Genomic DNA, 63,321 nt, shown 5'->3' on the forward strand with positions numbered 1-63,321 from the left:
TTCTACTGCATTGCAAGAATTCATCTCTTGAAAAGGTTACAGATCAGCGAGGAAACAAAATCAATACATTGAAGAATCTGGGAAGGTATAAAATGCATGCAGGAAACTGTGATTTTATTTCTGATGATTTTTAAAATGCATATTGCAGAAGCCTTGGATGAGGCAGTTTGACATTCATTTTATCCTTCTCTGTATTTTTTCCCATTTCGTTCACATCAGTGACCCTAATTTGTACAGTAAAATGGTTTTTACCTCAGTCCTGGAGGCTGAACATGGCAGTAGTGAACCGAGGCCAATGGGGGTTGTGCTGATGTCACATGACTGGATGAAGAGTCCTCTGGAGACAGCTGAGAAAGACGTGACCCAGAAAGGTCACCTCTGAAAGGGTGTGCGCTCGGTGTAATTTTCTGTTAAAGTAATATTATAAGAACACAAAAGACACAAAAAAGCATACATATTTATTAAAACTTATTTAATGGATAATAGTGGAAAGAGAGAAATAGATAGTGTTTTTATAGCCTATTAATATTCATTTAAACTTTGTTTCAATTAATGAAACGTTTTAGTTAGATTTAGTTTAGTAACATATCTACATTGTAATTTTTATAGCTTTGCTTAACAATATAACACTGCTCAGTAAGTGGGTATTTTGAAGCTAAATAATGTAAAAAATGTTTTATACATATATATATGTATATATGTATATATATATATATATATATATATATATATATATATATATATATATATATATATATATATATATATATATATAAATGAGGAATTTAAAAATCATTGATTTGCTACATTTTATTTTATATTAAACACAATCTGCCACAATTCTCCTTCTATTCTAGACAGCACCAAGTATAATCTCTGTGTGAAAAAAAAAGGTTAAAATGAAGCTCTGTTAAGAATTTGAATGACGTAAGATACTCTGCTGGCTACAAAGAGAAACATCCTAAAATTTCTGGTAGATTTTGCTTGAATCTGTGACTTTGCATGTTCTATGATAAAAGTCATACTTTTTTTATGTGTCTTTGATGAAAAAAAAACATTTTCCTTTCCAATATATCAGAAATATGTCAAATATGTTTTCACTTGCACGTTTGGTTTGCTCTCAGTTTGATTAGCTTTGACCCTCATTCACATAAATTACTGTTGGAATCAATGCTTAATCTCCCGTTAGCTGGCCGCTAATCTGTTGAGATTCACTAAAACATACCCCCTGTTTAAACACGCATAATCCATCTGGATTCAGACAGGATTCAGTGTTTTCATCCACAGAGGAGCTTAACTCTGTATCACTGCTCCAGCACAAATGTCAAAACTACCAAATCACCCTGAGCGCCTTTATTCTGACACTACAGCCAGATGGCTAGCATTGCAATCATGCTAATTTTGGCTCCAACACACTGACATGGTCGCCTCCACCCAATCCCTGTTTGATGGGATTACTTACATCAGAGTGAATAAAATAGATCAGCCACAGAGCAGAAACATTGGTCTATAGAGATTCAATTCTCAATGATTGGCTACATTCATTTAACATAGTCTGTAAGCAGCACAATCTTGGCATCTGAACAGAGATTTTGAAGATATACTAATTAAGTGTGCTGCCATAGCAAAAAACTGTCTCTGTCTCACATCTGATAGCTCCCCGACTTCCCAATCTGCAACAAATGCACTTTACAGGGAATGGTGCACACCGAATAAGTTCCCTTTTTATGTAAATATAGAGCTTTATAACCAAAATATAATCCCCGTAGTTACTGTTGCTATGGCGGACAAGACGTTTCGCTGTAATGCCAAACATTATGTTCTCACGCAGTGAAAAATACATTGCGGAGCAAAGAGGACACTGACAGTGCGCCAACAGACAAGACAGAACAGGTTACTTTTGGAATGAAACAAATTCTAAGCTTTCAGATTTTGTAACTTTTTAATAAATTCAAACAATAAATACCGTTTGGTGTGGTGACAGATCGCTGTAGCGCCTCAGTTCAAGCAGCATGTGAACCGATCATCTCTTTCCGTTACTACTTATAGCACGAAATAAACATGAATGAAAATCAGAAGGTATGTTGTTTATACTGCAGAAAGATGTCAGTACACACCATTTGTCAAGTTCAAGTCCACCGACATTAATCTACTCTCCTGTCTGGCTTATTGTCTGAGAAAAATGGCAGATCCAATGTAATTGGTCAGATTGCCAGTCTCTGACATTATATTTCACAAATGGCATATTTTTTCATTTTGTTTGTAATTGTGATTATATCTCACAATTGCAATTACTGATTATACTTCATAGTCAATGCTCTTTTTTACATTATTTTTATATCATAATTGGTGTTTTTTCTCTAGTATTGACCATTTAAAAATTGCCATTTAAAAATTATAAGTTATTTCTGGCAATCTGACTTTATTTCTCAATTTTGGGATTGAAGATCTCGCCCTTTTGACATTATATTTTAGAATTTGACTTTTGCATTTCACATTTTGCATTGCATTTAGCCTTTTTCTTAATTGTGTCTTTATATCTCCAAACACTGAGTTTTCTGTGATTGGATGGGTAGTGTTTCATAAGAGCCAGCTAGATGGAGCTCAGCCAGTCTTGCCCACCTGGAGTTACATGGCAGATCAGTGTTAATATTACCTGCATGACTAGATAAAGTCATGCAGGTAATAAACTAAATATGATTCTTTTTCAGCAGTCAGAGTGTCCATTTATAGAGAGGCGCGTCTATGAATTTTGATGTAACATATACCAAAAAAAATCTCTGCTGAAGAAAAAGCAAGAGAGAGTGCGTACAGTCATGCTCAGGTGTGACGGGGACAGAACGGACACACACACACACACACACACACACACACACACACACAACAGTGCTAGAGGCCTTTGCATTGCCATGGAGCAGGTGGGTGAGATGACAACGGGATTGATGGATAGAGATATACATTGTGTCATCACTAATAACTTCATATTTTTGATCTCCTACACTTATAATGTAAATATAATGCAGTGTTTTGTTGTGTATGATTCAGACACATATGCAGCTCTTAATTGCATTATGATTTTATGTCCTATGCTGAATCTAGAGTGGTTCTAAACAGACAAAGAATTAAGACAGCGGCTATGTACACTAAATCTAAAATAAAATACATACATTACCATTCAAACATCTGGGGTCAGTAAAAAAAAAAAAAAAAATTTTTTTTTTTTTGGCAAGAATGCATTATATTGATCCAAAATGAAATTTACAATGTTACAAAATATATTTATATGTTTAAATATGGAAATGACAGAGATGTGTATAAATCATCAATATCAGATGTTTGATGAACTTTTCTCTTCTTTCTGCAGAGATCATGAATGATGTCATCAGGAAAGTGAAGAAGAAGGGAGAATGGAAGGTAAGACAAAATCATTCAAGCCACCATCATAGCAACCACGCTATCCTTAGGTCACCTCAGTTTTACTCTTTCATAGAGTCAGCACAGGAAATCCGTGTAAATAATTAAGGCCAAACTATTTCATCCATCATATGCTGCCTGTATCACACCACATGCATATTTATTTTGGTACCCATATTAATAAATGACAGCTTTCACACTGCCTGCATCAGCAGCGTGGTACTGTGGGTGAAACGCAGGCCTTACTGTTGCAATAATATGTGTTTCTGAGACTCTCCCATTATTTCTGCTCTCTGTTTTTCTCTGTAGGCTTTGATAGTGGACCAGCTCAGCATGAGGATGTTGTCTTCTTGCTGCAAAATGACTGATATCATGACAGAGGGCATCACTAGTAAGTCAATCCACAGGTTTTGACCACCAGTGAAGTAAAAAGTTCCCATTTGTTGTTAGCAATTAGCATATGGCTCAAAGGACAGAAAACAAAAATCTCAATTCAGCACTCGTCTCTAAACCTGAAACGTTCATATAAATGCTGGAAAATGGTGACCAGATGGAAATAAACATCTCATATCAACAACCTAGCTAAGCACACTTATGTCAATGAGATGTCTGCAAAAAAACAAATCTGGAAAGCATCATATTAGCTTTAATTTAGCAATGGGTTACAAGATGTTTTGCTATATTATGAATATATAATGGGTAAAAGGTGTTAAAGTTGCAACCCCATTCATCTCTGAATATATTAACAATAGGTGAACAAATATCTTATTAAATCATAAACATCACAAAAATATCTAATGACCATCGTTATAAAAGAAATGCATGGGAGACTTGACTCCTGACTTTCATTAAGTGTTTTTTTTAAGTTGTATGTATGTATTTTTTTTTTATTATTATTATTATGTTTTTTATTTAGACTTAATAATTTGGTGTTTGAACACAGATTGATTTCAGTTAGGTGCCAAGGCAACATTTAAAATATTTTAATTATATTTGATTTTATTTCAGCTTTATTTCAACTAACCAAAAGGTTAATGAATATAACCCTGTATCAGAGAAGCTGCTTCTGTGACTGACTTGCTGTTTCTACTCTTATCTCTGCAGTTGTTGAAGACATTAACAAGCGAAGAGAGCCTCTCCCTTCATTGGAGTCCATTTACCTGATAACCCCAACTGAGAAGGTACTCACTGATTTTAGAAGATGCTAAAAAGATGCTAGAATAGACTTCATCTCTCAGTTCACACTAAACATATGTCACTCACTAACACACACATATAAACTGTATATTTACACACAGTATTGACACAGCCTACACAAACAGCCTGAAACTCTTGTTATTTCTGCTGACCATTGTGGTTACTATAACAACACAAAACACAAACACAGTGTTATCTAATGCTTGTTGTATGTCTCTTACCAGTCTGTGCAGACTCTCATCAATGACTTCAAAGATCCCCATTCAGCGAAATATAAAGCGGCTCATGTCTTCTTTACTGACTGTGAGTATCTGAGGGTACTCCAGTGTACTTCAAGGGCCCTGCAAGCATAATACACACTACAGTATTAATGGGACCACACTCAAAACTAGACTACTACACAAGCAATCAGCTAGACAATGTTTTAAATGAATCTTACTTAAACACAATGCTGTGAAACATCAGATATAAAGGCAAATCAGCGCTTTCCTATGACAACTATAAATTAACTGATTTATTTTGTGGTTAATCATAAATTAATGTGCTGTCACAATTAGTCTGACAAATGATTTTGTTAGAAATAAAACGGAAAAAAAAAGTGAGGAATATATAAAATAAAAAAATGAAGCCCTTAATAAGATACATACACAAAATTAAAAACTGCATCCATGATACGTATTAATTATATTTTGTATGTTGTATAAGAAAAAAAAAAAAAAAAAAAAAAAAAAATATATATATATATATATATATATATATATATATATATATATATATATATATATATATATATATATATATATATATATATACATTTAAAAAATCTAAAAGCGTAAATATGCAACATATGGGTGTGTGTTTGTATATATATATATATATATATATATATATATATATATACATACATACGTGTGTGTGTGTGTGTGTGTGTATATATATATATATATATATATATATATATATATATATATATATATATATATATATATATACACACACACACAATGTATAAATTATTTATACATTTATATATCATTTAATAAAAATCTAAAAATATTTTGTGTATAAAAGTGTAAATATGCAATTAATATTGCAGCTGATTGTCTATTGGAGATTTTATTGCTGAAGTGTTGCAGGTGATTTTGGAAATATTTTATGTATAACATGTCAAAACTTCAATAAACTGCCATCATTGCTCGAAATGTTATGCCAACTACCAATGTGTTTCTTCCAGCTTGCCCGGACCCCCTTTTTAATGAAGTGGTGAAGAGCCGTGCCTCGAAAACCATTAAAACCCTAAATGAGATCAACATCGCCTTCCTGCCCTACGAGTCCCAGGTGAGCCATTTCAGGACGGGAGAGGAAGGGAGAGATAAAAATATTTCGGAATAATGACTATCCGTATAGAGAACTATCTAGAAGCAACTAAGCGAATGCAGAAATAGAGTGTTGCAGAACAGCTCTGATGCTGGGGGGATGCAGTCTGGCCCACAATGCCTTGCTGCTTAGGCTGTCTGCAATGATTAATTCAGTGGAGTCAGAGGAGCAGTGTGTTTCTCCTGGTGTGATGCTGCAGCTCATTGCTTCACAGACTCACACGTAATTGGTCGACGCAGCATCCACAGAGAGCCTCGACCAATCAGAGGAGGCTATGAGAGGAAACAAGCATCAAGGGGAACCCATCTGCTGAACAGAAGGATGGTCATGTGACCCTGTGTGTGCCGAGAGAGGGTGGGGAGGGGAGGTTGTGAAGACCTATACAGATAGACTGTCTGACACACTCAGAGATATAGCACGGATTGGGCCACAGAAAACACAAAGGCAGAAAGGAAAGGTACAGACTGGAGACAACTCACTTACTCAAGGCTCATTCCTCAGGCTAGTTTGGAAACAGGAAGTAGAGAGGAACACATTTTGTCACATTCTGTCTGTCAGACAAAATCATAAAGATGTATTTATTTATAGAAATTTATAATCTATTAATTCATAGAAAAATATGGAAAAACATACACTAACATTCAAAGATTTTGGGTGACTACATAGAAATGAATGTTTTTATTCAGCAAGGATGCATTTAATTAATCAAAAGTGATCATTATTGATCACTGCTCATGATAACCAGTGTTTCTTCAGCATATTAGAATAATTTCTGAAGGATCATGTGACACTGGAGACTGGAGGAATGGTTGCAGAAAATTCAGTTTTGCATCACAGGAATAAATGACATTTTGAAATATATCAAACAGAAAGTAATTATTTTAATATTGTGTTATAATTCACAATAGTACTGGTTTTACTGTATTTTTCGATCAAATTAATGCAGCCTTGGTGAGTATTACAGATTTCTATATACAATAGCAAATTCTAAAACATAGAAAACAAAACTTAGAAACTATAAAAAAAGAAACTGCATTATTTATTACCATATCAAATTTTTTAGTTTTCTGCTTTTTTTTTTCTGGCGGTTTCTGTGCAAATCATGGACTAATATCAGGTTTGCTTACTATAACAGTGCTATTTTAGTATAATTGATATACTATTATAGTTTTTATTGCTAATTTTATTTTTACACTTTACTGCTTTCATGTTAATGTTAAAGTTTTAGTAATTTTATTGGGTTTTTGTAAATTTAGTTCTTTTTTTCTATAGTTTTTATACATTTTATTTCGGTTTTAGTTTGAGATATTTTAGAACAGTATATTTCGGCAACATTTATTTTAAGTTAATGACTATTTTAAGTAAAACAATTTTTATGGTTCTAAATTTTGTTTCAATTATAGTTTTAGTCAACAATGATAACAGTTTTAGATAAAAACAAAGCAAAAAGACTCAAAATGTCAGCTGATCACTTTGCCTGTCCACATTATTGCTCTATTAGAAGTATGAATGTGTGTGTGTTTGGTTTAGGTGTTCTCTTTGGACAATCCTGATGCCTTCCAGAGTTTCTACAGTCCTCATAAGACACAGCTGAAGAACCCTGTGATGGAACGCTTGGCCGACCAGCTGGCAACTCTGTGTGCCACACTGAAGGAATACCCTGCCGTCCGATACAGAGGGTAAGGCAATGAGGGGCCACGATGGAACTGCATCTCCCCCTTAATATTTTGTAGAGTCTTCTGTTCCTTTATCTGATCTGTTTTGACGGTGCCGTTTCACATATGCAATCCTTGAATCAGATTTCAGGAAGTGGCATCAGGATCAACAGAGCTGTCTAATGTTCTGTCTGTCTGATCTAATACACTGATTTTCTATGTACAGGGAGTATAAAGATAACGCCACTCTGGCTCAGCTTCTTCAGGACAAACTGGACGCCTACAAGGCAGATGATCCCACAATGGGGGAGGTGAGCGGCACATCAGTTATTGATGTGTACAAAAAAAATGTAATAACTTATTCTTCCTCTGAAAGGACTTCAAGACTTCCATATTAAGAAATTAAAGCCACTTCTTTCAGCCTTATTCCTGCCCACATTAATATTATGTATGTGGGTGGCTTTATAAATCAAAGAACGGTTTGTGCTGATCATGGAGTACATTTTTTTATTTTTTGATCTCTATGCAGGGCCCAGACAAGGCTCGCTCCCAGCTCATTATTCTGGACCGAGGTTTCGACCCTGCCTCTCCTGTCCTGCACGAGCTCACCTTCCAGGCTATGGCCTATGACCTCCTGCCCATTGAGAATGATGTCTACAAGTGAGTGAAATAAATGAAAATATTTACACTTTTCTTAAAATAATATTTACTATATTAAATTATTATATTATACGATATTATGTCCTATAAATGTATTATAATAAAGTACAATGTAAAATAATATTTACAATACATACAATATGTAAAATATTATATATATAATTGTAAATATTCTTAAATAATAATTACTAAAATAAAACTTATAATATTATTTTATATTATGTAATTAAATAATAATAATTATTATTATATTAAAGAAAATCATTATTAGCAAATCATTTCATTAATCTGCAAAGGTTTTATAGAGTACTGTATATCATATATAAATATATAATATATAAATGTTTGTTTTGTGTCTGGTAGGTATGATACTAGTGGGATGGGAGACTCTCGTGAGAAAGAAGTGCTACTGCATGAAGACGATGACCTCTGGGTGGCGCTACGGCACAAACATATTGCTGAGGTCTCTCAGTGAGTAAAACTGAAAATTTTTGGCCTTAAGCTATGGTTTTCCTGTAATATTCTGTGTCTGTATATAGTGACATCCTTGTTCTCTCCCTCCTTTTTCATTTTCCTTGCTGGCAGGGAGGTGACGCGCTCCCTGAAGGAATTTTCTGCTAGTAAACGGATGAACACTGGAGAGAAGGTACGCTGGGTGGGGGGTTGGAGGAAAGAATAAATACTGGAACAGAGAGAATAGTGTAGCGTAGGAGAAGGAGCATAGCCTGGCAGATGAAATTATGTCGTCGGCAGTCAAATCCAAACTGTGTCGGCTGACTCATGTGAAAGCACTCCAAGGCTACAGCGGGATTAGTATTGATTGACTTACTGACACAGCACAAGCAAACACACACATTTTTGCTGTGATGTACAATTTGCAATAGTAAATAGTCTGGCCTACTGGATCTGAGACATGTCTTGAGGCAGCATCTCACCCGTTTTGTTTTGCTTTCTGAGAAAGTCCTGTGTTTCTTCCAGACCACTATGAGGGACCTGTCTCAAATGCTGAAGAAGATGCCACAGTACCAGAAAGAGCTCAGCAAGGTGAGAGAGGTCAAAACGCATGTGCTGTCAGGACTCCTCCTGGGATATGCAATTCCGATATTTAACTAATTGTTACGTAAAATCTCTGCCTTAGTACTCGACCCATCTGCAGTTGGCCGAGGATTGCATGAAGAACTACCAGGGAACCGTGGACAAGCTGTGCCGTGTAGAGCAGGTACAATTTCACCACAGACATCACTGCTACAGGATACAGGGTTCGTGAAAAACAAAACAAAAGACTGAGAAAAACAGTATGTGTATGCACCAATGTTTCATTTAACATTCACAAAATGTGATATTATATTATTTATAATATATGTCTATGGTCTAACTAGTTCGTTGGTTTGCCAATATACGTTAAATAATATATATATATATTATATATAAACTTACTAAACTTGCAAATGTATATCCGTGGGTGTATTTTACGAGCCAGGTCACATTTTATTTTGTGATTGATTAATTAATTTGAGTGTAATACTACTAAACAGGGCTATTACTGAAAGTGACGTGACATACAGCCAAGTATGGTGGCCCATACTCAGAATTCATGCTCTGCATTTAACCCATCCAAAGTCACACACACAGCAGTGAACACACACACACACACACACACCCGGAGCAGTGGGCTGCCATTTATGCTGTGGCACCCGGGGAGCAGTTGGGGGTTCGGTGCCTTGCCTTGATCTAACTATGATAATGAAAGGCAAACCATGGTTTTACCAGTAGCTAAACTTAGGTGACAAAAACAGACTATTCAAAAACTATGGTAAATTCATGCAAATGTTTCCTTGTGCTCTGTCACCGGGCAGGATCTCGCTATGGGAACAGACGCAGAGGGCGAAAAGATTAAAGACCCCATGAGGGCCATCGTGCCAATCTTGCTGGACGCCAACGTCACCACCTACGACAAGATCCGTATCATCCTGCTCTATATTTTCCTGAAGAACGGTTAGAGAGTCTTTGGCACATCTCAGTTTGGGTTTCATTGCCCTAAACAGGCATTTTGTAACATGACTTTGCGTGTGCATGTGTTGCAAAACAGGGATCACGGAGGAGAACCTTAACAAGCTAATTCAACATGCCCAGATCCCTCCTGAGGACAGTGAGATCATCACCAACATGGCTCACCTGGGTGTCCCAATCATCACCGATGTACGCAATCTGATTCTTGTCCTACACAATGGTTAAGTCTGCTTGGCCATTGCCACTGACGCTTCTGCTTTGTTTCTGTACGCTGCAGTCTACTCTCCGCAGAGGCAAGAAGCTCGATCGTAAAGAGCGTGTGAGCGAGCAGACCTACCAGCTTTCTCGCTGGACCCCACTCGTCAAAGATATAATGGAGGTCAGACCTGAGCTATAGAATTTGACAGAGAAACTGTGCAGACTGTGTGGAAATGTGTGGTTTTACTTTGTTTGTGAATGTGATTGCAGGATGTAATCGAAGACAAGCTGGACACTAAATATTATCCGTACATCTCAACACGCTCGTCTTCTTCCTTCAGCACTTCTGCAGTCAGGTACACACACTCACCAACAATGGTTTTCATGATCCCGTTCAAATAATGAGAAATTTGAATTGGCCACACTTACAGGAGGGGAATCCACCAACTACAAAAAAATGTTTATGTTGACTGAACAAAAGGCGCAAAAAAAGATTATTCTCTAGGGTTTTTTTTCTTTTCTTGTAAACCTGCTTTTTATTATTCGGGTCTGTTTTGATGACTTATGAATTAGAGATACAGGTGCATCTCAATAAATTAGAATGTCGTGGAAAAGTTCATTTATTTCAGTAATTCAACTCAAATTGTGAAACTCGTGTATTAAATAAATTCAATGCACATTGCACAATGAAGTATTTGTTGAGATAATGAATTGGTGGGTTTTTGTTAATTGTGAGCCAAAAGCATCACAATTAAAAGAACCAAAGACTTTAAATATCAAACCATTTCAATTACAATTCATTACATTCAAATTCTAATTTGAATTTCAAAGGCAACTCTAACACACACACACACAATCCCATGTATTCATGCATTTTTGTATTGCACAAGTCAAAAGATAGAAGCAAATTGGATCAATAATCATTTGTGTACCAAGGGGTAAGGAGAACATTAAGATCAATACCATGATTGGTGGGTGGAGCGACGTGGGGTGAGGGCGAACACCAAGTTTCTTTCAGAAGCAGTGGAAACTGGTATATTTCCTCAGGGTCAGCAGTAATGATCCCACTGCACTGTTCTGCTTTCATGACAAACAAGCTAGCACAGCTCCTGTAAACAGAAACAGAGGCAAAGCAGGATGTCCCTGACTCCCACAGAGGGAGAGCTGGGAGCTGATGGGTCAGCTATTGATTAGATTCGAGATCACTAGACTTCACACTGATTTCCCCTCTCATTATGCTAGCAAATAGCTCTGCCATTCGTTAAAGTTATGCTCCAGCCAAAAATGAAAACTCTGTCATCATTTACTCACCCTCAAGTTATTCCAAACCGGTATGAATTTCTTTCTTCTGTTCAACACAAAAGAAGATATTTTGAAGAATGCTGGTACAGTAGCTAAACAGCTGCTGGTAGCCATTGACTTCCATAGTATTTTTTTTTTTTTTTTCATACTATGGAAGTCAATGTCTACCTCAAATGTGTCTCTGAGTAATTTATGATAAAATTTACAATGGTTTTATCATATACAAATAACATGGTACTTAGATATATGCCATAATTTAGACTTTTTTTGTATTTTAAGTTTTCTAAACAGTTAAACATGCAAAAGGATTTTGTTGATATATTATCAAAGTCAAATGTTTTTAAAAATCAATTTTTATCATCAACACACACACACACACACACACACACACACACACACGCACGCACACACACACACGCACGCACACACACACACAAATACTAAATATAAAATAAATAAAACGTGCATAAAATAAAGCAAATAATTTATGATTAAACCAATTTGTAAAAAACTTACGAATATAGATAGGAATAAAACTTTAATACTTGGTGTAGTATAAAAATAAAAGGTGTCTTGCCTTCAGTGGCCAAGTGAAAAAAGATGTTGTGTAAAACAGTGTAGTCTCTTATTGTTGCCAATAGAAGGCCATAAATGGTAATGCAACAACAAATACCTTCAAATGACCCTGCAAAAACGTCCAAGATACTTCAGTCTTTTGGTTTGAAAAAGAAGTTGACATGCATTTATGTGTTCTTTTCATGGCAGTGCCCGATATGGCCACTGGCACAAGAATAAAACCCCTGGAGAGTACCGTACAGGACCTCGCGTCATTGTCTTCGTCCTTGGGGGCGTGTCCTTTAGCGAGATGCGCTGTGCCTATGAGGTCACACAGGCCAATGGCAAATGGGAGGCCATCATTGGTGAGTCTGCAGAGGATACTGCTAAAAGTCACTGTAAATTCAAGAGTTACTAAGCAACCACCCTTTAAAGATTGGTATCTTTAGCTTTAACAATACGTTTTTGTTTTTGATACATTTAATCAGACTGGCAAATCTGTCTTGTATATTTTTCCTGTGCTATTGTCTTGTACAGTATTTTGTGCCTGTCATGTTTTAACTTCTTTTAAATTGCAGTCGTGAGCCTCTGCTGTGTTCATAAGTCTATGTTCGTAAGTTCTTCTTTGTGTGTGTCTCGTGTGCGTGTGATAAGGTATGTTTAAGATGTGCACTTGTGTTTAGAATTGTCTTTTAATCTTACCTTTAAGGCCTATGGCAGCAAAAACAAGTGAGTGTTCACATTGCTTTTAAAGGAATCGCTCACCCAAAAATTAATTTTGCTTAAAATGTACTTATCCTCAGGCCATCCAAGATGTAAATGAGTTTGCTTATTCATTGGAACAAATTTGGAGAGATTTGGCATTACATCACTTGCTCACCAATGGATCCTCTGCAGTGAATGGGTACCGTCTGAATAGGAGTCTAAACAGCTGATAAAAACTCAATAATCCACAAGCAATCCACAGGACTCCAGTCTATCAGTTAACATTTTGTAAAGTAAAAAAACTGCATGTTTTTAAGAAACAAATTAATCAAGATGTTTTTAATACACTAGACCTGTATCCATAATATTGCTTTCTTTAGTGAAAAAGCTGTCTTGTCTGGATAGAAATATGCACAGTTCAAGTACTGTTTACAAGCAAATCATTCTCAAATAGAACTGAACAAATATGTTGGTGGTTTTTGATGAGAGGACAACAGGGGATGGAGTTCTTCTCACTGGAGGGAGTTTTATTATGGATTTTAGGCTTATTTTGGCCAAAAGCAATTTAAAGTGAAAACACTTTTGATTTTGAAAACACAATTGATTTGTATTCACAGACACTTGTTTGTTTCATTCACTTCACAAGATGTTAATTGATGGACTGGAGTCTTATGGATTACTTGTGGATTGTTGTGATGTTTTTATCAGATGTTTGGACTCTCATTCTGACGGCACCCATTCACTGTAGAAGATCCATTGGTGAGCAAGTGATGTAATGCTAAATCTTTGATGAAAGTGAAAAAAAAAAACTAATCACTATGTGAACTATTATTTTAAAGGAATGACAAGTTCTCATTAAGATTATGGACTTTTGGTCACGTTGTTGCTGCAAATTACTGTCAGTGTGAGTGCCCCTTTAGAAGTGAATTTTAAAGTACATAGTAAAGTAAAGTATCAGTCTGTTGTTTTCCAGAAACAATTTGAGCATTGAAGATTTTACAATAACACTGAATTTAGTACTAGTGGATTTGGGCGACAATTTTGTCCAAGCATGAGGTCTATTAGAGATGAACAGTGCATCTGAAGGACCTCAATGGGTCAATTGGCTGAACTTCTAATTGTGAACCGTCATGGAATGAATATTTTACATTTAGTTGATTGAAGGAGTCCCAACAGTTATTGAGTTTTCCATCACTGATACATCCACCAAGAGCTTCCAAACATCATTTTGTTGTCGGGGTTCTAGGATGATATTTCTGAAACATCACGATCTACAGATGGTGGAAATGGTATTTGACCATCTTTTTGTCCCCATAAAGATTAATGGTGGTGAAAGAACGTGAAGTGCAGTGTGAGATTCATTCTGAGCGTGAAGCCACCTTTGTTCCTCCGCAGGTTCTACCCACACGCTCACCCCAACCAAATTTCTAATGGACCTGCGGCACCCCGACTTCCGAGAATCCACTAGTGGGTCCTTTGAGGACCCTGACCCCTCAGACGAGTGAGAGAGAGAGAAAGAGGGAAGGGTGGGAGAGAGAAATCACACTCTGACAAAGTAAAGGCAGCCGAACAAAGAAACCCTTTCTGAACCCCCACAGCACAAGGGTTTTCTTTTCTTGCTCCTTTTACCATACTCTACCGTTTTACTGCGCCACCACGTCTCAGGGATGAGTGTCCGGCTCCTGCCTCCAATCGGCTAGTCTCACTCAGGCTCCGCCTTCTACTGGGACCTGCCAATAATGATATGCCTCCACTTATGAGAAACGATTGGCCGGCTCAATGCTTCATTCAGAACTGCAGTGGGCGGAGCCTTTTCTGAGTGACAGATGCAGTAGGAGTCCTGACCCCATCCCTAGTTGACCACATCTTCTCAGTTGGGTGGATTAAACTGCATTCTCCTCACAATGCGCCCTTTAATTCAATGGAGTCTCCTCTTCCGACGAGGAAAGGCTTCCTCCATTTGCCCTCCCAAATATCATTATTTTTAAAGCTTCATTTTCCCGCAGATTTAATCTACCCTTAAGACTCACCATATTGCGATTATTTCTGAATAACATAATAATCACTCATATTAACTTTGCCCCCCCCCACCCACTCTGGAGAGGTAATTGATGCCAATTGCAGGATCATTTGATTTTGTTTTTAATCTAGTTCCTCAAACTACCTCACATCACGTCTACATGACCAAGTGGCCGTCTGCAAAGAATATATGTTAAAATGACTTCCGCCAGAGAGTGACTGGCTCTTTTCCTTCTTTATTATTCTTCTGCAGATGCCAAAGCTTGAAATGTAGCTGTGTTCTTCAGATATGCTTTAGCACTAACGCTTCTCCCAAACACTAACATTTTTTAAACTAACTTGTTTGGGCCCTTTACATAATTTTTCAGAACCCTACATGTTATACCCCAGGTCCTGTTTTTTTTTTTTTTGCATTAAAAAATAGCTTTCTAGACTATTAAATAGTTGATTATAAAGCTGACCACAACAGCCTCATGCTAGTAAATCAATGCAATTTGTGGTTCATGACTGGTACTTAAAAATAAAAGATGTTTTGAAGACACTTTATATTACAAGGCTGTAATGTAAGGCTTGTGGTTACATTAAATGTAATGTATTACTCATTGTAATTTGTTTAAAACCTACCATTAGCTCTTAAAGGGTTAATATTCTGGGTTAAATACAAGTTTATGACATGCTCTCAGTTACCACAGGAAATGATTTGATTGTTTGGAAGAACTTGCTAAATGTTTAAAGTAATGCTCTTAGTATTCTAATAATATTCAGATACTGTACACACAGTTCTTTAAGTACAGCCATAAGATTGGAACATCATATGTATACCTTGTCTGTCTGTGTTTACATACAATATTTCAGTTCCTTATTTTAGTCTTTTAAACCTTTAGGAATACCTTCCCCCATAGACTTCCATTGTAAGAGTGTTACAGCACAAATTTGTTCAGGTTTTGACACAGAAATGGATGCGCCAGGTTGTTTTCTGTGGTAATCAAAGATGCTATTGATAGACATAAACATGTATTGATCATGGAATATTCATTTAACCCAACTATGATCTTCTCTGAAGAATTAAGAGTAGCTATAACATTTATAAGCCAACAAATGCACACAGAGGAGGTCCTGTTATAAAAGCGTCCTTCCAAATACCTTTACTGACTAAACCATTGTAGAAGAATGATCATTGCTTAGCCCTATCAAGTATCCATCACTCAAGTGTCAGGCTGCTAAAGCTATATCCCTTTTGATTTCCCCTTTTTCTGTTGGTTTTTCGTGTTCGTAAATGATCACACCATAAGCAGTATGCCAGTCCTAACCCATACTGCAACATGAAAAACTTACTGACTGTTCCAGCCATTACTGAACAATAATATGCTTTGTTTTCATGGATCTTTAGTTTCGACCCGTTCATCTAGTTGAAGAGCTACAAATCACATTGTGAATCTGATTAGCAAAACTGCATGTTTGCGTTTAGTTGGCCCAGTAGATTATATAAGATCTGTTCAGAACCAATCAAAGCTGAGCATGCAACTACACATTCAGTTCTACTTGCATAGCAATGTAAGATACATTTGCCTCCTTCTGTAGGCAAACCTCACTGGTTGTTAAGTTAATGTGACATTCATTATCAAGCAATTTTTAATCAATTTTTATTGGAAAAGACTACTTGCATAAGTGTGAACATGCAGCTTTGCTAAAAATATTGTATTTTAACAGGGAGTGGAATAAACATTTGGTCCACAGGGTACCAAAAATAATTCAGTGTGTACCCATGTGTTTTTTATTTTTTTAAAGGTGACCCTGTGGCACAAACGTTTTGGGTAGTTTGAATGTACAGTATTTCTGATGTGTTAAAAATGTGTCTTCAGCTAAATATCTGATCAAATTTGAATATTTCCTTATTTGGAAATGTTTCTATTTTTAGATGCAAAGAAAAGTCTTAACAATTAAATATATGTGCATAAAGTAGCTTTAAAAAGGGTTGGCAAGTTTTCTTTTTTTTTTTTTGTCTATGTTTTTTAAAGTCTCTTATGCTCACCAGGGCTGCATTTATTTGATTAAAACTACAGTTACTATTGTGAAATATTATTATTTAAAATAATGGTTTTCTATCTGAATATATAAAATGTAATTTATTCCTGTGATGGCAAAGCTGAATTTATTACTCCAGTCTTCAGTGTCACACGATCCTTCAGAAATCATTCTAATATGATGATTTGCATTTGCAAGAAACATTTCTTATTATTATCACACCTGGAAATGGTTGTGCTGTTTAATATTTTTATGGAAACTGATATATATTTTTTTTCAGTATTCTTCGATAAATAGAACATTTAAAAGAAAAGTTCTTCACTCTAAGTTTTGATCACTTTAAAGTGTCTTTGCTCAATCTTTCTGACCCTTTTGACTTTTGAACAGCAGTATAAATGATATATATATTATTAATAATATATATTTTCAACAATATTATATACAGATAGATACACAGCTGAAAACACCTTTAACATTTTTACAGTTAATGTACAAATTGAATGAGTTTTTCCTCTTTGTTTCTTTCCTCGGTGCTCATTTATGCAGGTTCGACCCATATCGTCCCCCCACCCAGCTTCTGGATGCTCTCAAGGCCATGAACAAACCCGACGAGGAGCAGACAAGCTAAAATCACAATTTCCTCCCTCCCAACCCCATCGCCCAGTTACCCTCTCCCTCCCTTCATCTGTCGCCCTGTAAATCACACCTACTGCTATATAAATTGTGTATGCATCTTGCTTGAGAAAAAAAAAATTGGTGAAGTTAAAAGGATATTCTATAAATTGATATATATTTAAATATATATAAGTATTCTTCTGTTTTACAATGGATGCAAATGATTAATGTCAAACTGAGTTTTCATTATTAATTGCCATTTATAAACTTTAAAGTACCAAATGTAATATTGTATGTTATGGAATCTGCTAGAATGCGTAAATGGTAGATCATGTTTTGTGTTCGCTCTTTATTTAAACCTAGTGTGTTTTTTTTTCTGTGCTTTATTATTTAATTTTTTATGGTTTAAAAGTGGTTGGGGGAGGGACTGGATTGTATAGACCAGTGAGGCAAAATAAAGCATATCACTTCCTAATCTGAAGGCTAAACCGCCGTCCAGTTTAGATGCTTGGGTTTAATTGTTGTCTCATTTTAGATGTGCATGCCATGCACGCTACTATGTGGCCCGTTTGACATGTTTTAAAACACTGGGGGGAAAAAATAATAAAAAACTAAATGAAACGGAGCATCTTCTGGGACTCCAGTGATGAAGAGGAAGGAGGCCAAAGGAATAACAGATCAAAGCCTCAAGCTGTAAAAGTGAAAGAGACACTGTATATAGATAGCGGACGTCACCCCTCCGTCAGTCTAAATTCCGGGATCATTTACTCTCCATATACTTTTCTTTTCACGTCTCCTTCCACAGAGACCTCATGGTTTAGTGTGAAGAAGGCCGTTGCTTGCAGATGTTTAAGGAATTCAAAAAAAGGGCCAGTTGTATTTCAGTATTGTATCTCGTCTTATCATTGGTTAGTAAACGATGTTTAACTGGGACATGCACTGAGTAGCGTGTTGTTGTATGCCATATGTTACTGTTTTTTCGTCTCACTGTTGACTGGTGCAAATTTCTGACTGTGAAGTAGTAAAACTTTCCTTTGCCAATGTGAAGCCACTGTGTTTGTGATGTATTAGCTGTAGCTGTAGTGATAAACTGGGGAAAAAATAGGTAATATCAATCTTTCATTTGTCCGTCTGATAGTTTCTTTATTACTCTCTGTTATATCTTCCACTGGTGAATGGCTTTGCAATGAAACGCAGCCCCCTTTTTAATATTTGGGTTTCAGTTGAATCTCTTTAATCTGTTCTGGCAGAAAGGTTGTATATTGCACTACATGTTTTCTGTGATGCAAACGCTTCTATGGTTCTCTCTCTTTTTTTATTATTACCTCATTTTGGGTTTGCTGTTGTATAGCTGTTGACTGGATTGATTTCTCTTAAATTGATTTTTCAGAGAATATCAATAAGAACGCAGTTTGTCCTAAACCTGTCGATCTTATGGGAATCTATGTTTGCGAGTGTTGAAGCACAAACTAAAGTATACTTCATGTGTACCGATGTACTAAGCTTGTCTAATAAATTGGCCTCCATTACAAACATGCAATCACTACATTTTTGCGACACGGTCCGTACATGATTTCTCTTCGGCCTCCGATCGCACCTCTACACTGCATTAGTCTGCAAAATCTCTGATTTACCTTTTTTGTTATATTAACATTGATTTATATGGAAAAGTATGATATATAAAGGGGTTCAAAAACACTTATTATTATGGAAACATTTATAGCGGTAAATATAATATAAAAGTACAGCTCTATAAATACAGAACACATTAGAGAAAATAAGTATTATTATTAGACATTAAATTTGCTGTGTGTGTGTATATATATGTGTGTATGTGTGTGTGTGTGCGTGCGTGTGTGTGTGCAGTTATGCAGTTTGGAAATTCTAGGTAAACATAGCACAAATGTATGGTAATGTAAATAAAAACTATATTTATTTTCTCTGTTAGAAAAAAAAAATCACTTTCACTGGCAGATTTAAAAACAAAACGGGTCCACATTCACACTGTGGAAGTACAAATAAATCGGTTACATTATTTGCACTGTGTGTGTGTGTGTGTGTGTGTGTGTGTGTGTGTGTGTGTGTGTGTATATATATATATATATATACATATATATACATATATATACTGAAGTGTTGCATGTCTGCATTAGTCACATCGCTATAAGAAAATGTGTTGTTTTTGTAAACTAAGAATAATGAACAAATGTGAATTTCTTCACAGCTCATCAGAAGAAAAGTATAATTCCTCATTTAAAGTCACTTTGAATAAAAGAATGTGCCAAAAGAACAAATGCAAACACTGGTGTCAGTAGGTGCAGGATGTGGTGAGGACGCCAGTGCTGTCTAGCCAGAGAGAGAGCCCTCTCTCATGTTTCTAGCTGCCATGATGGTGCGGGTCAGAGAGCTGTTTAGAGAGTACTGCTGATAGCCCGTAAAGGAAAAGCATCTGTGATCACCCCTGACCCCTGGCCTCTCATTTCTGACAGGACTGAGTGAGATGTTAAAGAGTGTCATCGAAGGGCTGGAGAAGTAACTGCAGGAAATGACACAGAATGATAAATCTGTTGAGGACAGTTACATCAGAGGAGTTAGTTGAATGTTACTTTAAACTAATTGTTAAAAAAAGTGTTTAATAAATCTATATAATAGAAATATAGAATTATATAAATCATATTAATACTGCTCAAAATATCATGGTCAGTAAGATTTTTAAAGTGCCCCTATCATGGTTAATGAAAGGTTCATATTTAAGTTTTTGTGAGTCCCCAACAACAGCAGTCAAGGTGTTTGTTAGCTGCTTTTTGTACAGTGTTACCGGGGAAACCACTATTTTTACAACTCCAAAAAATAGCACATAGTGGCAAATAATGAATTTGCATTTTCATTCGGACCAATTCGGAAAGACCAACAAGTGGGCGCGTAATATGCTAATGTTTCATGTTGATGTCAACATGAAACGGCTTGAGATTCCTTATAAAAACAGTAGGATTCAATGTCTGACGCCACTGAAGAAAATTGAAGAAAACTGAAGAAAAAATCTTATTATAATAAATATTATTCATTATTGTTAACATAAGTGAAAAATCTATTTAAAGCTTGAATTTCAGAAGTATTTGGATCATGAATATGATTTATTTTAAATCTGGCATTTTATTTTAACTTGTCGCCTAAAAATAGTTCATTATATTAAAATTATTTCTTCATTTTACATCATAATGTTTTTGTTTTGTTTTAATGTTAATTTTTGAAATGGTAAAACTTTGCTTCCCTCCAGGATTAAATTAGATTTTGAATCCCAGATTTCCTCAGACAAGTTTTAATCAAGCCTGCAAAACTCCTCAGTTGATATTACGTTGAGAGGAGGTTGTTCTCGTTCATTCTCATCAGTCTGATTCATTGATCAAAGCAGTTGCAGAGGAAGAGGCAAGTCAATTAAACTAATAGCCACTTTATCCTGAGGTACTCACAGAGTTGATGGATGACAGGACCACCCAGGACTGTGGGGGGAGGAGTCACATTTACACCTCCTTTGTCTCTCTTTAAGGATCTCATTGGCTGACTCACTTTGGGGGTCGAGAATGGCATCTGATTGGCTAAGAAACACATATTTGAGAGTCAACATGATTCTTGTTGTATTAGGCAAATACTTCACATCTTCAGGACGAACTATAAAAAAAATAGTTTATAGATTAATTAATTATTAAACCTGGTTGAGAGGCTTTTTGGTTGGCTTGCAATGCACCACACAATGGGCAATGGTTGCAGGAAGGCTGTGTGAGATGTGGAGAGCTCCTACTCCTCCTCACTGGACCTTTTATTCAAAGTGTAAAGGACAGGAGGAAAGTTCATGAAATTGTAAGTTCAGTAAACTTTATCCCCAATTACCATGATAAGATGCTTACGTGTCGAAGTACAAGTGCAGTCTGATATGCAATGTGGGCAGGCAGGTTCTGGCCCTTGGCTTGATTAACTTTCATCACTATTGCTGGATCCAGCTGCTGATGTTCAATAAAAATGACCACAATTTGTTCTTGATCATTATACCAAAACCTGGTCATGTCATGTTGAGTTACATCAAAGATCTTTCCTTACAGGTACTGTCCTCTTTGTGATGTGCAAATCCTCTGGTTTGTCTTCTTCCTCTTGATGGCACTGGGGACACCAGGACAAGTCTGAATGTTGATGGTCGTGGCTCAGACTGGAAAAGCTCAGAATCAGTTGCTGAAGAAGGGGAAACAAAAGTAATTTAATATCTCTATCCGAGCATAACAGATTCAAAAAACCAATATGACATCCAAGTGTTTTGTCATTGAGGAACATTAAGAAAATCTCTTTGCAATCAAATGTATTCTACTATTAACTTTGAAAAATGTACATGTGTAGCTAAACATACCCAGACCAGTTTGAGGCCGATGTTGAGGTAAAGACACTGATCTTTGCCTCGGAGTGGGTCTTGTTGAATTTCCTCTCTCTTGTTCTCCATTCCTTCTCCTGTCTGAAGACCTAAGAATTGAGGAACATCATAAAATCACTTCATCAATTAAAACTTTTAGCCAACATATATCATTTTGGACAATCTAAGATCAAAATGGCAACAATAGATTTCAGGTACCTAGCGGTCCGTAGGGATGCCTGATATTTCAAATACACACTCAGGGTTTGCGTTTTATTAAGAGCTAATGGTGATTAATGCTGGCCTCTTAATGAGGAGCTGAGTACATACCAGCACAATCTTCAGCTAGTCTATTCAAAAGATATATTCCTGCTGAATCGTAGAAAGGAAAGAATGAAAATTCAATCTAATTATCCAGATGGAACTCTGGCTGTCATGAAGCAAAAAAATGATTTCATAGAGACCACTTAATACCACTGGAGTTTTTCCCAGAACTCCTCTACAGTAGAGCCCTGGCTCAAAAGAGCAGCCATAAATCTCTGCTTGTTTGTGCCGCAGTGGCCATGTCAGCCTTTCGGAAACTCAATGCTGATTTGTTAGCGGAACGTTACTTTGGGCTTTAAGGTGGTCACTGTGGTGATGAAGCACATGGAGGGAAGGGCTTCTGGGAGAGCAGATCTGCTGGTTGGCTGAATGTGGATATTGGCCGTCCTGTGCTTTTTCATCCTCTGATAAAAAAAAAAAAATGAATATGGAAAGATGAATAAAAGCAGGATGCAGAGAGAGAAAGGATGAAAAGAGAAATTCATGGCCACTGTTAATGAAGTGTTCACCATTATATATCAGCATTATTCAAGAAAAGTGTGTTTTATCCCCATGCCAGCTTTCTTGGCTTTCAGACATCAGAGAGAGAAAAATATAAAGATTAAATTTCCTAGGATAGCAAAAACAGTTAACAAGATTTTCATATTTTCTGAATAAACTTTAAGTGTTTTTTTTTTGTTTTTGTTTTTGTTTTCATGAGACTTTTTCTCCTATTTTATCATTTAGGCCTAAGTGTCATACTTGAATATTAAAAACACACACCTCTCCTGAGTCTTCTCTATAAGCCAAAAGAATTGAGGTATCATGGACGTCCACAGCACAAACAGTGCAGGATGATTCCCTAATCCTAATTGTAAGCCGTAACACAACTACTGCCATAAAGTTCAGTTATTATTATATTTTTTAAATTCCAGGTCAAGTGCTGTATACAGTGAAGGCGCTCCATACCTCACCCCTGTCCTCTGCTGGAGGAGACTGTGTACAGCAGGAGCGAGCTGACCACTCTCAGAGCCCATAAAGCCACTGTCTGTCTCTGGAGACGTCCCCCATCCTTCAGCATTATTAATACAAGTAACAGCTCTACTAAAATAATATAAAAATTCTATTATTCATGCACATTAAGAAATAATCCTTCAAATATGATATGTGGTGTTGTTCATCACAAATGAAGTTTAGTCACTGACCAGAGGAGATCCAGTCTTGGCCTTTACTTTTAAGCCCGTAGTTCTGGGTTCTGTGCTCTCTGCTAGGCTGGTCAGGCTACTGCTTTGAGTTTTCCTGTTTCCTGCTGCTTTCCGTTCCCTGCACAGTTACCTGGCAACAGAGCCTCTGGGTGAGTTTCCATAGAGTCACACACCTGTGACCTGACAGGTGGGCCGGAGGGAGGGACACAATCTGCTGCTGACTGCCTAAAGAAAGAGAGAATGGAGAGATGAATGAAAGAGCAAACAGCCAGGTGTTGATAATGGTGGAGTGGACTGAACTGCTGTTACCCTCAATTACTTTTAAAAAACCTGGTAACGACATAAGGCCTACAGCTGATGTTTAGATATCAAACACAGAAATATCATTATTGTGTCTGTGACAAACTTACTTTTTATTACAGGAAGTACACAGGAAGTATAGCATCATCATTTGCATCAGCAACAAAAGACAATGACAAGTTTATCTATGTGCAAACAATATATTATTGCGATTTAAAATACCCGTTTTCTATTTTAATATAGAATTTATTCATGTGAGGCAAAGCTGAATTTTCAGCAGCTATTACTCCAGACTTCAGTCTCACATGATCCTTCAGAAATCATTCTAATATTCTGGTGATATGTTGAAAAGAGTTGAATGAATAGAAATTTTAAAAGACCAGCATTTAGTTACAAGTACTAATCTCTTGTAACATTCTAAATGTCTTTGCTGTCACTTTTGATCAAATTCATGCATTCTTTTAAATAAAAGTATTAATTTCAAATAATTATGCAATGGTAGAGTATATATACAGTACATACAATACATAAAAAGAGTATAATTGTGTGCGTTTTAAATACAAGTTTTAAAGTGGTACTTTTTCAGTATGATGTACCTGAATGATCCCTTTGCTGGGCCAGTTGAGCAGAGACTGTGCTGAACTCTGCTCTCTGTGCTTGAGGGAAATTGAGGTTGATCACCTTTGACCCTTCCTGAATAACACCTGACAGGATAGCTGTACTGGGTTTTGGGGGTTCAGAAGAAAGACCCACCTATAAACACACAGCACATACACAACAATCATGAATTGATGGTTAAAGTGCTTCTTTGAGCAAAAAATAAATCTGCAACCATCTGTCTGAAAATCTACTTTGCCAATAATCCACGGGCCCATCACTATGCTCGAAAATCAATGAGAGTTCTGTGTAAACAAATTCATGTCCCCTCTGTGCTCTACATAGAATGTCTTTAAATGCATGTTCATTGTTTGCATGGTATACTCTACCATTAAGACTAAAAAAGTAAAATGTGAAAAAAAATTATGTTTATATTATATTTATTAATATTATCTCAGGTTTGGATCTGGACTATGATATAATAATTGGTGATATCTGATCTTAAGTACGACAAGAACTGTGTCGCCACCCATTATGCTAAGACCATTAAAGAAATACAGCCCTGTCTTGCCCGCCCATGTGACAGAACCTCAGATTTACTGCAGACTGGTGACTGAACCACAAAGGAGCACAGAGGAGACTCACGTATAACAGCGCCATTAAATGGTGTTTTCCTCTGCTGGACTTTCAGATTAGACAACGGATAGAGTAACACAATGAAAATACATTGTCAATCAGCTGATATCCATGCACCTTACCACACACACATTCATGATTTCAGTGTGTGTGAGGTAATGGTTTTGTGTGCTGTCTGAAATCTAATGGAGGGGAATGGCTGCACCCTCATGATAAGTCCCTGAAACATTAAATCATACTGAACATAACCAGTATGACATATTTTAAAGGAAATGTAATAATTAATTTGTGCATTAACTGTGTAAAAAAACAAAGTGCTCATCACTGTACATTTGAGTTAATATACAAGTACGCAGATAATATAATGACTTATACTATACAAGTTATGCTTTTTTATTGTCTCAGTTTATATGTTTGCTAATGTTTCTCTAAAATGGTTTTGTGTCGTCTGAGATAAGCCCTTTTTATTTGTAGAAAAAACATCACAATCGGAGAGAGGCCGCAGTTTGAAAATGAGCCTGTGCTTGAACATTGCTGTTAATACTGAGGGCTGTGATTATGGCGGTCACAAAAGAGATTCTGCATTTATATTGTGTTGACTCAGCCTGAGGAGTCTAAAAATAGCTCTCGCCGACATCAGAGCACACGCAGAAAGAAGACAGGCCTGCTGATACGAGGGAGAGTATGGCATTGAATTTACGTCAACCTTCAGATGAATGGAAAAAAGCATAAAACCATAAATAAAGCCTGTAAATTCAACCTTTGCTTCAAGGCAAAGTCGATCGATAGTATTTTCAGCTTCTGCATGCTTGGTAAGCAGCCTGTTATAGTCCTCCTGTGAGAATAAGAGAGAGAGGAATAAAGAAACATTACAAATGGCTTCATCTTTTAGCCTCTTGGATAAATCAGCATCATTTTGAGTATCATTATGTTTGTAATGCTACAATTATTACATAAAAAAAGAAAAAGAAAAGCATGTCAAAACATAGTGCAGAACCAATGCATACTGCAAAGGGACACTCCATCCCACAATGCAATTCACTTAAATGTCTCTCTTTAATGTGAACAGGAATCTGTACGAATATCAACAAGGATTTTAACATCTCAGACTACTTTTACATAAAACTAAAAATATGAATAATATTTAGAATATTACTGTTTGAAATGTTTATGGTTGCATACTGAGTATGATTTGATTTACTTCCACATTATACACTAGGTTCCAAAGTTTGGGGTTAGTATGATTTTTTTTTTAAATAAATTATTAATTTTTTATTTAGCAAATATGCATTCAATTGATCAAAAATAAAGACGGTAAAGACATTTATCATGTTACGAAAGATTTCTATTTCAAATAAATTCTGGTCTTTTGAACTTCCAAACTGGTGCAATGGCTGCTAAAATAATAAAACATTACATAAATATTAAAATAGAAAACAGTTATTATATAATAGTTATTTTAAATTCTAATAATATTTCATTATGTAACTATGTTTTAATCAAATGAAAACAGTCTTGGTGAGCATAAGAGACTTAAAATAAATAAATAAAAAAAATCTTACAGACTTTATACTATGCAGTAAATAGTAAACTTGTATTTCACTTGATGGACATGCACATAACACATTTCAGTGATTCCCGATTCACTCTTTATATAGCTGTAGCTGCTGCATGAGTGTGCTGGCCTGCTGGGGGCAGCAGACCTCCTCTGGTATTGTGCTGTGTAGGTGCTTGTGGGTCCCATGCTGGAGGGACTTCCTGGAGACCCATCAGAGCTGCTCAAAAGGACCTCTCTCATGATCTCAGCAGGGGACTTGAACACTTCAGAAATATCCAGGTGTAAGTTCTATCATGAGGAGGTTGACGGCCTTTAAGAGGTTTATATCCACTCTTTTTCGGCAAATGTTGCCTTGGCTCCACTTTGGAAAAATCAGGTACGGGTGATTTAGCTGCTCTTTCCTACAAAAACATATACAGCAATAATCAGTCTGAAAATAATGCTAAATTCAAAGCATGGACAAATCACAGTATGATTCTGTTAGCAAAAATGCTGTTTTAAATTCTGGAAATATAAATTTACTGGATAGCCCTACTTTATCTCCACTTGTACCATCTTGGTGTGTTTTTCCCCAAAGATTTTTACTGGGCTTCTGGCTGTAATTTGAGGTGTGACCTCTTTTATCCCTTTGATCTTATACTTTGATCTGATTCTTTACACTACCATTCAAAAGTTTGGGGTTGTGAATTTTTTTTAAAATATTACTGAAAGTAGTCTCTTATGATCACCAAAGCTGAATTTACTTGGTCTACGATACTGTAATAACAATACAATTGTACCAAACAAGTACAAGCTGAATTTTAAGCAGCCATTACTCCAGTCTTAAGTGTAACATGATCCTTCAGAAATCATTCTAACATATTGATTTTGATGCTTGATATCGAATAGAAAGTTAAAAACACATTTATTTGAAATAGAATATGTAAAAGTATTATTTTATTCTAATTTAATGCATCCTTGCTGAATACTGACTCCAAACTTTTGAACAGCAGTATGATGAATAATGCGTTTATACAAAATTCAAATTATTTTATTACACTGTTACTATCTGTTATTACACTGTTACTATGTAGCTTTATGCTTTTAAACTCAGCTGGATGTTTAACTGATCTGAACCCTTATGCAGAGCTCAGGCTCAGGGCTCTTCACATCGCACAACAGGCCTTTTGCAATCTCTTCCTCTTCTCCCTGATTGGCACAATCATAAGATGCTTATTAAACAGTTGCAGCAAGTTTTAATCTAGAACCAGGGCATTTAAATTGACTAAATTTTTCTAATTAAAAACAGTTGAACTCTGGCAAGTGTTTTAAGCGTAATGAGATTTTTCTGATGAAGAGTCCTGGTGAGACTGCTCTAAATGACCAATAAATGGGCAGATATCAATCAAATATCTCTGATGTCCTCACCTCATTCTGCCCTTGACTGTCTGCCAGACCAATGATGCCATTCTCATTCATCTGGCTTTGAAAGTCCTCATCCTGTTCTTCATCCCAGCTGAAGTCCAACCCGCCTGGGCTTGAGGGAGAGGAGTAGGGCTGGTGTCCACACCAGATCCCCTGCAGTGGTACCACCTCTGTTCCGCTCCATTAACAGGCTCTTTATCGCTCTCTTTTATTCCACCTTGAGCTCTTATGCCACCCACACCTTCACACTGATATTGATGTCATCTCTCATGGCTGACCATTTATGATTGTTTTTATGGACAGCCTGCGTAATGTCCACTCAAGTGTCACTAAGGTGATTTAACATGACCTGAAAAACATCATTTCCATGATCGACTGATGCATTACCAACAACACTTCATGCTCTTCTGATATATAAGAAGAAAAAAAAAATCACCAAACTAATTAAACCAAGTTATACAACCATTAACTGTTTACAATCACAGTTAATAAATCCATTTAAGCTGGAAGAGAAGGAGGTGAGCAAGGGCTTTTAAATAATATAATAAATAAAAAGAAAACAGATAGAATAGAAAAAGACTAGAGCGAGTTAGTGTTAGAGGTCTTATACTGTATGTGTGTATATATATATATATATATATATATATATATATATATATATATATATATATATACATATGTATATATGTATGTATATATATATATATATATATATATATATATATATATATATATATATATATATATATATATACATACATACATATATACATATGTATATATATATATATATATATATATATATATATATATATATACATACATACATATATACATATGTATATATATATATATATATATATATATATATATATATATATATATACACACACACACACACATATAATTAGAATATAATATAATTAGAATGTAATTATTAGAATAGTGAGTGCTAAAGTAAGAGGGTCAAATAAAGTTGGAAGAGATGCTGATTCTTGAAGATGGCTAAGGACTCAGCTGCCCGGATTGAGTTGAGGAGGTCATTCCACCAGGAGGGAACATTTAATTTAAAAGTCCGTAAAAATGACTTTGTGCTTCTTTAGGATGGCACAATCAAGCGACGTTCACTTGCAGATTCTAGACGTGGGCACATAAGTCTGAAATAATACATTTAGGTAAATGGGTGCAGAGCCAGTGGTAGTTTTGTAGGCAAACATCAATGCCTTGAATTCTATATATATATATATATATATATATATATATATATATATATATATATATATATATATATATATATATATATATATACATATATATATATATATAGATCGCCATGGTGACCACACAACAACAATTCTCGGAACAGCCAATCAGCATTCAGAACACTGCTTCATGGCAAAGATGAATAGCTGGGAAAGAACTTTCAAATGAAAATACCGTTCCATTTTTTCTTTTTAACTAAATTTGGTTTACAGGCCTTAAATTGTGTCACTGCCACATCCAGAAGTGTGTATACTAGTAATTTTTTAAATAAAATGTGGATCTAATCATATTCTAATTTTCTTAAGTGACCCTGAAAAGACAAGCACACACGTTTTTGAAGTTTATTTATAATATTTTATGTTTATTTGTTTATTTTATATATCATGTCAACACGTCCTGTCTGTTAAAGACCCACTTGTGTGGATGCAACTTTTGCTGGTTGCAACTATTCCAGAGAACCACAATCTGTAGCAATCTTGTCAACATCCTCCTCCAGCGTGAACACAAACGTAGTCTCCTGAGTGCAGTGTGTTCTGCAGCATAAGTTAATTAAACGCTTGTCTGAATCTCCGCCATCCATTCAGCGAGCCTGTGGTGAGCTCAGCCAAAAGCAACACGTACCCTACTGTACTTAATAGCCTACATGACAATACCCCCAACACGCACGAATAAAACAGTAATCAGCCACACGATGGCGCCATATAACGACTTTTTAAACCTGTAGCTGACAGAAAGTATTACCACACATTTTAGCCATGTATCATAACCACGGCACGGAGTACGTGTGAATACGATTGTACAAGAATATAGTATACAAAGATCAAACAGCATTATTACCACCCACTGGTTCCTCAGTTTGTTCATATCGCACTTATATAGTCATTTTATTTATTCATACATTCCTTAAAAAATCTCAGTTTATTTTTTAACACTAACACACAGCTTACTAGACAAAAAATATTAACCCGTATGCAAAATGAAGTCTGCAATCAATTATTTCCTCACTTCCTGTGTGTTCCTCATCCAGCCATGAACTGGTTAATGAGGCTTTCTGTTTACATTGTACACCTTTAATGGATTTCTCTGTGCTTTGAAACCTAATGAATGAGAAACAACAAGATGCCTTCTGTTTGCAGATAACTAACCAGGGGTGCGTTTCCCAAAACCATATGTTGCTAACCTGTTAGCAACTTAGTTGGTTGGCAATGGGAAATATGGTTTTGGGAAACGCACCCCAGTCCAGATAATCATGTGTTTGTTTGTGTATGAATTGGTTTGATCAAATGGGTATCAAGGCATGCTACTAGGGGATTACTTCATATTTTAGTGAGACGTAAGGGGCTATTAATTTTACATTATCATATATCATCTCACTGATTAGTTAATGAGATATGTACCTGCCACAAAGCACCATAAACTGGTGGGAGATGAAGAACGGGAAGACAAAGTCGATTTTTCTGCATTTTATCTTTATTGGAAAATAAATACACACTTTCTGTATAAATACCGTAGCTGTGTAGTCTTCTTTTTAAACTGTACAAGAGGCAAGCAGACAGAGGAACAAAGGCAGCGGGTTGTTTGAGGTAAAACAATTGGTATAAAGACACAATAAGACAATGAAAATGAATAAATACATGGTTCTGGAAAAGCACTGTTTTGTTGATGTTAAAGCACGGAGGAATTATTTTGGATGCAGGTCAAGTAGGAGAGCTCAAGCTGAAATGTTGAGTCTTTCAAATGCTGTCAGTCACAGCTCCAGCAGATATCAGCAGCATGAAGGGGCTTAACTCTTCTTAACTTTGGACTATCAAAACCCATCACTTGTGAAGTCATAAATGCGGTTTTAAAAGGTTATCCAGACCTGCATTTGGTACGCTCCACAATTAGTGTTTCACGACATTTTAGAAGCATTACCAGTATTAGATATGTAAAATACCCTTCATCAAATAGTAATATTTCCTGTCCCAAATCAGAGGTCATGACCTCCTTAATGGTATCCAACATGAATCATAATTTAATCAACATTATTTAACAATTTCACATCAAATAAGTAAATAATTCCTCAATTTTTATTAGTTGTATTCCCTGTGTGCGCCAACTCCAACCCTGTTGTAGTTAATTTAATTCTATTAATAACATTTTGATCCACACTAGCATGAAATTCCGGCAACATATGCAACCTTGATAATAATATAGTGTTTTTTTTACATTTTACATTTGCTCTATTTTGATGTTTATTTAATATTTACTGTATAATTGCCTTTAATATATATATATATATATATATATATATATATATATATATATATATATATATATATATATATATATATATTTAAGTTTATGTTTTAAACTGTACATTTGCATTTTCCAAATTTTGTTAACAAGGTTATATTTAAAGGTCGGTACAGTCAGACATGCTTTGTTCTTTGATCTGTATTCCTGTCCACCAATGAAAACCCACAGCTCTATGGCTCCACACGTGTGCTGCAGAGAACTGATCTCCATTTTAAGAGCTGCATCAGTGGGTTGAGATGCTGGTGCAAAGACCCACCCCCCCAACCCCCCCTTCCCTGGAAGCTTTTCATACTGATACCTTTGTGCATTCAGGACTTTTGGATGAGCATCGAAGCAAAGAGTACATATCATTCCTAATGCTGTCAGGCAGGTGTTTGCAGAACTGATATTTCAAGGGAGAAGATTTGACTGGATAAATGCTTTACTGCATTCAGTTGACTGATGAAAGCCAAATAATAATAATAATAAATGAAAGGAAAATATGCCCAACTGCAGGAAGTAATAAAGATGAGGAATAAACAAATATGCAACAAAATGAGTGATACAAATTATTTTCTTACACAGTGTTTTTGTCTTGTTTACTAGTACAGATATTTAAATAGTACTAATACAAGACATTTACTTTAGAAGCAAAAAGATATCAAGTCTTGTTTTCTAAAAAAAAAAATTAAACTAAAGTAAGTTCATACATTTAATTGAGGAAATGTAAGAAAAAATATCTTGTCCCTTTGTATTAAGATTATTTTAACACAAACACAGCTTTTCACTTCACAAGACTACATGGAGTGGAGTCGTGAGGATTACTTGTGGATTATTGTGATGTTTTCATCAGCTGATTGGACTCTCATTCTGACGGCACCCATTCACTGTAGAAGATCCACTGGTGAGCAAGTGATGTAATGCTCAAGTTCTCAAAATCTGTTCTGTTGAAGAAATAAACTCTTCATCTTGGTTGGCCTGACGGTGAATAAATTATCAGCAAACTTTCCTTCTGGGATTTAAGAATTTTAAGATATTTGTACTACAAAACAAGACAAACATACGGAGTATGAAAAATATTTTTTTTGCACCTATAGAAGTTGTTCATTCTGTCTTGCCTGTCTTCCCTCTGAGCACCTCGGCTATATAATGGAGAAGAATTAAGAATTATATTATCAACTTTTTTACAAATAATTTCCTTAAAATATATAGCTATACCATACATGTGACCCTGGACCACAAGATCAGTCGCTGTCGTATATTTTTAGCAATAGCAAAACAACAACAACATTGTATTGATCAAATTATAAATTTTTCTTTTATGCCAAAAATCATTAGGATATTATAAGTAAGGATCATGTTCCATGAAGATATTTAGTAAATTTCCTACTGTAAATATATCAAAACTTAATTTTTGTTTAGTAATATGCATTGCTAAGAATTCATTTGGACAACTTTAAAGGTGATTTTCTCAGTATTTTGATTGTTTTGCACCCTCAGATTCCAGATGTTCAAAAAAGTTGTATCTCTGCCAAACAATGTCCAATCCTAATTAATAAACCATACATCAGTGGAAGTCCTAATCAGCTTTCAGATGATGTATAAATCTTAATTGAAAAAAAAAAAAGACATTTTAGACTGGTTTTGTGGTCCAAAGTGTGTGTGTGTGTGTGTGTGTATATATATATATATATATATATATATAAATACACACACACACACACACACACACACACACTATTTTAATGTCTGAGACTAACAGGCAATGTGTGGGACTGTAGAGGAGTGAAAATGGTGGCATATGTGATTTACAGTAGGTGGGCTTTAGATAGAGAGGGTAGGCAGGTGGAAATGAACAGTCCTGTGCTTGCACTAGTCAATACGTCAAAGCTTCAGGTAGTTTTTCACATACACATATCTTGGCTTTGTTGGACTGTTTCACACTCTGCCTCTGCATTCAAAGACAGACAGACTCACACACATTACAATAACACCATTTCTCAATTTCCTCTCCCACTTGTTCCATCTTATGTAACATGACTGATACATTGTTGCTTGTGTTGCCATCTTATCCCAGTCTGAATGCATTTTTTTCAAAGCATCAGTCAGATCCCTCGCTGAAGATCTAAACTTTTCATTAATTTCGATGGCTGCTCGTCTCTGATCGCAATGTCACGTTTCTTCTTCACCACTCATAACTGGATAAAGGGTCTTCTCATTTTCTCGCTAAATCTAAAAAAAAACTGAGAATGATTTTTCTTTCTCAGACTCTTTACAATGCCGCTGTGTCTCAAAGACTATTCCCAAAATCTAGTGAGCTGCCTTGCTGTCTATGGCCTATATAGGTAGTAATCTAGGTTTAGTAATAACCGTATGATGCAAAAAAAAGAAAAAAGAAAAAAAAAAAAAGAAAAACAGCACATACAATAATAATTTTTTTTTAAATCGGCTGACTAGTTTAAAAAAAAGGCAGATGACAGATGTTTCATCAGTTCTGCTCACAGAAATCTGTACAGAGAAGTATTTCAGTTCGAATCTCTATGGAGTTAGTCACTATTTACTATAATCAGCAGTTACGTAGATTTCTTTAAATATATATTTTAATACATTTTTAATATATATTTTATACATTTTATCCATTTTCACTTCCTTCTTATAAAATAGCTATGGCTTTAAAAAAAAAAAAAAAAATCACATAAACTCTCACACCAGGACAAGATGCTGGGCCTAGACTCTATGATGGTATCGTATATCAAAAACACAACACAGATCCAAGCTCGCTGAAGAGTCTCTTGCCATATTGCGGTCAGGAGACCAAATTTCATTATAGAATCTCATAAAGAATAAGCCAACTGAAAAGATGGCCCCATCTTCTAAAACAAACCGGCCAGCACAGACTGAACGTTTGCTCTATCCTGGCATTTGCCGTCGGAAAGGTCAACGCCGGGTTGGCTCACGCAAGACGGCCTTTCAAACAGAGACTGGTTTCAAAACACCACAGAAGAGGATGAGCTGAAGTCTAGCATGTAACAGGATTCTGGGGGTTAATCATGACAAGACATCTTGGTCGTGGTGCGTCCCAGTGCTCTTTTATTCCATCAGCATCATGGGACTCATACGGTCTTATAGAGCAACATTGAACTCTGTGATCAAGAAGTCAATGTAGTCCTTCTCTTTGGTTTTAAAGGCCTCTGCGATGAGACGTGCGGCTTCCCGATGCTCCTTTCCTCTGAGAGACACTCCATTTACCTCAAGGATCACTTGACCCACCTTCAACTGTCCACAGTTATGAGCCGAACCACCTCTCTGTGGGAAAGAAAATGGAGAAAGTTTGACAAAATGAAGATAAATTGATTGACTCAAACCAGCTATGTTCACATAGAAGCAGGATATGGATGTCAGTCCAGTTTTGGTGCTAAATACACTTGCAGTCACACAGTGCAGATTTGGCTCAGAGTAGAATGTTATATTTCCTTCTGGGTAAAAACTGAATTTAGATTGAACATATGGCATTTGTTTGTGCATTTAAACTGGGAAATCAAAGAAGGACGTATTCATCAGAGTTGAAAATCTTGATAGTTTCCTGAAAACCCAGATTTAATCATTCAAGAGAAATTGAATCTGAAATTAAGTTGTTCATTTAGTAAGTTAACGTTTCTAAGCTGAAGTGAAGGCAGATCCTACAGCTGCTCTCTGGTCACTTCAGTCTGGTCAAGAACAACCGAAATAAAAAAAATATATAATTGAAAATATAAAATACTATTAATGAGCATGTTAATACATAAATAATACTAAAATACACCTGTATGGGATATTTAATCAAAATATGAAAAAATGTATAATTTATTCAACCTGTTGTACCAAACCTGCATGACTTTCTTATGTGGAACACAAGAGAATATGTTTTGAAGAATGCTGTGTCTAAACAACACTGGACTCCAGCAAAAACTTTTATCGTATGGACACAAAAAAAGTCATTTTTTCAGAATGTTTTCTTTTGTGCTCCACAGAAGAACGAAAATCAGAGGTGTGGAACAACTTGAGGGTGAGTAAACGATGAGAGGGTTTTCATTTTTGGGGGAACTGTCCCTTTAAATGATAGTGCCAGCTCTTTCGAATAATCCTGCAGCAGTCTCTGTAAACACTTGATAACACCAAAGAAATGTGTGCTGTCTTAGCAGTCAGAATTTCTGTACATTCATAAAAGTGTCTACTGACAATTCTGAACTGAAAACAAACCACTGGTACATTTTAACCACCTTTGTTTCTCAGGATGAAATAAAATAAAAATGGCTAAGCTATAAGAACCTCACCTGGAAGTTACGTAAACCCAACCAATCAGATTTCCCATTACAATTTTTTTGCCATTTTTCGGTGCAATATCCATCAAACAGTCCACATCATAACATTTTTGACTGATCATTTATCTTATACTTTTTTGGGGGAGATAATAATTTAGAGCAACAGATATTAGGGCCTCCTTGCTTCCAAAATCCCAATTTAACCCTGTTTAATCCTTGGCCTGAAACTATTGATCATAAGTCAGCCTGCTTCAGAGCATGCCAGAATTTACACAACAGGAAGTAGTAAACTAATGAGGTTAAAATGAAAGAGTAACTCACTTAGCTCTCACCAGCACAGTGCCTTCTTTCATTCACCGCCCCAAAATGATCGAAAACAAAAGAGCACCGCATTATCTAATCTCCAGGCATTTTTTTTTCTTCATTATGATGCTGATGAACCGACTGCAGCCTGGGAATTAAAGCCCACTCAAGCCTGTCCATTTCTCTCCTCCCCAGATACACTTTCTACATCTTTCAATCGCTTTCATTTACTTCCTTTCTTCTAGCTAACTTTCACTGTCGCTCACATTCTTATTTTAGCTCAGTCTCTCCTGTTCTCCTGCCTCTGCTCTTTTTTTGTCTCTCAATCTTTTATTAAGAATGTGCTGATTTGCTGCTAAATCAACTGCAATCAGTGGCACTGTAATTTCAGATTCGTCTTTCACAACCGAATCAGTTCCCTCCTTAAAATGCACATCATTTTCTCTCCAGCGCAGTCTGACGTAGAGAGCCTTTCACACATAAACTCGCTCTACAAATTGCACACTAGCCTGTTCAACAGTGTGCTTGAGAATTTAAGTACTAGAAAAGACAGAACCAGGAATAATCCACTGCCACAATGGCATCAAACATCAACAGCTGACTACAACTGGAGGTCTATAACGAGCTCCTGTGCTCATTATTTAATTCAGCAAGACTGTCGGCTCTCTAGACCTATATATGACTGACGGAAGGGAGCACATGATTGGGACTTATTTTGTGTCTGTCATTGTCTGAGGCTCTGCATTGGCTTTAGACCTGACAGAGGGTTTTGATATTGTATAATCAGCTGTAAAACCTGGCAGCTGCCCAATAGTACCACAGAGTACTATTGTGAGTCATACTCAGGTTCAGTATTGTTAGATGAACTACAGCAGGAATAAAAATGTGAGGCGCATGCCTGTGCAAATATCACACCATGTTGCTTGGATGTTGGTCAAGGTGCTGCTATCCTGTTGCTGTCATGATTCTGCCCTCGTGTCCTTGATTTTTCCTAGTCTTGAGGCAGGATCATGACAGACCCGTGTTTTGTGTACAAGCGCATGGCCTTGTCTTTGGGCCATGTGCTTGTGTTGTCTCGTTCCCTTGCCCCGCCCCCCTTGTTAACCTAGTCGTGTCTTGATTGTCCCATCTGTGCCACCTGTCGTGTCTTGATTGTTCCCCCTATTTAGCTTTCCTAGTGTGCTCTGTCTTGCGTCGGTTCATTGAGATTTGTTCCCTAACATTTGTGTTTGTACCTCGTCTGAGATTACTCCACAGCTACGATTGTTCCTGAAGAAGTGTTTGTATTACTGTGAGTGTTTATTTGTAGTTAGTGTTCAGTGTCTTTGTTTGCCTTGTTTATTGTGTTTTGCAGAATTATTTAGTGTCTTCCCTAGCCAGTGTTTTCCCCCTCGTGGGTTTTTGTTTTCCCCTTTTGTATAATAAATCCTGTGTTGAGTTACTTCCTGTCTGCACCTGAGTTCCTCCCTACCAAATCCCTGACAGTTGCAAAGTGGAATGTACAAGTTGCTATGAGGATGATAGGGTTTTTTAGGAGGTTGCTTACTAAACCAACTCTAAAGAACCCCCTAACAAGTCTACATGACATTCTCGATGCTAGATATGCAGAGATGTATAAAGTACTAGAGACCCATACTTGAGTAAAAGTACAAGTGCTCTATCAATAAAGTGACTTGAGTAGAAGTTGAAGTGCTCTTTAAGCCCCACACTTAAGTAGAAGTACTAAAGTATTCAACATTTTTTGTACTTAAGTATTGCAAGTAGTCTTTTTTAAAATGTACTACTCAAGTACTGAAAGTAAAAGTAGAAGTATTGTGTTATGTAGTTATTAAAGAAAGTAGTCAAAAGTTTGAACATATTGTTTTTACTATTTCAAATGATTAACCTAAAGGACAATCACAATTCCTTTGACTGTAACTTTTTTAAACAAAAAACAGATTTCGCCCAATTTGCAAAATTATGTCATTAATAACTTACCCTCATGTTATTTCAAACATGCAAGACCTCCGTTTATTTTTGGAACACAGTTTAAGATATTTTAGATTTAGTCCAAGAGCTCTCAGTCCCTCCATTGAAGCTATGTGTATGGTATACTGTCCATGTCCAGAAAGGTAAGAAAAACATCTTCAAAGTAGTCCATGTGACATCAGAGGGTCAGTTAAATATAAAATATGGCAAAAACTACGACTTTATTCAGCATTGTCTTCTCTTCCGTGTCTGTTGTAAGACAGTTCAAAACAAAGCAGTTTGTGATATCCGGTTCGTGAACGAATCATTCGATGTAACCGGATCTTTTTGAAACAGTTCACCAAATCGAACTGAATCGTTTTAAACGGTTCGCGTCTCCAATACGCATTAATCCACAAATGACTTAAGCTGTTAACTTGTTCAATGTGGCTGACACGCCCTATGAATTCAAACAAACCAATATCCCGGAGTAATTCATTTACTCAAACAGTACACTGACTAAACTGATGTGAAGAGAGAACTGAAGATGAACACTGAGCCGAGCCAGATAACGAACAACAGACTGACTCGTTCACGAGTCAAGAACTGTTTACGAATTAGTGTCCGATTTGAGAACCGAGGAGCTGATGATACTGCGCATGTGTCATTCAGCGTAAAGCAAACCGACACACAGAGCGTCTGCCATCATCGCCAATGACGTCATTACGTCGAGCGCAAAAGAACCGGTGAACGGTTTTCTTCAATCGGTTTATTGAATCGAACTGTCAGAAATAACTACTGCTGATCCGGAAACCGATGCAACCGGTTCTTGACTCGTGAACGAGTCATTATCTGGCTCGGCTCGGTGTTCATCTCTCTCTTCACAGCAGTTCAGTCAGCACGCGCAGTCTTCTTTAATCGCTTGATTCGCTCAATGATGTGCCAGCTTCATCAAACCTGCCATCTACAGTTCTGGCAGTGGTAATGTGGGTTTGTAATGGAATGATTCGTAACATTTTTATAATTGTAACGAGTAACGATGCAGCACATAAAAAAAATATCGGAGTAAAAGTATTAAACTCATCGAAAATATGTACTGAAGTAAAAGTGGAAGTAGGGGAAAAAAATAATACTCTCCTAAGTACAGATACCGCCTTTTAGTATTTAAGTACAGTAGTGAAGTAGTTCTACTTCGTTACTATACATCTCTGTAGATATGACTACCGTTGCTGCCATTTTACCATCTTCCAGGGGAAAATCAGATAATAGAACAGAAATAGAACTCCTCTCCTCGAGCTTCACGATTCGTAGTGTCATTTGTATATGTAGCACAAACAGTGTGAGATTCATTAAATATAATACTTAAAAGTATATTTTGGAATTTTTTGTAGTTTTACTTCTAAAGAAATCAATTACATAATTTAATACCATCAGTAACATATATCACAGTTTCCACAAAAATATTAAAAGAACTGATCAGTGAAATGATCAGTGTTGATAATAATAAGAAATGTTTACTGAACAACAAATCAGTACCGGACTATAAGTCACACTTTTTTTCATAGTTTGGCTGGTCCTGCGACTTATAGTCAGGTGCGACTTATTTATCAAAATTAACAAGAGAAAACATTACCGTCTACAGTCGCCAGAGGGCGCTCTATGCTGCTCAGTGCTCCTGTAGGCTACACTGAAATCATAGAGCGCCCTCTCGTGGCTGTAGACGGTAATGTTTTCTCTTGTTTCTTGGTTCTAAATAAATGCGACTTATAGTCCAGTGTAGTGATGGGAAGTTCGATTCTTTTCCGCGAACCGGTTCTTTCGGACGGTTCGATTCAATAAACCGGTTGAAAAAACCGGTTCATCGGTTCTTTCACGCTCGACGTAATGACGTCATTGACGATGACGTAATGGCGTCACATCTATCAAACATTCAAATATATAAAGTCAGTAATCATAACTTTAGTCAGTTAAAACCTCATAATCATGAAAAGTTTACATTTGAGTTTTGCAACAACACCTAAATACAGTAACAGCAATAATGTGCATATGAGGATTTAAGTCTTGAAGATATAAAGTAAATAAATTAGGTGTCATCAGCGCACAAACCACGATCCACTTAATAAACATAATCCATTGCGATGTATTTGTTATTAAATGAACTTACGTTTCGCCAGATTGCCCTTCATCCAAGCCCTCGAAATACCCGCGCTCATAACATTACTAGTACAGAATCAGAATCAATCACCAAAAGAATCCCTTCGGTTCAGACATGCTGTCAGTCAGTTGGCTTCACGCTGAATCGCGCATGCGCAGTATCATCAGTTCATCGGTTCTCAATTCGGACGCGTCCGACAGAAACGATTCTCGGTTGAGTGTACTGATGATCCGAAAACCGATGCAACCGGTTCTTGACTCGAGAACGAGAATCGCTCTAACCGGCACGTGCTGCAGTTCAGTGTCATCAGCTGCTCTACTCGTGTTCATGTTCTGTTTACTACAAACTCAATTTGTGAATGTCATCAACTATAAATACAGTACAGATATCTCATAAATCATCCCTTATTCCTATTAAACATAAGAGTCTTTAGAGTCTTAATTATTGTCCAACTTCCCTGAAAACCCATTTGGCCTATACATTATATACAATATACAGATTGGAAACATGAATCAAAAAAAAATAAAAAAAAAAATCAAAATAAAATATAGTTATTTTAGCACACTTTCCGATGTTTAACAAAATACTTACAAAATTACACGCATGCGCAATATCATCAGTTCATCGGTTCTCAATTCGGACGCGTCCGACAGAAACGATTCTCGGTTGAGTGTACTGGTGATCCGAAAACCGAAGCAACCGGTTCTTGACTCGAGAACGAGAATCAGCTCATCGGTTCTCAAATCGGACGCGTCCGACAGAAACGATTCTCGGTTGAGTGTACTGGTGATCCGAAAACCGAAGCAACCGGTTCTTGACTCGAGAACAAGAACTGCTCCAGCAGTGGGCGTGTTTGTTCATTATCTGGCTCGGCTCGGTGTTCATCTTCAGTTCGGTCTTCACAGCATTTCATTCAGTGTACTGTTTGAGTAAATGGATTACCCCGGGATATTGGTTTATTATGACTCAGAGGGAGTGTCAGTCACGTTAAAAAAGTTAACAGCAAGTAATTTGTGGATTTATGCTTATTGGAGACGTTAACCCGTTTCAAACGATTCTGTTCGATTTGGTGAACTGGTTCAACCGGTTCACTAAGAAGAACCGGTTAAATTGAACGATTCGTTCACGAATCGGCCACCACTAGTCCAGTGCGACTTATATATGTTTTTTTCCTCATCATGACGTATTTTTGGACTGATGCGACTTATACTCAGGTGCGACTTATAGTCCGAAAAATACGGTATATTAGAATAATTTCTAAAGGATCATGTGACATGGAAGACTGAATTAATGGCTGCTGAAAATTCAGCTTTACCATTATAAGTATAAATTATGTTTTAAAATATTTTAAAATAAAACAGTTAATTTTAAATTGCAATATTTCACAATATTAGTGCTTTTACTGTATTTTGATTCATATTTTTTTTTTTTAATTTTGTTTTTACAAAAAACATGTGTATTTGTGTATGTAAGTCTGACTATTATTATATGAAAATATACATATTTATTATTATTTTACTTTATTTGTATTATTTTAAATAAAATAACTCTGTAGATAACAGAACCCTGTATGGACTACTCACCTGTACGGTAACGATGCGTGGGAGGGGCTGACGTGTGTTTGCCCCTCCTTCTATTGCGATGCCCAGAGTACTGGCGCTTTTTGCCACTCTCACTAGAGTGGATGTAGGCTCCAACAGACCCGGCTGCAAGGTAGATTCACAGACAGGTTAGAGACAGGATGGAAAAATGGGAAGAGGAGGACAGAGAAAAGGGAGACAGGAGAGTAGCAAATCAAAGAGAGGGAGAGAGAATGAAAGGGAACAGAGATAGGAAGCAAAGACACATTTGGCTTTGATGATACACATTTTTTTGTGTCTGACGGCCTAAAATAGGGCCACAGGAAGTGGCTTACGCCCAACCACAAGTGTCCTCAGAAAGCACTATTAGTTCACTCCGCGATAACAGCAACACGGCTCATGCGTATAAGAAAGCCGGGAAGCAAACAGCTAAAGGACGGCCAGAAGGAAGACGGACGCGTCTTGATTCAGCACACTGAGATTGGTTTTTCAGAGAGCTGTTGGATCAGTGATATGAGATGAGATGAAGTGGACAAGTCAACAAAGAAAGAACAGAAAAACTAAAGGAGATGTATGTACCAAAAGAAGAAAAGTAAAAATGAATTTTTTAAAAAGTCAAGCACGCTCAGTCAGAGGGAGGGGGGAGGAAACAGATTTATGTGACTGCACTCTTCTGTCAACACTCTTTCACTCTCATTCACACTTTTAACACCAACCCTCTGTCACTGTCATTAACTCTCACACATCCTTCTCTCTCTCTCCCTCTCTCTCTCTCTCTCTCTCTCGGTCTCACCGGTTTGGCAGATGTTTCTCCTCCTCCGTGCCCATCCTGTGGGGCTCTGGTGCGGGCGGGACGTGGGCTGCTATCCTTACTGAGACGTCCAGATTCGGCAATGTCCACACCACTGTCCTCGCTGAGGGTTTGTCCGCTGTCTGACAGCTGGGATAATGTCCCTCCTACAAGAACAATAAGTGAATTTATATACAGTTAGAATCAAGTGTAGTGATTTTTGTGTAGTCCAGCTACAGTTTCTGTTTTTTTTTTTTTAAACTTGGACACTTAATGGAACATTTAAAGTATTAATTACAAGTTATGTTAGCATTTGCACAGTGTCCAAGGTTAACTTTCACAAGCTGGATGAAGCTGTTACAATTGCATTATCTATCTCTGTTATTCCAACTTTGTGAAAAACAGACTTAAGTCTGGAATACACCACTTTTGCTTAGATTTTTGCCCTCTTGATCATCTCTAGTTGCCAAAGGTCACTGCCAGGTTGTAGATCTTGGTTATTTTGAGCAGGCTCTGTTTTTTAGCTTCAGAATATGATTCCATCCCATCGCAGGATATCAAACATTTTTTATATTTTGAGCTGATATAGGAACACATAACCTGCCTATGAATATACCTACTTTCATACTATATATCAGTCGAAAATCATTTTTATATTAATAAAACAGTTGGTGAAAAGTACCCTAATGACCTCCTACTTCTTTAAAGATACTGAAGTGTGCATTTGATGGACACTTTAGTATCCCATGAGACCATGGGAGAGGATCCGTGAATGGCAGTGTAGCAACCCACTTGACACTGTAGGTTATATGACAGTGACAACGTGGTGGATGCAGTATGTCCGAATTTCATTCAAACTACCCTTTATACTACGTAAAACATCCTTAATGGTCGCAAAGCAAGTTTCTAACCAAATGTTGTACCTACTACACAGTATGCTGTAGCATACTCAGTAATAATATTTTGATCTGTCATGTGACTTATGCAACCATTGACCAGATTTTAAAGTAATGTAGTGCATTATATGATTTAAATTTTATTAAAATGCTTTAAATGGCAAAAAGAAAAATTATTGCTTTATTCAGACTGAAATTGAACATTTATATTACATGTAAACAGTTGGTAGACAGCTGATGTCATAAATGTACATAGGCCAAGCAGAATCTGCAGAATGTTAATCATTTTTAACATGAATAAAAATGGCTTGTTTTTAAGAACCAGGTATAAAATAGCTACTTCAGGACAGCATAAAAAATCAAGTATCTTTTATTATTTTTATTATATTATTTTGTATATGTAAATGTATAACTGCAAATGTAGATTACTTTGTATTACTTTCCCAATTAATCAGAATTAATTTCAAATTTTGAACCATATTAAAAGTAACAATTAATTTAAATCTCACATAGTTATTTTATCCATGGAACACACAAATAATTGAATGATTGAATTTTAATAGTTGGTTGAACTTATTTTAAAATGAACATTTGTCCTTTTTGCCCATTAAATGGGTGAAAATAACCTGAAATTATAGAATTTGACAGCTGGTTAATTATTTTTATTATTTTTAACCTTTATTTAACCAGGAAAGTCCCACTGAGGTTAAAAACCTCTTTTTCAAGGGAGTCCTGGCCAAGAGGCTGCAAAAACACAGTCAATTACATTTATAAAAGTTATACAATACAAATAATAAAAAAAAAAGTCAATGATATATTATCTATCCGCAGCTGCCCACAATGCATCAAATATTTGAGTCTCACCTCGAGCTTGTGGCAGCGGCCGCACCTCGTTCACATCAGGCTCTGCGTTGGGCCTGTGCACCTCCACCATGACAAAATGCTGATTGGATGCTGGGGAAGAAGGGGCGGGCTTATCTGGGACGGGGGCCGGAAGAGGAGGAGGTGGCGGCCCAGGTGGCGCAGGTACATTAGGGGCGGGTGGAGGAATTGGAGATGAGGATTGGACAGCAGCAGGCTTCGCCTTACTAGGAGACTGGACCCGGGGGAACGGTCCGATAGTATGCTGACTCACGACTGAAAGTTGAGGTGCAGGGACATCTATTTTGAGGGTTTCAAGAGGAGATGTTTGAGGTTTGGGTGCTTTTGGGTGTTTGGGTTCTTTGCTCTGGGAACGAGAAGGGGCAGTGAAGTACAAGCCCGATTGGGAGGAGCTAGAAGAGGGACGTTTGTTAAGCGTGGCTTTTCGACCGGGCCGGCGCTGAAGCCCTGGGGGAGGAGGAGGTTTAAAGGAAGGAGGGGAATCTGAGGTGGAATGAACCTCATCCTAGGATGAAAGAGGAGAGCTTTATTGATGCCATATTTCAGGTGATATTTCAAAGTAATCTATAACACAATCCTTGCAGCTTATAATGCAACATTCACATACTGTATACACCAATACCTTAAAACATTCGACAATTACCCACAAATCATTGCATTGAGGACAAGAACAATCGGTTCATTCACATCAAGTGGCAAAGCAAAAAAATAAAATAAAATAATAATAATAATAAGTGAAAGGAAATGAACAAACTAAGGCTGAAACATGGTGAGCACAAGCCAGATGAATGATGAATGTCAATGCCATCAGAAAGCAATCAAAATGAAATGTGAGGTGCCTGTGTGTGTTTTTTTTATTATCTGGGCCTGAACGCTCTCTGGAAACTTTACTTTCACATGCTCCTGACCTGCGCCTGTGGACGTGCCTGATAGAGTTGCTCTGGAGCTCAATAGGGTTTCATCAGAATACCAACAGGAAACTCTCTGAGAAAGACCCCAATCTTCCTCGGCCATCTCTCTCACAACGGGCAGCCTTCAGCCCAGCAACAAGTGTCATCATCTCATCTATTTTTCTCTTTCCAACAAACAACTGTCTGAATAGCCGTGCCTTTACAAACATTTGAGATCGAGCTAGGCGGCATGACAGTATAAAATATGTCAACAGGAGAGATTGATATATATAGAAAATCAATGGTATTTGCTAGATTAAAATTAAAAACTATATATGAAATATATTTTGATACAAAATTACGTTTCCTGTTATTTAACATTTTGGTCATACCTGCCACCCCTATGCTGAGAGTTTTAATAACCGGGTTTCATTCAAACGCCATCATCAAAACGGGTCATTATCTGCCCCTGATCATTTTCAAGGTGTTCAATATCAGTTCTCATTATGTCCTTTATTGCACACCTCAGCAGATTCCACCACTCCCTCTTTTTTCTCTCTGTTCCCCCTCTTTTATCTTTCCTGTTCATCCTCAAACTGAAGGGCTTACCAGAGAGATGTCTGGAAGGGCATTGCTACGCCCGAGAGACTGTTCCCCGTTGTTCTCTGCAACATCATCATTCTGGGAGAAAGAAAAACAAAAGAGAGAAAACAAGAACAAGAGACTATGAAACAAACAGAGAGAGAGAGAGAACAAGAGACTATGAAAAAAATGAAAAATACAGCCGTGTGTTTATCCCTTAAAAAAAAGCTCAATCCAAATTGCATTCTGTTGAGGGCCCATTTCACAGAGGGGCATCAAAAAACCATTGCACTTACAGTCCTTCATTTCAATCTCGCATCTAGTCTTATTTTCCATCCAACATGCATCTCTCACACACAAAAAAAAGAAAAGAAAAAGAGAAGCCTTGATTTTTGTGCTTGGGTGCGCTATACAAATGACTCTAATGAGTCAGTTTCTTTAATGAATCGTTACAAATGACTCTTATGAGTCAATTCTTATAATTGAGAGAGAGAGAGCGAGAGAGAGAGCATTAACTTTAACTGAACTGCATTATTTTCATTGATTTTTATATCAAAATGATGCATGTTTTGTATCAGTTTCATAAATATACATACATGTATATACACTACCATTCAAAAGTTTGGAATTTGTACGATTGTTTAAATATTTTGAAAAGAAAAAAAAAAATCTCTTTGAAAGAAATACTCACCCAAGGCTCACCAATTTATTTGATTAAAACTACAGTAAAAACTGCAATGCAGTACAATATTATTACAATTTAAAATAACTTTTCTTTTTAAATATTTTAAAATTGCAATTATTCTTTTAATAACAAAGCTGAATTTTCAGCAGCCATTACTCCAGTCTTGAGTTTTACATGATTCTCAATCAGAAATCATTCAAATATGCTGATTCACTGCTCAAGAAACATTTATTATTATCAATATTGAAAACAGACATGCAGCTTAATATTTAGTTGGAAACAATGATTTTAAAAATGTGTATTTACTGTCACTTGCTGAATAATGAAAATAATAATAATAAAAAAAATTCTAAATACAATCTTTAATCTTTAAATTAGCCAATGACATTTAACTGATGACCCATCCAATGTTCCGTTCCCTTCCTTCAAACTAAAACAGACAGCAGACCAGACTCAGAAAAACATTTCACTATACTGGCTCAGGTCCTCCACCTTCCCACAATCCTCTGCGGTGCTCCACTGAAGCAAAAATCAGGACGCTCTCTGCGACACTTCTTTTTTTATTATTATTATTTTGTCTGGGGGGGCTTATCTGCAGTGACAGCTCTGCATATGGCTGATGAGGTGCGGTTCCAGGATGAGAGTCCCAGAGCGAGCGTTTCGTCTGCGGAGCTCTGCAGGGCAGCAGTGTGGACCGTCGCCGCTGCTTCTTGTAATTACCAGAGCCAGAGCTGGCAAGCTTACAACAACACCAACCCACAGTGGAGGGCCACAAACAAAGCTTGCATACAAATACATTCGCTCATTTCCAAAGTGCACACACACACATATGCACGCACGTGTGCACACACACACACACACACACACACACACAAACATACATACAGACAGACAAATGACCCATGTTGAAGAGGTACAAAGTCATAGCGGACACATTTTTTATTTGCTATATGCATGCCTGTACTTAATGTTGGAACACTGCAACCCACACATACACACAGACAGATATCAGATATGAGTGACTTTGAGAGAGATCAATCCATGCAGAGAATATAAGGTGTGCTGTATTATGTGTGAATGTGTATTAAAAACAAAATCACATCATAGCAAACCCATTCTTTAATATATATATGTGTTTGCTAGAAACACGCTGGAAAAAACATGCATTTTAAAATTTAAAAAAATATCATAGTAACCATATTTTCCACCACAATATCATTGTTATATTTACTGGTTATGGAAGCAAAAATAAATAAATAAATAAATAAATACAGAAATAAATAGATAAAAGAAAATAATTTTATCTCACATTTCTGACTTTGGAGTCAGAGTTACAAAAGTCAGAGTTGCAAGAAATAAAGTAAAAATTGCTAAATATAAACTGTTTATTTAACACAATTGAACTCACAATTGAAGAAAAATCGGAATTGCGTCACAATTACCTTTTTTATGCAGTGGCGGAAACAAGCATCCATAATTGGTATTTAAAAATGACATAATTGGTGCATAATTCTATGGTAATGTGGGTGGTTGTTAGGGAGTTGCTAAGGTGTTCTTTTTGTTTTCTTGTGTTGCTATGCAGTTGCTAACGTTTTCTGCGTGGATTTGTTTTGTGTTTGCAGTTGTTAAGGTGCTCTGTTTTTTTTGTGTGTGTTTGTGTTAGGTAGATTGTTTTGGCTCGTTATGCAGTTGCTAGGATGTTTTAGGTGGATTTGTGTTGTCATGCAGTTGCTAGGGTGTTCTAAGTGGTTGGTTACTGGGGGGAAAAAAACCTTCATAAGTCTCTATGATATTCCAGTCCCTAGATATTTTTTGAGTATCTCCTTTAATGTTAATATATGTGATTTTTTCCCCCAGCCATTTCATCAGTCACTGGGCACAAATCATAAGTTTAATCGCTCTCCTCAATAATCTGCATCATTTGAGGTATCATTCATATCTGCAGCAGAAATGGTGCAGTACAAACTGCACTGAATATTACTACAGTACTTAAGGACAGTAATATATTTTTACAGTTTGCTAGTGGGAACTACGGTTACTATTGGTAGATTTCATAAGGGAAAGCAAGAGATTGTTTAACCTACCTCCATCATATCTATCAGCCAGAGGAGTCTTTCCTGTTTTATTGAGAGGGATAGGGAATTGGGTGTTAAACTGTTCCTGCAATTTACACTGGGAGTCAGCAGGCTTAAAAATCTGTCAGAAAACACTTCTCCATCTGTCACAGCAACATCACACACCCTTGAGACGGCTACAAATCGAAACAGCTGCACTTTCACAATGAGATGCAGATGAGCTGAGGTGAGACGTGCCTATGTCTGGACAGAGTGAGACAGGAGGACAGACAGGTTTCGAGTGATGGACATAAAAGCCTTCAACAGAAAGCACAAAAGCTGTTTCCCACAGCAACTTTACAGCCCTTCATTTTGTATCCTAGTAATCTTCTTTGTGCCCAAATTGCCCACCAATTTTGTGAATGGCTTTTTATGTCTACTGTATGTCACACACAGCAACAATGCCATCCACTCATCCCACACCAATACAGAAGCACAGCCTAAAACACTTCCTGCCTGAAATCATAGATATGTATAGACACTGGGTCTGATTCAATAATAACTGCACACAAGCATTTAACAGAAAATAATTCAGATGTTTCTTCTTACCCGTGCGGAGCTGAGGGTGGTGTTGGTCATGAAGCTGGCTGAGGAGGAGGCCAGTGTGTCAGGGTAAGAAACCATAGAGAAGGAGTCTTGAAACCCAGCTCCGGCACCTTGCCTCGCCTTCAGGGCCTCGATCTCTCGTCTCAGAACCAGGCCGTCAAATCTCTCCACATCCTGAGGGGCCACGAGCCCCCTCACCTCTGACAGCAGAGAAAACTGCAAATACACACACATCCAGAGCCTTGAATGTGACCGGACTCGTGTTGATTGGTTTAATCTCAAGGGTTTTAATATGTTCATGAATGGGAATATATCACTGTAAATCACCAGACAATGATGGCCCATTATACTGAGGACATTTATGGGTAGTGTCAGTATTATGTGTATTAATAATAATAATTCTTTCAGCCAGTAAAATCTTTAATAAAAAAAAAAAAAATTTGTGTATATAATTCAGCAAATTAAAGTAGTTATACTACCATTCCAACGTTTGGGGATGATAAGAGATTTTAATATTTTGTAGAAAACAATATTGCAACTTCACATAACTTTTCTTATTTTAATAAAGTTTCAAATGTAACTTACTCTTTTAATGGCAAAACTGAATTTTTGTGTCACATGATCAAATTTAAATAATAATAGTTATTCTTAATAATAATAATAATAATAATAATAATAATAATAATAAAAACAATACATTTCATTTAAAAGTAAAAAAGTTAAATTATGAATTACTAATTACTAACAATACAGATTTTGGTAGAAACTACCAGGTATGACAATACATCAAGAAATAAAGTAGAGAGCAAAACTGTTAGACTGTTAAACTGCGGCAGATTATTATTCCAAACATGAGCATATGCACATTTACTAAAGATCAATGTAAAGACTAACGTAAATGTCTCCACCTTGGCATGTGTATTGAACAGCTCAAAGAGGGCCATGACCAGCTGCTCAACACCGATGTGACCATCACGGTACTCTTGGATGTAGTAACCCATGGTCTGCCTCTCCGGTTCGGTCAGCAGATGTCTGGCCTGCTCCTCCAGCATGGCCCTGCTCTGGTTCACCAAACTGGACAGAGTCACCTGAGATCCCGCCACACCTTTATAAAAGCCACCCTGAGGAGAACAGAGAAAAGAAGGAATGCAAATAAGAGAAGAAACGCAACATTAATTCTAATATTGAGACACATGTGGCCTTAAAGCACACATTTGAAATCTTCTAACATCTCTGGATAAGCCTCTGGTTCATTGCTGAGGTCATAACTCTCATCTCCATAATGTCTTTTACCCTCCTCCCTATTTTCTCTTTCTGATGCTTCAGACTCTCTCCTCGAGAGCAGCTTTCCCTTTAATTAGTCTCCTAATCAAACAGCTCTGCTACAGAGTCAACATGATCATCGATCTGTGTTTCGCTCAGCCTAGAATTGGCACGCAATACAGCCAAGGGATAAACTGGAAAACTGTATAACTATCTAGGTACTTGCTACGTACCTACTGTATCTGAGTGGTTTGAGATTCACTTTGGGTCGATTAGGGGTGTATCGCATGCTTTAAATTAATTTTATGTAGTTATGTCCGCTTGAATAGCCTGTAGACTTGCTGGGTGGAGATGCATGATAGTTAACGGTCAGGTTTGCAGGTGCACTCAGGCAACACTAGTGTCTATGTTATCAAACCGTCAAAAGACACAATGCTTTGAACTGAGCTTGATCAATACAGACAGAGATGGCAGTTGAGGCGAGTGAATGCTGATAATGCCTGAACTATTCTTGCCTTTATTCTTTTCTTTCTCTTTAGAACAGAGTATGTTTTGTGTTAAACGCTGCAAGTTAGATAAGCTCTACCATACAGCACTCCCACAGGAACCAATGCATTTCGGCTGCATCAAATAACAGACCATTTATTTTCACAGTATTTCAGAGGAAAATCCCCTGACTGGTTTGACCCATGAGGCTCATGTCCCTTACTGGACATTGAAGAATAACTAGTCTAGAAATTTGCTGTTTTTGCTTGCAAACCCAAGGTAGAGACAAAAAGGAAGCAATTAAGAACAAAACTGGCAAAATTATTAAATATAATAAAATACAATTAGGAAAAAAGAAATGAAAAACATAAAGTGCTGTCCTGACCATATTGCTCTAACCAGGGCCAGTGTCCAGAGAGCCATTTACTTTATTTCCACTTTCTCTTTGTTTTATTCTGAAAACCCTGTGATTTCACATAAATCCCCTTAGCTGCTGTGCTGTTGAACTCAAACTCATCCTCACCCGGAGAACAAACTGTTTTTGAAACTTTGCCCAACCACTGCAGATGAGATGAACACTGAGCCCTCAGATCAGTGTTAAGGCCCGTTCACACCAAGAACGATAACTATAAAGATAACTATAAAGATAACGATATTAGCGTCCACACCAGCGAACGATATTGTTTGTGTATTCTAAGCGGACGCGCGTCTGCTGCTTTAAACTCTCGAGCTCATTACAGCAGGATTGATTCTGATTGGTTGGCAATGTTTTTATCGTTCATCAGAAAAAAAAATCGTTCTGAAAGTGATTCCAATGATATCTTTTCTCTGTGCCTTTATCGTTATAGTTGTGGTGTGGACTCCGTTATTCTTTAATATTGAGAACGTTATGAAGTTATCTTATAGTTATCGTGCTTGGTGTGAACGGGCCTTGAGTCTGAAACTTACAAGAAGCGAATCTAACTAACATTTTTCATTATATATATTATAAATATATATCTAAAGCTAGGGACAGAATGATTTTTTATGTTTTTTAAATAAGTCTTGCGTCCTCACCAAGGCTCAATTTATTTGAATATAGATACAGTAACACAAATTTGCTGTTTTCTGTTTCAGTATATTTGAAAAAGTAATTTATTCCTGTGATGACAAGCTGAATTTTCAGCAGCTATTACTCTAGTCTTCAGTGTCACATGTACCTTCAGAAATCATTCTCATATGCTGATTTGTCGCTCAAGAAAAAATTCTTATTACAGTAGTGGTTCTTCATATATATATATATATATATATATATATATATATATATATATATATATATATATACATATATATTTATATATATATATATTTATATATATTTATATATATATATTTTATATATATATATATATATATATATATATATATATATATATATATATATATATATATATATATATATATATATATATATATATATATATATAAAATACTTTTTTTGTGGAAACTGTAGATTTCAACATGCATCCTTTAAGTATTTCTTCAAAGAGAGAGCTAGAAGACTTCTTCAGATGAGAACACAAGTGTTTCTGTCTAGTTTGATGTTGAGAGGTTCAAAAGCGTGGCCCTCCAGAGCACTCGGAGATATCAGCTCCACTGTTCAATTACTAAAAGCAAAGCTTGAGCAGAATCTCTCCAACAAAAGATGATCAATAAAACAAGCAAGAAAAATGTGAGGTTTTATAATTCCTTAAGAACGACAGCGGCCAAGATGGGATCGATCATGCGCCATCAGTAGTGTTACAGCCTCTGTGGTTACCAGTTATGCCATCAACTGACAGCCTCTTTAAATCACAGGAACACATAATTGCTGATCAATATCATATCTTTATGAAAGCACTATCAGAACAAGCGTTTTGTCCACCAGAACCTCACTGTGTGACTCACAGAGCAGAAACTCCAGCCGTGTCCCTACATATCACACCCCAGAGAATTTGAATAAGGCTTGAATGAGACAATTTAGCTCTAGATTGAGCTTTATCTAAAAGGAACTTGAGATAACTCACCTCTATAAAGACCGGAAAGCTATTTTCTCTCAAATGAAATAGAACGCAAATATAAAAATAATAAAATAAAGTGTCCTATAGGGGACATGCTTCTGGAATGAAAGAAGAAGTCCTTAGATGAAATGAAGCAAAGCGAAGGTCGGGCAAGTGTGGAGAAGTTCATCCTGGGGTGGGACTGGCAGTAATTACTATAATAATAATAATCAACACAACCAAAAAACACTAAATTATAGATAGATCAAACTTTTTTGACTATTTTAAAGTCATTCTGTTCTATATTACCTCTAACTGCTAAAACATAAGACCACTGAGCAATAAATGAAATAATTAGATAATCAAGATCAGTGTCACCTTGCTTAGACTTTAATTAAAATGACAAATGCTTGGGTTCGGGAGCTGCTGTCGGTTACAGCTCTATCGGTCTCATTATCAGAGTTTTAATATGCTAACCGACGACATGGAGATAATGACTAAGCTTTTCAACAGCACAAGGTCTCGGTTCTCAGATGATATTACTGTTTCGGCCTGACTATGGTCCATGTCGAAAATTGGAGCTTCGTTTCCTCCCTCTTGAGCTACATTAAGTCCCGCGCTTCGAAGAGCACGTCTCTCCCAAAGAGATGATAGATTTGTACACCTCTCTTTAGAACAGTGGCAGAGCGGAGCACTCAATAGATGTCCTAAAGGCACACCGGAGATAAGCTCTCAGAAATATAAGCAAGCTTTCTTATATACAGACCAAACCAGTCAGGGCATGAGTCAGTAGAAGTTCAGGAAAAATGCGCTTTACAGTGCCTTGAAGTGCTTTATTTTTTTTTTTTAATGTTAAAACTTTTTTCTATACCAGTTAAATGTTTAACTATAATAGCAGAATTTTTTATAATAAAATTGCCATGACATTATGAATATTATATAGAGTTATGGTAATATAATTGATGTATGTCACCTTTTAGTGTAATATTGCAGAAGCGACCGTACAGATGCATTTTCAGAGTATTGTCAGAATTGTTCAAGCTTTATATTTTACTGTGCTTTGTTTACTTTGCTAATGCTGTTGTGCTGAGGCCCCTGAGGGCCACCATAGTTCTTCTCTTAAACGGGCAATGTCAATTTGGAGAATTCAATTACAGTAGCTTCAAAATGAGGGCAGCTGAAATGGGTTTAAGCTGAAATCAGTTGGCAAAGAGGGGGCTGAGATTCGCTTGGGATATACAGAGAGTTCCCATCAGGCAATGGAAATAAGTGCCTTACTCAGCAAACATTCGACAAGGTCACATAGTGAGGAATCCTCACCAAAAACGTTTGCAAGTTCAGATCCTAGTTGTGATCCCACATCAATGTGACTTTATTTGTAGTGTATTTCTAGAAAGCTGGAATACAACCAGACGAGAACACACACTCAAATATCTGGATCAAAAATGAGCTTCGGCTGCAGTCAATGCAACAGATATGAACTGGTTTCTGTTTGTTGAATGTGTGTTAAAGTTTAGAAGGTTTCTGAAAAGTTCAAAAGGACCAAAGCATAATTTTCTGTGTCTGTACCCTAAACAAGTTCAACTTGCTCAAAGCGCGTATACTGACGAAAACATAATGAAGCAGTTATATGATTATCAATTTATACGCTTGGGTTGTTCTGCAGGCAAACATTGGACAATCAGACTAAAAAAGTATTTGTTATTTAACCACAAATATATATATTTTTTATTAAGCAATGGATGTTTGTTGCAAAGTTTGTGCTTTGTTGTTGCAAAGTTTGTTGCAAAGTTTGAGCTACTGTGATGAACTCAAGTAATTATACTATTACCTGTAATGTGAATCTTATTTCATAGGAACTGCGTAACGTATTTGTGTCCACCTACAAATGCACGCTTATGTCTACATATCAGGAATGATTTATGAATTTACGTTGCCTTTCTCGCATAAACTGATGTATGCAACTTATCAATGTCCTCCGAAGAATCATGGCGCTATGAGTCTTTGGAATACAAAGTGAGTGGTTTACTGCAAAAGCTCAAAGCCCACAGACATGAGTCCAGGCACTTCATCTAACCGTGTCCTTCAGCCTGTCATTCCCACTGCATGCAATAATCAGCCCCGTGGTAATATGTTAGTGCTCACGCACTGCCCAGACTTTATAGGAATCCGTTGTTTTGTGCATAAACCTCTGTTTACAGAGGAGGACCTTGTAAAACCCTGTTCATCGAGTGGGTCACCTTGCTCGTTTTTTTCCTTTTCACATTCTCACCTCCTCTTGTCTTATTCTATCCTGTATTTTTATGTCTTCTACTCTTGCCTTCTATCCATATTTTTTCATTCTTCACAAGAGTTATTCCTGTTATTAAGGCCATTTTCAAGCACAGTATATCTAGCGTATCTCTTAAAGAGTTCACACAGAAATAAATATTATGCCTTCATTTCGCATCATACGGTTTAAAGATATATGTGTTTTGGAATGACATGAGGTTGAGTAAAGGACGACAGAATTCTTATTTTATAAAAAAGAAAAATCTTTATTTTTATTGTATTTGAGTGTATGGATGTGTGTGCACATATGTATATCTTATGTATATATTTCATTATTATTTGGCGTAGTATTGTAGAATATGTTTGGAATATTTGTTTTTATATTTCTCAAGAGTTTTGTATTTGTTTTTTCTTGCAAATTGTTCTTTCAATGTACTTTCTGCATTCATTCAATCTTAGTATTGATCAAGTAAATAAACTTCAACTCAACTCAAAGCTCTTTTTTGATAAACTACTCATGTAATACACGTCATAAATATCATACTCACAATTTTTATAGATCAAAATTATATCAGTTGTTTTCACTTATCAAAACAAAGTGATCATTTATAATAAATTCACAAATATTTTTGCTAATATGTGCCCAGATACTACTCTAATTAAACCGGCAATTTGCTAAAATACATTCCAGGTGTTCCTTCATTTATTCCTTAAGAACGTTTAAACAAAATTAGTTTTTATTGCCAATGACTAACTATAATACTTTATTTAATCCTGTTGATTAATAATAAGTTTAAGTACCTGAAAGTGTGGTACTGTATATGCTTTTATATAAATGCTTTCTTACATTACAGAAGCTTATAAGCTTATTCATTTTCTAAAAGTCACAGATCAAAGGTACCGCATGCCAGTCTGACCCTCTCATATATATTACAATATAGCTCTACACCAGTCTTACAAACACACAGTGATGTTAAGAATGTTAAGTGCATGTGTCTTTTGCAGAAACCAGTCTGAATACAGATCAACTTGGATCCCATGTGCCCAGAGGGACCCATTTCATCCCATTCTCTTCCATACTGTATATTGCCCTTCCTATGTCTTTCAGTTCTTCTGTTCTCCTTATTCTGTTCACAAACATCTTCTTTTTTTTTGTACTCACAGTACATTAACAGGTGTATGATTGCCTAGCTAGAGTAAGAGCCACAATCCCCACGTTCCCTTATCAACCGATAATGCAAAAATGAACTGAACTGATCTGTGATTCTGACTCCTTTTCTTATGTGATTAGTCTGGCTAAGGTAAGTTTTTTAGTTTAGGTATCAAAGCACTGCAAATATAAGAGCCTGATCTATTATGCAGCTGACTACGGCTCATTTGCATAACAACAATATATCCTCACTATGGAGGACAAAAGAGAAGCACTTTGAACATAAATAGACCTGCAAAAAAAGATCCTGGAGGCATTTGATTAGGTCGCATTCCTGTTATTCAGTACCTTTTGAACTCTGTAACTTTTAAAACTGAATATAACTTTCATGTATTGCAGAGAAGTGCTCAAAAAGGAGAGGTATGTGCATACATTTTCAGAGGTATGTGTCTTGGGATGAATGAGCAAAAATACTTTTGTAAAGTCTATAACCAATAATGTAGTACTGTAACTAATTATCTTCATTTAGAGGCTCAACAAATAATTGCATTTTTAATTACATTTTAATTTATTTAATTATTAATATAATGAATTCAAATTAATTTGTTTACATATAAATTGGACTCATTTGAAAGCCTTAAGTATAAATATGACATGAAAATTAACAATGCATGGTGCTAATGAGCAAAGCTTAACTCTATAATGACAATAAACAAGGTATAACTATCCTAAATGATCTGGAGCTCACCAGGATTTGCAGAGAGCCATTTAAAAAAACACTTATACCTTTTCACTCACACTTTTAATGCTGCTAAAACCAAACAGTGGAGAACATCCTGTTCAAATATAGAAACAAAGTAGCCTACTCACCTTTCCTGATGCTGATGCTCCCTGGTCCAGAGAGAGTCTGTGTGAAAGAGGTAAACATGAGAGAAATCAATACCATATACATGCTCTACAACCCCTTTGAACGTCCACAAACAGATGTAGAGCCAAACAGAGACTCCGACACACATGCCATGTATAAAACTGATCTAGTTTCTGGTTTTAGAGTTAAGCATTCGATCAGACCTGGATGCCTAAGGGAAAATGATGGTCCATTGTTTTGGTTTGATTAGAAGTGACAAAAACTTTTTAATTGTTTTCAGATATTTCAAATAAATGCTGTTATTTAGAATGTTCTACTTAGCATAAAATAGTTTTTTTATTGTAATAATATTTCATAATATTAGTGTTTTACTGCATGCACACACACACGCACGCACGCACGCACGCACGCACGCACGCACGCACGCACGCACGCACACACACACACACACACACACACACACACGCACACACACACACACACACACACATACATACACACACACACACACACACACACACACACACACATATATATATATATATATATATATATATATATATATTACTACTATTATTATTTTTTTCAGCCTTATTAATCATATGAGACTTCTTTCAGAAATATTCAAAACTCTTATCGACCCAAAAAATTTCAACAGTGGGGTTAAATTCTCATATATCCCTACATGTTACATTAAATCACATTACATTATCACACAGATGAATGGTCAATCGCTGCATTCTCTGGTCAAAAATATTTGAGTAATGATCACTAAACTGTATAACTGGATATTGCGTCGGACAACCGCTTTCAAACATGTGTTTCATGTCTTTTTATTACTCAAGCATTTTGCAGTCATATCAAGAACTGCTTTTATCAACTTGTCAATTTGCTCAGTAACAATGACAGGTACAATACTTCCCTGTGCCAGTTCTGCCCTTGGATTTGGATTGAACTCGTACCCCAGACCACCAGGAGCTTGATAATAAGCTTTTATATAAAATGCCACCTTGCATTTTTCCCCTGGCATGAGAGCAGAGCACCCGGCTCACCTCATCAGCTAACCTCCATTAACAAGAAGAGAACCAGAGAACTGGCACAAGACACACCCGAGCTGCTTTATGAGCTTCATATTCTCCAAACAGGCTGTGAAAGACCACCAGGGACTGGAATAAACCCATGAACAGACTCCTTTCAGTTTACAGTCCTCTAAGTGCAAATAGCCCAGAGGTTTGGAAAGATGCTGATTTATAGAATTAAATAATTAAAACTCATCTTTTGAATAACCTGCTCAAAAACAGTTTTTTAATTGAACTAAGGCTGGAAGCTTTACCTTAATTCTAATTAAATGACTGTGGCTGAACTGTACTGTACATTTTTAATTTATTAAACAAGATCATTAAGTCGCACCACCAAGACATGACTTGTGCTGTATCTAAGAACAAATTAACAAATCAGCATAATTGTCTTCAGTGAAATAGTAGTATTGCTTAATGTACGATAGAGGGTGTCAGCATTTTATACACTTCTAGAAATGTATGATAGGCAAAAAATGACTCTTTAGCCTGTATTTTAAAATATTAAAATATGTAGGCCTGTTTTTTCAAAAATGTAAATTTGCTGGAAATGTATTCATCCTTAGGCCATCCAAGATGTAGATGAGTTTTTTTTTCTTCTTCATCGAAACAGATTTGGAGAAATTTTGCATTACATCACTTGTTCAACTTTGGATCCTCTGCAGTGAATGGGTGCCGTCAGAATAAGAGTCAAAACAGCTGATAAGAACATTATGATAATCCACAATTAATTCACACGACTCCAGTCCATCAGTTAACATCTTGTGAAATGAAACGCTGCATGTTTGTAAAAACAAATTAATCATTAAGCCATTTTTAACTTAAAATCAGTACTTTTGGCCAAAAATACGAGTTGTCTACCCAAAACAGTCTGAATCAAGAGAGAAATCCACCAGATAATCAAGCCATTAAAAGGCCAAAAACAGTCCAAAACAGATATTTTGGTGAATTTTGATGTGAGAGGACAACAATTATGGACTTTTTCCACTGGAAAAAAGCATTATTACAGATTATGGACTCGTATTTTGGCCAGAAGTTAAATTAAGGTTAGATTCAAAATGCCTTAATGGTAAATTTGTTTCTTTCAAATATGCAGCTTTTCACATCAGAAGATGTTAATTGATGGACTGGAGTCATGTAGATTCTTGGATTTAAGGATTATTTTGACATTTTTGTCAGGTGTTTGAACTCTCATTCTGACGGCACCCATTCACTGCATCTGAAGTGATGTAATGCTAAAGTTCTCCAAATCTGATCTGATGAAAAAAAAAAAAAACAACATCTTGGATTGCCTGAGGATGAGCAGCACAATCTGACAAATCAGACAATCATTTTCAATATTTTTCAGCGTTTTGGCTGAAATATTTATATCCAAAAACACTGATTCATCCAGGAATTTACTAGCTTTCTCTTCTATTCATTTGACTCCTTTATCTCTCACTCTTTCCATGTTTCCACACATTCTCATCACCCTCTTTCACTCACCCTGTGACACTGCTGCTGGCCGAGCTGTCTGTAATCTGTGAGCTTGTGATCCACTTTGTCTCGCCCACTACGGTGCGGGCATGTGGCAGTCGCCCGACATCCTTCACCGTCATCATCAGGTGCTGTGTAGACTTCAGCACTTGTACAGCCTCATCGTGTGGGATGCTGAGGAAACTTCGTCCATTGACCTCCAGAATCTGATCCCCGACCTGTGGAGATAATGGAGCAGAGAGAGGAGAAGATGGGTGGGCTGGTGGTGGTAGAGTAGGGCAGGAGGTAAAGGGGGATTCTGATGAAGCTGGAGACGGAGCAGTCTGGATGGACATCAAGTGGTCAGGCCAGATTTGTGGAACAGCAGAGAAGGTTATGATGAGATAAATAGAAAGTTAAAACTGCAATGACTGACTGAAAAGAATGCACCCATAGACAAACACATTTTAAATATTCATGTCCACCTTATAAAGAGAATACAAAAAGAGCACAAGGAAAATACATTATGAAGTACTTGCACAAAATAAGCAATCTCCAAATAATAGCTGTTTCTGAACTGCACATATAGCCTAAATTTCCAAATACAAACATAAAAACAATAGGCTAGAATTTTGGTATTGCTAACTACTGTTTTAAAAAAAAATCTTTATTGAATGAAATCATTTATTTGATGCAATAATCCTATTTTATATTAAATAATTTATTTAATTTATACTTTTACTTAATATTAAATATCATTTTAATAGAATATTATTAAAACATTAAATAAAAAAAATAAAAAACAATTACTGACACACAAACTAAAATTAAAATGAAAACAGAACATATAAAAATAAAAGCAAAAATATATGAATGAATACTATGATAGTATACAAATAAAACAAAACGTTTTTTCCAAGGACCCCCAAACATGAAGGTTCTTTGCAAGGGTCCCTTAAAATATAAAGTAGCACAATATTTGTCAAAATATTCTAGACATTGTAAAGACAATAAGTTGCTTGAGAATTTAATGTCACGTCACTTAAAAATATCTGCTTTATGAAGGATATAATTATTATCAGAATTGTTTTTTTAATAATATCCAGCATTTAAAACTCTTAAATAAAAAAAAATTCTGTAATAATATATATATTTTTTTTAAATCATTGCATGAAAAATTTACTCAATATTCTAACATATTAACAATAAGATATACTATACCAAAAATACACATGTAAAAATAATTTATAAATAAATATGCATATATTTTTTTATAAATTGCATTAAATGTAATCACCTACATGGTTTTCCCAAATGCCTTTAACCTACAAACTGTATAAACACATTGGATAAAAAAAAGGAAAAAAGAACATTTTGCTTCCTTATTTCAGTCCAGCAGGTCACTGAAAAAGATTCAATTTAGATGGCAAGGCATCTAGCCCTGCTTTTACTGTAAATGTAATGTGCCTTAAATCAACCACTTCATTTCTAAGTACTGGATGAGAAACTGAACCGACGGCTAAAAAACAGAGACATGCTGTAGCTTAAATTCAATCCTGTTCTACAAATGTAGTACATTTCTTCTAGATAGTTCTGACAGTCTCCTCATCTCCATTCATCCTCCCACTCGTTGATCTGCTCTTTATCTTTTTCCCGTGCGCCTTCTGCTTGTCACTCATTTATCTGACTCATTGTTTCTTCTTTTGTCAGGCCGGCTCGGAGTAAAATATTTCTATTTGGAAACTCTTACCGTGGGATTAACTCGTCACAACAGCAAACTGGCTCCATTTCTCTTTATCTTGCTCTCTTTCTGTTTTCATCACTCATCTCACAATTTCATTCCAGCTGTCTTTATGGATCAATACCCAGCCTGCCCCTCTGCCCACCCAAAGATGCTTGAGGGTAATTAAATAGGCTTTGCAGTAATCATGATATTAATAAATTATGCTGTTTATCAATTTGGACGCAATCTGGCTTTGTTCTCCCAAAGAACACAAGAGAGGTATTTTGAAATCAATGCGGCAGATATGGGCTGCTTGCTTTCTCAAGCGAAACAGCAGATCATTAGCTCAGGTTTATCTCCTGGCATTTCTTTTCAGTGTATCACTCCAGAGAGTTCAAACGGTTGAGATACCATATCTCGTCACATCAAAACCAGAAATTCGCAATAATATCCGTGCAGATTTTTTTTTAACAACAAAACAGTGCTATAAATGGCTATAAAAATTGCAAAAAGAATAAAACAACTTGAACGCATCATAAAAGCAGTCCACATGAATTGAACTGAATAAAATAAATCTATACAGTCTAAAGCTATAAAAGTGAAAAGATGTATAGCTATATCTGTTTTTGGAAACAAATAAAAAAAGCACATAACTAAGCTACTTAAAAAAACAAGAAACGAAAAAACGGGAAAACTTAAAAAAATTCAACAATTATTGCATGATCAAAAACTGTTAATCTAGATTTAATTCCAATATTAAGATTTACTGTAGCACCTAAAAGCAAAATTTGGCAATAGACAGTAACAATAATGATTTATATTTACAGAAAAAAATATTTAATCTCCTCTGAACCCTCAACATCTTCTGTCCTGCCCTGGAATCACCCGGGGAGTACTGGATGAAGAGGAGTAATCCTCATATTTACATTACACTCTAGCTTCTTTCTTTCTTTTTCAAATCCTTCCATCTTTTTTTTCCTCTCACTGCATTTTGCACGCCCTGCCAGTAAAGGAAAAAAAGCGTTGTGTAGCTGCAAAGCAACCGGCAACCATTCGTTTTCAACGAGCAATGAGAGACAACTTGCAACATGATGCTGCGACTACTGATGGGATACAGACAGTTGACTAGAAAGTTGAGTAGTCGACAAGAGTCCAACAGAAAATGTGAAGGACCTTGAGAGTGAAAGAGGAAAATACTAGGTATTTGAAATAAGGCCTGTCCCGACCACAGCATCCCTGACATTTCTCTCCTTCCTGCTTGTCTATAGTGATGGAGGAGGAAGAAGATGACGGAAGAGAAGACAGCTTGGCTGCTTGTTTTCCCCAAATGGCTCTTATATCCGGACAGCAATCAGAAACAGTGGCTAATGCACACAGCAATCATGCTTAGTTACAAATCCATGTCTGTGAGAGGAATAACATCTGCTCTACTGTTACGTCAAACGTCAGAGCACAGTGCACCATTCATTCTTCATTTACCAAACTAGTTTAGCGCTTGCAGCTGTAAACCAAATACAAGACTATACATTTCCATCTTTAAACATGCATGATCACTGAGTCATCTGCAAGGTTGCTGTTGTGCATGAGTTTGGAGTATGTGTTTTTGAAAACTATTTTTTTTAAAGAACTTTAAATTGCTTTAGATAGACATGAGGAAAGCTATCCATTA

At 36.4% G+C, this 63,321-nt stretch overlaps 2 protein-coding genes and 1 pseudogene across 5 annotated transcripts in view; 1 reads left to right on the top strand and 2 right to left on the bottom strand.

Moving 5' to 3' along the window:
* The window catches only part of LOC113073820 (syntaxin-binding protein 1), a 25,785-nt gene extending 6,892 nt beyond the window's left edge, over positions 1-18,893 (top strand). Inside the window, exons 2-20 of one of the 3 annotated variants that reach the window (XR_003280547.1) lie at positions 3,365-3,414; positions 3,724-3,805; positions 4,519-4,595; positions 4,836-4,914; positions 5,846-5,949; positions 7,519-7,667; positions 7,870-7,954; positions 8,173-8,303; positions 8,667-8,774; positions 8,889-8,949; positions 9,282-9,347; positions 9,442-9,522; positions 10,160-10,298; positions 10,393-10,502; positions 10,591-10,692; positions 10,782-10,867; positions 12,579-12,733; positions 14,469-14,628; positions 17,664-17,746. Coding sequence is in view for 2 of the 3 variants with exons in the window: in XM_026246571.1 (XP_026102356.1) it covers positions 3,365-3,414; positions 3,724-3,805; positions 4,519-4,595; positions 4,836-4,914; positions 5,846-5,949; positions 7,519-7,667; positions 7,870-7,954; positions 8,173-8,303; positions 8,667-8,774; positions 8,889-8,949; positions 9,282-9,347; positions 9,442-9,522; positions 10,160-10,298; positions 10,393-10,502; positions 10,591-10,692; positions 10,782-10,867; positions 12,579-12,733; positions 14,469-14,495; positions 17,690-17,745 (1,748 nt within the window). In the remaining variant the exon portion in view is untranslated. Of the gene's footprint in view, positions 1-3,364; positions 3,415-3,723; positions 3,806-4,518; positions 4,596-4,835; positions 4,915-5,845; positions 5,950-7,518; positions 7,668-7,869; positions 7,955-8,172; positions 8,304-8,666; positions 8,775-8,888; positions 8,950-9,281; positions 9,348-9,441; positions 9,523-10,159; positions 10,299-10,392; positions 10,503-10,590; positions 10,693-10,781; positions 10,868-12,578; positions 12,734-14,468; positions 14,629-17,663 lie in introns of all 3 variants that reach the window. The other 2 variants (XM_026246571.1, XM_026246569.1) reach the window with 2 other exon arrangements.
* A 2,916-nt stretch (positions 18,894-21,809) lies between these two features.
* Positions 21,810-28,315, bottom strand: LOC113073815 (uncharacterized; annotated as a pseudogene).
* Positions 28,316-34,736: 6,421 nt separating this feature from the next.
* Positions 34,737-60,493, bottom strand: LOC113073821 (whirlin-like). 2 transcript variants are annotated; one of them, XM_026246572.1, is made up of 10 exons: positions 59,960-60,493; positions 57,401-57,437; positions 50,251-50,463; positions 49,346-49,558; positions 48,767-48,799; positions 46,025-46,096; positions 44,508-45,030; positions 42,751-42,914; positions 41,961-42,083; positions 34,737-34,977 (listed from the first exon to the last, which is right to left on the bottom strand). In XM_026246572.1, the coding sequence occupies exons 1-10, from the start codon at positions 60,283-60,285 to the stop codon at positions 34,795-34,797; spliced, it is 1,887 nt and encodes a 628-aa protein (XP_026102357.1). In that variant the 5' UTR covers positions 60,286-60,493; the 3' UTR covers positions 34,737-34,794. The 2 variants fall into 2 exon arrangements, with proteins under 2 accessions (XP_026102357.1, XP_026102358.1); XM_026246573.1 differs by lacking the exon at positions 48,767-48,799.
* Between the last annotated feature and the right edge of the window lie 2,828 nt (positions 60,494-63,321).

The sequence above is a fragment of the Carassius auratus genome, unplaced genomic scaffold, assembly GCF_003368295.1.
Source record: "Carassius auratus strain Wakin unplaced genomic scaffold, ASM336829v1 scaf_tig00012924, whole genome shotgun sequence".
Lineage (NCBI taxonomy): Eukaryota > Metazoa > Chordata > Actinopteri > Cypriniformes > Cyprinidae > Carassius > Carassius auratus.

Bases quoted from the DNA above. Each gene is read 5' to 3' on its own strand.
- LOC113073821 (XM_026246572.1), bottom strand. From the start codon at position 60,285: ATGTCCATCCAGACTGCTCCGTCTCCAGCTTCATCAGAATCCCCCTTT. The intron at 50,464-57,400 runs GTGAGTAGGCTA...TGTTCTCCTCAG, and splicing joins GAGCATCAGCATCAGGAAAG to GGTGGCTTTTATAAAGGTGT. The intron at 49,559-50,250 runs GTGGAGACATTT...GTGTATTTGCAG, and splicing joins TGTTCAATACACATGCCAAG to TTTTCTCTGCTGTCAGAGGT.